Source organism: Gadus morhua, chromosome 10 (assembly GCF_902167405.1).
Source record: "Gadus morhua chromosome 10, gadMor3.0, whole genome shotgun sequence".
In the NCBI taxonomy this organism is placed as follows: domain Eukaryota; kingdom Metazoa; phylum Chordata; class Actinopteri; order Gadiformes; family Gadidae; genus Gadus; species Gadus morhua.
Window position 1 is genome coordinate 2,809,225 of NC_044057.1, and position 72,089 is coordinate 2,881,313.

At 43.4% G+C, this 72,089-nt stretch overlaps 1 long non-coding RNA gene across 1 annotated transcript; it reads left to right on the forward strand.

The window, feature by feature from the left end:
• Positions 1-2,889: 2,889 nt before the first annotated feature.
• Positions 2,890-59,736, forward strand: LOC115552655 (uncharacterized). Its single transcript, XR_003978353.1, has 3 exons — positions 2,890-3,177; positions 43,688-43,810; positions 59,170-59,736. It is a non-coding gene; the product is annotated as an uncharacterized LOC115552655 (long non-coding RNA).
• Positions 59,737-72,089: the final 12,353 nt, after the last annotated feature.

Consider the following 72,089-nt stretch of genomic DNA (forward strand, 5'->3'; position numbering starts at 1 on the left):
TAACCTACTACCTGTCTGCCTACCTTCCTACCTGATAATCTACTACCTGTCTGCCTACCTACCTACCTGTTAACCTACTACCTGTCTGCCTACCTACCTACCTGATAACCTACTACCTGTCTGCCTACCTACCTGGATACCCACTACCTGTCTGCCTACCTACCTACCTGATAACCTACTACCTGTCTGCCTACCTTCCTACCTGTTAACCTACTACCCGTCTGCCTACCTTCCTACCTGATAATCTACTACCTGTCTGCCTACCTACCTGATAATCTACTACCTGTCTACCTACCTACCTACCTGATAACCTACTACCTGTCTGCCTACCTACCTGGATACCCACTACCTGTCTGCCTACTTCCCCACCCACCTTTCATTGCTCAACTTGTTGTCAGTCTTGTCAAAGTGTGAGTCTCTTGTCCTGGACGCCTCCCCTCCGTCCTTGTTTGTATTATTAGTCATTTGTTTATTTTTTCTGGCTTTTACATTTGTGTTTACTGTTAATGCCCTTGCGTTTTCAGATTTGCTAGGTTTGGGTACTTAGTTGGAACTACCTGTGGTAGAATGCTCTTATGTATATTTTGTTGCTAATACGTGTCAACTTAAACGGCTCAACTGAGATTTCGGTGCTCCATCAATGGTTGGGGCTATCCCTGTGGTTTGCATTCGGTGATAACAAGGTTATAAGTATGTTTGATGCATTTAAAGAAAAATCCTCTTAACTCTAACTGACAACCAAATTGTAAAAATTGTATTTCATAATTTGTCGTCATTTTAGATAAGACATGTTTTAACTGGCATCTAAAATCAGGTGTCTTTGATGCTTTTATGTATTTAATCATGTATTTATAAAAAATGTCTCTTTCCTCATATCCGCATCACATGACAACTGTAAACCACAGCAAAAGAGCATGGGCCTACTCTACTTTAAATCCCTCAAGAAAGAAAATGAACAAACATATTTACCCAAACCAAATGATGCCATTTAAAACATTTATCCGTTGATGAATTATATATATCCAGGAGTATAAAAAGGGCTGTGAAATGCTCAAACAACTAGGCTAAAGCTCCTAGGAATGCATGCATGATCAAACTGCAAAAGAGTTGTTCCGAGGAGGTGAGCAGATATGAGCAAAGATAGAAAATAAATAAACCCCAAATTCTGGGAAGAACACAGCGCAGGGATAGACAGAACGGTTCGGAACGCAGCCACAGAGGAAAAGGGGCAACGGGCCATGTTTTCAGTTTTCCATTGACCCTGCATTCACACTGTAGGCTTGGAGAACTCGGTTCGACGGCCCTTGGCTCTCTGGAGGCTATTTTCCCCAGGACTAATGTTCACAGTGGTCTGTTCTCTGGGTACGGATTCTATATTCTATAAGGCTGTTTCTGTATGGCATCGTATTGGGGGTGCTTCTCCTGCAGTCATGTGGGCGCTGCTGGAACGTGGGCGGACGTCCATTCTGTAGTGTAGGTGCTCCAATATTGTATGTCGTAAACCTTACTTCTAATCCAGTTTGCATATAAGTGTCTCTTAAATAAATGAATGCAAATGTCCTTTGCATCATCTCTGCATGTTGTAGTCCCATTGGGGATGCAGGGTTTCCCCATCCCGCCGCCCACCCGATCTCCCTCTGAAGTGAGCAGGGATGGAGCTGCTCCATTAAACCTGCAACGGATTTGAAATGTCAGAATGTGTGCAGGTACATGAAGCACAGATCTCCATAGATGGACGGAACATAGGAGCTTTAGAAGGAGCTTCAGCGGAGGACGGTTGCCCCCGCAAAGTCCATTAATTCCTGATAACGGACACTTCGAAGGGCATTATCCCGCTTCTACCACGGTCACTTGCCGAAGAAAATAAATTCAGACCATTCATTTATATTTTCATGCGTTTTACAATCCAAATATCAAGTTTTTCAAAAGCCATAACTTTGTTTCCCTGGTAACGCCTGAGGGTTTGACTAATACCTGGAACAATCATTACCCTCCCGTACGGTTCTTATGCAACGGAAACGTTGTTCACTCCTCCAGTATATAGGACAGACCATTGCTACTACTTGGCAACGGGAGGTATTCTAGTTTGCTCAGCTATGATCCAGAGAGCTAAAGTTATCCAGTGTACATATTTATAATTCGAAATTCGTCCCAGCCTTTATACCAGAGATACTTTAGGGTCTATAACCGTGTTGTTTGATTACAGTTGAATTCACTTTTCACAATTAACCAGCTCTCGTTTTGAAGACCGAATCGCCGCGCCAGTCGTTCAATGGGAATCGCGACGGTCTATACTTTCAACATAAAGAGTACATATTTATTATTTGAAATTCGTCACAGCCTTTATACCACATATACTATAGGGTCTATATCATTTATCATCGTTTTCTGATTACAGTTTAATGCATTTTTCACAAATTACCAGCTCTTGTTTTGAATGCTGAACAGACAATTTGACTGGAACTACTTAGCAGGTGTCCGTATATCAGGGGTTGCACACCCTGCAGCCAATTAGAATCGAGTATTCCCCCGATATATATTGTAAACATAATATTTATTATATATTATTGGAAATTTAAACCATAATGATAATATGATATTGCTACAAAATTACCATTTTGTTAACATTAAATATGACCAATTTATTTTCTCAATAATAAAATACTGGGATTATAATATTGATCCTATAATGGTTAGACTACAAACTTTTGTCAATATAAAATTCTCATTATAAACATTATAATAAAGGTCTGAAGTCTGAGTCTCTGTCCTACTGTCACGATCCTACTGTTGGGTAATGTTAAGCTAGGGGGTAACTGGTTGTCGTGCTAACTGTGGGAGTGGCTCCCTTGATTGGCCTTGATTTTGGTCACCTGAGTGATCCAAGATGGCGGACAGAAGCAAGATGGTGTCTGGATAGACAGCATGGTGCCCAGACTTGGTTACACTCAGAAACCACAAGACTTTGTAAAACCTATTCGCCCTCATACAAGGACAGTACCAGGATTAGGGATTCCTACTGGGAACGCGACCACTCCTTTGTCGTGTATGTCTGTCAAGTGTTCGTCTATGTTAGATATATAAACAATGACCGAACGGGACAGGCTATCGTTTACCCCAACGCTTGGGCTATCCCTCAACAAGAGAGAGAAGGACCAGAGCTCGCCAGGAACCCAGGTGAGTCGCTGCACACGTAGCCGGAAGCTAGTTGCCTGCCAGCTGTTTTGTTACCACTTATGTGTCTCGAATCATGCTTAGACAAAGAGCCGTTTTGAATATACCAGTGGGGTCGTGACCTACCTCGACCAGTCCTACCAATACCAGTCCTACCCGGACCAGTCCTCCCAGTCCTTCCCATTGCCGTCCCCTTGTGAGCTGGGAATAGGTAGACAGAGTGGAAGGGCGAAGGGCTCATAGCAGCAGGTCCTGTGTGTGGAGGCGTGTGTCTGGGCTCTGTAGCGTGTTGTGTTGTGGAAGCACTGCAGGGGTGAGAAGGCTGAGTCTCCTCTGAGTCTGTGCTGGTGTTGCACGGGGCCGCCATGCCGCTGCTAATGGGCCCACTGACAAGACTCAGTGACCCACATTGGAGAGAGTAGGGCCGCGGCACTGTGGCCGAGTCTGCAGGGGCTGCTGAAAATCGCTCTGTTGTGTGCTGTCTCCCCTATGTGTGTGTGTTTGTGTGTGTGTGTGTGTGGGGGGGGGGGGGGGGGGTGGTGTCTGTGTGTGCGATGCGTGCAAAAAACGAATAGATAAATAAGATAACGAGGCAAAAGGGAGGAGTGATGTCGACTCCCTTCTCACGTGCAGCAGAAAAGCTTGTCTTAATAAGTCGTGTATTTCATGCCTTCCAATGGAAAGGAAATATTACAGCGAAAACCAACAAAAAACAACTAGTGTGTCATGAGGCTGTGAAAGCTAGCCTGGCTGTCTACTTAACAACTACTCTGACACCTCCTCCTGGCTGGGTCCTCAGCGGACATCGTACAATTGGACTAGTTCATTACCTGTGCTTTCATATCCATGCAAACCAAAATAAATAACATTTGCAACTAACTATGTTTTCTTTTAAAAGCTGGTTGGAAAACAAAGGATGATTAAATAGCTTATTGCAATTCCCTTGACGTACTTAATAGTGCCGTGAAATATTTAATTGTGAAATATGAAAGACTTGAAATCATGAAGACAGCAGAAATACAAACAAATAGAAAATAAATGTTTTGATATATTTTAGGGGGTGATCAAATTAGCTGTTTATATAGTTAACTGGTTATTCTGACATGTTAAACAATAAGAGATTACGTCAAACACAGAAACAGCACAAACACTAATAAAAACGTCGTTGGGAGGGACGAAGACGTTTGTCTGTGTTGATTAATATTGCATTCTTGCCTGTGTGTGAACGTGGGCGTGTGTGTGTGTGTGTGTGTGTGTGTGTGTGTGTGGTTTGTGGTTGCCCTTGGCTGCTATCCACGCGGGGGTACTAGTTGCGGTGGTAAAGGCAGACCGGGGTGATATTAGGTTCATGGCACACAACAGTTTCCATTTTTTTTTTTTACAAAACCACCAGCAGCACCCCGGGAGTCGCACTGTACAGAGGGCACGCCTCGCGCACGGCAGCGCAGCGCGTCCATTCCAGGAAATCCTAGCGCTGAGCTGAATAATTGATTATCCGAGTCTCCCCGCTGTCTCTGCGATCCGTTTCTTTATCAGCCTCTCTGTCTTGTCTGCCGTCTGCCTGTGTCCCGGCCAGGCCGTCGTCAGCCCGCCTCGGCCTCGCCCCTTCCCGTCGGCTGGTCCCTGGCTCAATATCGCTCAGCATATACTATTAACTCTCTCCAGCGACCGGGCCAGGCAGGAGAAAGTTTAGTGTTCAATTGAGTTACCGTGGGGGGTAGAATGGGATACAGTTCAGGGATACGCAGTGGCAGATACACACGCACGCACACACGCACAGCCACACACACAGGCACATCCACATTCCACTCAACAATGTGCGTTGCTGTTCAGTGTCTTTATTTACTCCATTAGGAATCCTAAACGCTTCAAACATTTTTGAGGCGGGAAATAAAGGCTGTTTTTTTAACTGAAGAACATATCAGGCACGGATCGGTTCAGAACTTGAGATATTTGATGTTTATGATCCCTCTGCACCTGGAACACACACATATGCTCACACTCGCACGCACACTCTTAAGCACACAAACACAAAGGCTCCCGACTGCATTGAGTAGCTTAAGTGTTTTAGATTTCATTGGGAGGATATGAGTGCATTAAACCACAGGATGTGTGGGGCACAGTGAACACACGTCTGCTGAGGAGAGACCAGGGCCATGACCTAATGCTACAGCACCATCAACCAGTCAACACTCACAGAAATAAGGCTGAAGACATTTCAAAAATAATTTAAACATTCCGGTGTTTCTTCTGTTTAAGTTTCCTTCTCATTACCCGCGGCAGGTAACTTCAGGAAAATAAACAGGAAATGACTAGATACTATGAAGCTCATTATTGTTGAAAGGTCAAACAAAATTGCTGTTCAGTCTTTTATTGGTTCCAAACAATCCCTCTACCCCTGTAATCACAATCTAAGTATCTGTTCGATTTTTCCACCCAGATACTGTTGTTCTCCTGCCCCTGAAGGGATACGTTCCCATTTGCAGAGAATGCATTTTTACCAGCAAGTCACGTTCCTGTGTGTAGATAGCAAAGCTACACGCTGTGGAGACAGATTCCTTGTCACATGCTGAATTACACTAATAGTACTTTGCGTTTGCTCCCAGACTGCGCTAGCGTCTTAATTGATGCCTCTTGTCAGGCACTCTGTAGCGGCGGTGGCACAATGCATAACAAACATGTACACAGTGATAGACGAGGGGGGGAAGGCACCCTAATGGGGAGAGATTATTGATGTGTCATTAATCCAATGTGTCATTATCTATTTTCCAAACGCCGATGCTTCCCCTCTCGTGACGTCTGACGACGGAACCTCTCACGTGCCAACTCCATTTCCACCGAAGGAGCGTATTATGCACGTCCCACCCTGCTGGTTGATGTGTTGGCCCGCTAACAAGATCCCACAATAGACTCCCCGGCTCAAGGCACACTCCATATGGCACCCGCCTGACCCAATACAGAATGTGAACACTGAGAATGTGATCCTAGGGTGCACTCACACTAGGCCATCTGGCCGTGGCCGTGTGGCCGTTTTCACACCTAACCGTGCTCAACTGGCCCCATTGTTCTCTGGCCTGCACTCACACTAGGCCATCTGGCCGTGGCCGTTGGCCGTCGCAACTGTGGCCTAGCCACGGTAGGCTCTTGTACATACGTCGTAATACGTCATCACCAAGCGTCCGCTGCATGGACCATAATAAAGTCTGCCGCCAGTCAGAGTTTTAACAATGGACAACAACACAGAACACAGTTCGCACTTTGCTGAGTCTGTTGCTTATTTGGATATATGTTTACCGTTTAATGGGTAAGAAGGCTCGTCGCCGTTATTATGTCCGTGGTCGTCGCATTGACTATACGTCATCCAGCTCAGGTTGCGTAGCCGTGCGTGTGCGTGTGTCGGCTCATTAGCATCTGTACCGTAGCGGCCCGTGCCGTAGCAGCACACGTCTCCCAAGTGGCCAAATTGGCACGGCCTGGCCAGACTGGCCACACTCACACTGGCAGATTTGAGCACGGTTAGGTTCTAAAATGGCCACGGCCAGATGGCCTAGTGTGAGTGCACCCCTACTGTCCTACTTGGGACCACTGAGGACCACGCTAGGTCGGTTCTCTGCTGTGTAGGAGTATTGTGTTCTTTTTAATGCTTTAAATGAACAATCTCATGCATTGGAATTCCAATCGAGCATCCAGGTTTCCAATGCAACCAAACTTGTACGGTGTAGTGTGATACATTACATTGTTAGTGTAATGCAATATCATATTTTATAGTATTGTAATAGCTATTTATGCTTTTAGTGTTGCCAAATTACTGGACCTTAGGATAACAGATTGTCTAATCAGACACACCCAGCAGTGTTAAATAAAGTTAGTTTAGCCAGACAAAATGTGTTTGAGTACATTTACTTGCTTTTCCATTTAAATTTGTTTGTATTCTAGGAAAGCTCTGCCGGATTTACCAATCCATCTGGAAAAGAATGCCACAGTGATTGCCTCTTTATTTGTACTTTTATTCATTACACTTTTGGCTGACAATTATTGTTCCAATTAGTCTCAGGCCTTGGGACACCTTTGCAATAAGTAAAGAGATTGCATAACTATATCTGTTACGATACAAAGCAATGCCCTGTTTTCTTTGTAGACGTAAAACGCCACTTTGTGGGGATGTAATAACAGTTAAGAAAGGAAGGTGAAGTAATTTGGACAAACGGGGTTGAGTCAACACAAACTCAAACTCAAAGATCTCTTAAGCGCACCTCTTTCTTTATTCGATAGCTGAAAAACAGATTAGAAGTCTGACAACGGCAAGTAAAAACCCAAAGCAATAAACAGTATATCTCTTGAAAACGTCTCGGGGGTAAAAAAGAAAAGTAAAGCGAAGAGCTGGACTCGCTCACTTCTCTCCTCACTCCCATGTCTAATAAATTAAGAAATAAGCAGGGTTAGACAAGTCAGATCATCCACTGCATTAGATTAGATTATTTTATTTTGCCTCCGACGCCGTGTTATTGCTTTGGGATCCCAGGAGAAGCGCTCTCTAGCCCGCGTGTTGAAGCTAGGTAGGTGGATCCAGCCGGTGAAATTGGGTATGGCCTGCGAGGACGCAGCCAGGGGAGCGAAGGGTAGCGAGCCGGGGGAGGCTAGAGCAGAGACAAGTTGTTGGAAGATGCAAGGGGGCTCGGAGAAGTTCAGACTTAATAAGAGCTCCTCTGTCTCTTTCGCTCTTCCTCTTTCTTCTTCTCTCTGGGCTGTGGGACTGGGAGGTCAGCAGCAGGGGACGGAGAGGGAGGCATGAGGAATGGATTGAAGAGAGCCCAGATGAGAGTCCATTGAATAGTTGTTTACGATGCTCTTCGTGGGCCTCTTTCATCTAGCCGGTGCATCATGGATATGCAGTATCGCCATGCTCAACAATAATAACGCGGCATGAATTAAGGTTTAATGATGGTAAAAAGAAAATTGCCATTGAGAGAAGAAATGTCAAGTATGGGAAGAGGGGGGGAAAAGAAAGACCTGAAAGACGGGGGACAGAGAGGAATAGCAGCACTGCGTTTTTAATATGGAAAGGGAAATGTGGCAGCAGGAGCCGGGCCAGGGTTCTCTAGAGCAGCCATGAACACTGTGGATTTGATAAAACGGCGGAATATGAATTCCAGTCGATCATAATATAATATGCCGGGGGGAATCTATTATGGCGGCAGTATATTAGTCTCCTAGCAGCCTAGTTCCTTGAGGTGCGGCGCTCGCGGCTGCTCGGTGCCTGTGAAGGGCTCCCCGGTCCCCGTTGAGGGTGAAGGGCCGATAAGGGAGACGGTGGCCAGCGTTAAACGCATCAGGATTGATTGTGTGAAGGATACCTCCTGTCATGCCCCTAAGAGTCCTCACTCGTACGGTAAGCAGGATCAATATCATCCGACGACGACGACATCTGGAAGAAAACAAGCACCTTTCTGCTAGAGGTTGGGCGGACGTCGTGTGACGGCGACTTTGGCGTAGAAAGAAAGCATTCTCAACTTATCTTAACAGAAATCAGTCATTTCAGATTTATTTAGTTATAAGGGGTTATCAAGGTGTGCATTAAAGCATCAGAAAATACAGTGCCATGCAATCTCAGGTCAATCAAGTGGATTTATTTCCTTCTACTGTTTCAAGCTGAATCGTGGCTAGGTAGCCACCTGGTGACCAATCAGAGTACACTCGCGTGGCGACAGCAGTCGCCTCGTATTACGGAGACACGGCGGCAGAAGGATGTTGCAGTGTTGCAGAACTTGAAGTGGATATAGACCACACCCCTAAAACTCATGTGTCTTTCAATATACTTCTCCACATTTTTCCTAACAAACTATACTGATACGTTTGTAGTCGATACAATACAGATATTTATCTCTTATTTTATGTTTTTTAATACCCGATCAGCAGTGTGTTAATTTATTGTTAATTTTGGCCTTCTCTTAATATTATGACAGCTGTGCCGAGTTGAGATGGTTAAGATTGGGAAGTTCTAGCGCATCTTTTCGGTAAATTAATGCCAACAGTCAACTAAAGAATAAATGCAAACGTAGCCCTGAGGTAGAAAGTATTCATTTATTTCATCAAATTAATTTGACAATACCATTACTGTTTCAGTTCCATTAGGATGGTACTACTTAATTGTTTGAGTATAAGTGGTTTTAGAGTTTCGCTGGTTACAGCTAATGGTGCTGTAGATATTGAATTGAGTTTGTCATTTGTTTCGTTTTGTATTTTGAAGGATACTATATTATTTGTTATTAGAGTTGGTAATGTACTTTCCCCCCGTGGACGTAGTTCTGCGAACAAACAGACTGAGGTGGTTCAGCCACGTTGAGTGCGGCACTGGCTGGTTCGCGCATCTAAGAAAAATGGAGGTGCCCTCTGAGAAGAGATCAGGAAGACTGAATGAGACGTGGGAGGAGGTAGTGCAGCAGGTCCCAGCGAGGCTTGGCATGGATTCCACAGACACCCAGAGCTGCTCCGTGTGGAGAGGGTGTTTAAGACGATGACAAGTCATACAGGCCCCACACTCAGGAGAGGAATGATTCAGGCTTGGATGAAATAAACTAATAAACTATAAACTATTATGATGAAAGTATATTTCGCACTGATCCCAGTCCCCATCATTACTCTACATTGTTTTCAGTCAAGTCAAATTAATTTGTAGTAATTATGACACGTTATGGCTTTTAAATTAACAGGCAATATGCTAAAGTAGGGCATATTGTGCTGCATTGTCCATTATTGCAGTTTGCAAAAGATTGATTATCGTGAACATATCATTTGTTTATATAACGGCAGAAAGAAAGTAAAGCCTGTAGTCTGGGGAAATGAATGCAACCCTTGCGTCCACGAAAAGCAAGAACAATCTGTGTGTTCAAGGAATGGCCCTCTTTCTCCCTCCAAATGGATTAAGGAAAAGGCATTACTGGCTCGCCTATGTGTGGGGGGCACAGAGACACATAAACACACACACTTATTTAAACACCCACACACCCACACATGCACACACACAAAGAGAAACAGAGGAGAATAAAATGATTTGAAATAGAATTATTTCTGGTCCAGTGCACTAAGTAAAAATCAATTCCCCATTATAGAAATAGGATACAGAGAGGAATTAAAACTTAATGAGGTTTTCCGACTTGAGTCCACCCACTGTTAACCCTCCACTTGGCAGATGCCAGACATGTCTGTCAGCCCGCTGCGGCTCGCGTTGGATTGTTTAGAGATGCAAATGTAAAAAAAAAAACACACACCCTTGTTTGTTGCATGCCATGTGTAACGTAAGAGCATTAAGTGTGCATCTTTGCATGTCAACATAATGACAATAACCATTATCTCGTCTGTCTTCTCTTCAGCCGCAGGTATAAGAGATAATCTGGCATAACCCCAGCACATACACGCACGTACACGCACACACCGGCACCCGCGCACACACCCGCCGCACACGCACATACATGCACACAACCACAACCACACGCACTCACTCATACTCATCCTCACCCATCCTTCATCCAAACATGCATTTTTACTTGAAGACGCAGACAGACAACCCCAGATACATGATATGTACATACCACACACACGCCCACACACACACTCCCCCCCCCCCCCCACACACACACACACACACACGGCCATATGCACACATTTGTATGCATACGATTTTACACACACATTCAGCCGTTCCCTCGCTCGGCGTCTCCTTTTGGGTCGGCTGTATTGATCTGCAGTTGATCCGCGTTGACAGAAGACAAAGTGTTTCATCTGACAGCCAATTAGATTGGGCTGCACTGTCTACCCAGTCCTCCTTGCAGTGCTCCCTCCCAGCCAGAGGAAGCTGGGTAAACACTGGGCTAGCCATGCTAACGCTGGGCTTAATATGGACGTTTCGTTTTGGGGGAGGAGAGCGCACAGGGTTTAGCCTCCATGATAACCCTTTGCCCGCTTGACTGTATCGATTTGGAGCTTGGCTTCCATTCATCTATATCCAGCCATCGAGCCATCTATGCTTCTCACTTTTGCAAGCGTCGGTCAGGAGAGAGAGAGAGAGAGAGAGGGAGAGAGAGAGAATTTGCATAAGAGCTATGCTACAGGATCCTGTCACCAGCAGTTGGCCAATCAGTCTAACTGCCCCGCGCTGAGGCGTCGTCACGACGACACCGCGGGACAGAACCTGCTGACGGTGCAGCATGGCTGCATCCCCTCAAACACCGGGCAAACCCAGGTCCGGCCATGAGCTTTAGCTTCAGAGCGACTGTCATGATCTGCGCACCCGTCTCATCTTCTTGACGCTCTACTACGAGGGCTCCTGTACGAGACTAATGAAACACCTCTGCATCCTTTCGCGACACAATTAAAAACAGGAAGTGATGGCTCCATGATCGGAACCCGGTCAAACCGCCGCAAACCGAGCGGTGCAAATCGGAGTCACCTTTTTTTTCGCCGTCTCTCTCCCTGCTGTCAGCCTACCTCAGACGTACACGCACTCCCATTTCTATCTGTTGGCAGAGAATGGGACTTTAAGAGCCTCCAGTGACGTAGTGCGGCTGACGGAGCAAGAGATCCCTTGTCAGTATGTCAGGCCTGCTGAAGCGAGGTGTTTCATTAATCTTTAAGATGTTACTCTGTCTCGATATTCCCTTCCCCAACGTTATTCCTACGTAGATCCGGTTTGAGCTAGTCAAACATTCAGGCAGAGAGGCCAAATAAAGCAGGGGAAGATACTGACTGTCTCTGTAGCAGTGATTCATCAAGTTCTCTGCGGTTTGAGCCACAGAGAAACGGACAGACGTGATTATTCTAAAATATGAAATGAAATACGAGCACTCGCCGCAGACGAAAACAAACCTGATGGAAAACGACAGACACCAAACGATCCGGTTGCAAGTTTATCACACGACGTTGAAACAATATTGGTCTGGCTGTCTTGATTTTGAAAAAGAACCCTTGCCCTTTAATGTCTATTTAATGAGCGAGATTGTGAACAAGTGCTGTACAAGCACTGTGAAAATTAGCCCTCCAGAGGGGGCAATTTCTATCCTTATCTTAATGGAATAGTTGATTATCTCCCGTTATGACACCATCACTTGTGCTTATCTTAATCCATCTATGCCCCATGGACAAGCCTCTATGTTCTCAGTTTGCTGTTAACAATCGACCCTAGACAACACCAGGAAAATAGTGAATGACTAGTTCCGCGTCCGACCCTTCAAAAGAGTCCGAAAACCTCATTTAACTTTTCTCATCAATCATTTAACTCAACTTTTGTCGCCTTTTTATTTTTATAATTTTTAATACGTTTGATAAGAGTTTTGTATTCAAAGCCTTCCTCAGGTCACTGACTCTGAAGAGCCTTTCACTGACCCCCCCCCCCCACCCCCCTGTGGCCCCTGAAGCACATTTCTGGGGGGTCTCTATCAAATATTTAATTGTATTGAAACGGTTTTGTCATTTAAATGCAATTTGCTTGGGTTGCAAGGATATGTGTTAAAATATATATCCAGAATAAATACATTTTAATACAATTTACAATTATAATTCAAAAGGGAACTTAGATGATTAAAGTTGTTAAAGGATTTTGATCAAGGATTTTTTAATCTCAAATGTTTATGTTAAGCCAGAATGGTTTTGGTTGGAGATTGGGAGAAGAGCGATTGTTAGCCATCGAGCGATTTGGAGAACGCTCCCACCTCTTCCTACTGCTGCTTACTGCATTCTTCACCTGTGTGAAGTGATGGGAGGAGAATGCCACTGAACCCCTTCCAGCCTGCTTTACAGGAATCTTTTATTACTTGAGAGGCTTTTTTTATGGAGTGAAAACACATGCAGAAAAAATTGACTTTAAATTTAGTGCAATCGATCTAGGACTACTGGGAACAACGTCGCCATAAACAAATTATAGTCGCATCGCGAAGAGTTATGAATCCTATGAATCCTTCTGTGTTTTTTTTATATCCAAGGCCCTCAAAGGTTGGAGTACAGTTAAATCCTGCCGAGCCGGATAGATAATCTATCCTTAATTATGGTGAAATTGAATATGTTTTGGAAGCCATAACACACTGGGCCGTTGGCCTTTTTAAGACGTCATTAATGAAGGGAGACAGGAAGCCAAAAGAGGGGCTGTTCTTTGCCCCAGAAATAGGTTGACAGTATCTCAAACATGGTTAGACTTGAGTGCAATCCTCCCCCAGCATTGAAGATCGTTTTCAACCAGAATAGGTTTTGTGCCCTCTAGGCCACATAATCAAATTTACCGAAGACAGAACATTCCTTTGCACGACTGTGATTTAGAACACAGAATGGGCGCTCACCTCAATAAGAGAGAGAAAGTGTAGGTGTGCGGGCACTTTGGCTGCCAATGTGTCATCCCTATAAGCAAACCATTATCTAATCATAGAAGATGGGAGACAATGGATTTCCTTCCTCCACCCAGATTCAAATTACAGCTTTGAGTCGAGGTTGGTTGTTACTTGGTTTCCACCTCTTGCTTTAGAGCTGATGGAGCTCATCCTGCCATAATCACTATGCAGACAGTTGGGGAATAGAGTTCAATTTGGTGGTAAAACCGAGTTTAGGGTCTGTTATTGTTATTCAGGATCCAGAACTGAGGAGGCAGAAGGAAGCCGAAATGCAAAACAGGAAGATGGGGGAAGGATAATGACACAACACAAACCATTCCTCAACTCAAGGCATCTTGTTTTTGTGTGTCTGTTATTGACAGGTGTTTTCTGTGTGTGTGTGTGTGTGTGTGTGTGTGTGTGTGTGTGTGTGTGTTTTATATGGGGGTGATAGATTTGTTATATATATGCATTTTAAACCCATCAGTTTAATTGTCCAGTATCTGAATGTATCTGTTGTAGTAAATAAAGGTAGAAGTAAATTTGTATGCATTGCATGTGTGGGTGTATATTTGAGAGATTTTGTATGATCAGTGTGTGGAGGTCTGTTTGTGTTTACGCACACGCACACACACACACACAGAGAGAGAGAGAGAGTTTGCTTTCCTGTTCTTCATCCTTTTCCATAACCTCAAATCATTTTTGGGGCACTACAAAAGCTAAAAACAAATTATACATTGGTGGCATAATGAAGACTTTGTTATTTCTATCCTCAAGAGCTTGCATATTAAAGGGAAGTTCCACCGGTACAGCCACGGTTTTATTAACCCATTATTGTCCCAAGCTGTTGGAAATGTGAAATGCAAGTGATGCTATAGCGTGTAAATGTGCACTTACGAAAAGCATGAAATAATTTTTGATGAACATCAAAGTGAGGCTTTATTTTTCTTATCTGTTGCCTTCAGGCCTCATAATTATACATTCATGCTTTCCTGAACCAAGCAGCAGAGTTGGGCAATTCAATTTTCTCCCAGATTGCAAGCGAGCGAGCAATACAAACTCCCGTTGAGGTGGAATAATTCTTGATTTTCGAAAAGCCCCGAATATATATCCATAGTGTGTGCAAGCGTTGACTTCTTCTATGCAGTTGTGGAGCATTATTGTTCCCTGATGTTAGGGATTGACCCCTTATTCATCTCTCGCCCACAATATTGTCACATCCTAAACTAAAAAATAAACTGTTCATAAATAATCAAGTTCTTCTCATAAAATATATAGATAAATAAGTATCCATAGAGAAATACATACATAAATAATAACATTCATATACTTGTGTGTAGAATACACACAGGCAGCACACCAGCTTATTATGTAAGTCTGCAGTTTCCATAACCCTGCATTCATGACTTTCTTTCAACACCATGGATATTTGATATCATTATGGATAAACAGCAACCGAAAATACGTTGGTGGAAAAGTTAAATTTCATCCAAAACAACGATAGAGGGACGTTTAAAGTGTATTTTTTCATGCACTATGTGGTGGTACTTTATGTGGTTGATGTCAACGTGGATACTACTCATTCACCCATTCCGGCACTGGAGATGTTTTAGTGGTCTTTTTCAATGTTTCTAAGAAACGATTACAGGTGCACTTTGTATGATAAAGGTGAGCCCTAGGACAGGCCTTGTGAACATTTAGGGATCCCCTCAGTACTGGGCATTTTATTTTAGCTTTTCCACGGATCACAGGTCAATAAAATATATGCTCTGTAATGTATCTATAATATTAGCAGGAATTGAGATGAAGAATACATTATAAACCTTAGAAATGTGTAAACAAGCAACCTTTGATGAAATCACACACTTTCAAACTTGAATCAAACATGAAAATCAAAACACCTAATTACTGAAAGCCATGAATTATGGTCGATTATGGCTTCTCAGTCCGTTGTAGACATTATGCAGATGTCCGGCCTTGAAGTCTCAAACTTTATATTTTTTCATCATTGTGTGTAAAAAAAACTGCATGTAGGTTATCTTTGGCATGAATGTTGAATCCCAGTGAACACATGTGCCCTCTTTTACAGAAATTATCTTATTGTGTTGAATTTAACTGAAACACATCAGATAAGCAACAATTAAATATCGGCCTTTCCAACATGTCAGGTTGTGTAGTTTATGGTTGCACTTCCTGTACCATTGGTACAATTTGATTGGTTCCGATTTGCTCGAAGACTGTTTGTCCTGATGTCACAGGAAGCAAGCATATCAATGTGGGTTTCCATGCGTTTAAATTGAGTTATTGGGCAATTTGTGGTAAAAAACTGAGGATTATTTTGTGTAAATTGAATTAACAGCCGCACTTTATCCTTAACAAAGTACAATGGTACGTTATTATGAACAATCAACATAGAAACTCACACACACTAGCTTTTTGGAAGACAGGACTCATTTCATGTAATGGCCAGAGAGTCATGTAACAATGTAGCAATGCGTCAAATACAACATGAAGTCGTCCTCTAAAAGATGAGGTGATATGCCAGCTATACTTTGCACTAATTATAACAACTGTATCCTCTAAATGTCACTTCTGCTCTCACAGCTTACTGCTATGTTGTAATGGTTGCATTAGTGTGCAAGGATTATCGTGGTTTCTTCACAAGCAGGCGGTGAACTAAACACAAGTCTGGGGAAGCTGAAGGAAGAGTTCATCTTAATAACCACATGAATCACCAATAAAGACCTCATTGCACAAACAATGCATGGGAAACTAAACAAAAATAAAGACTGAAGGCTGATTGCAGATATGAGAGGCATTGCAGGTGGACACGGTTTTATTTGTCCCACGTGACGGCGTGGGAAAACCATAAGAGCTACACAAAGGAAAGGGTAGAGACGCTAGGGGACATGGTAGAGAGACGCTAGGGGACATGGTAGAGAGACGCTAGGGGACATGGTAGAGAGACGCTAGGGGACATGGTAGAGAGACGCTAGGGGACATGGTAGAGAGACGCTAGGGGACATGGCAGAGACGCTAGGGGACATGGTAGAGACATTGAAGACCTGTGTGAGTGAACCCTGTTGTAGGGCTTTGGTGCTGGGCCATTTACGGTGCGCAACATTCCTCCTCATTCCTCATTATACACAAAAAAAAAGCAAGCAAACCTATGAAAAATAATAATATATCGGCTGTGTCTTGCTGAGAGAGGGGGAGAGAATGATACTCGGGGCGTATTTTCCGGCTAAAGACTGAGCATATATATGCCTTAAGGCATTTAACATAGCAAATGAATCAACAACAAAACCGCTTACTGTCTCTAAATCCTGCCATTGAAGATCTATTGCCAATGAACCAGGCTTGTCCAGGCTCACAGCTCTCCTTCTCCCTCTCCCCGACCATCCCGGTCTACCTGTTTCACACCTGAACCCTGCCTCATGTTGTTGTGCTTCAGACGGATCCTCCCAGTGTCTCTAGTACATGTATTCGGAGCTCAGATGTTAACTTCCAAACAACACAGAGAGAAACGTTTTGTGGAAGCGGCCATGTTTCCCACAGATTAATCATGGGTTAATTATTGTGGAACGTGTTATAATAGTAGTGGTTTGAGACAGCAGGGCAGGACCCGTGCCAGGGTCCACATGAAAGGCTGGGCTATGATCCCTACAGGCCAGGCCTGCTGATGAAGCCCTGTGGGTACGCCCGCTTTGCACTCTGCAGTTCCTCCAAGTTGCATCATCTAATTAACAGCGGGCCCATTAAAGCCCCTCCCTGGACTTTCCCCTCATGCATCAATCTTGTTGGAAAAATATAACTCCAAAATAGGCTTTGGGTAGATCGATGAGACCAACTAATCAATCCCAATACAGGCCTGGGAGATACCCAGCATGGTGTTTGTGTGTGTGTGTGTGTGTGTGTGTGTGTGTGTGTGTGTGTGTGTGTGTGTGTGTGTGTGTGTGTGTGTGTGTGTGTGTGTGTGTGTGTACGTATGCACATACGCATACACGTGCACGTGCACATTCGGGAAATACAGAAACATTGGCTACAGAGCAGCATTGGATAGAAGCTAACACTTGTTCATGTGTTGCATCACAGAGCGGTCTTTAGCAGCTGGAACTGGCCTCAAGACTGGACCAGTTCCTCATGGCCCCATCAAATGAAAGAATGGATGATTGAACGAATGAACGAAGGAAGGATTGAATGAGCACTGGAATGCTTCTTGGAAAGCCTTCATCATCAGTTAAGGTCAAATCCTTAATGGAAAACTGTGCACAAATTGATCCACTGCATTTCAGGATTCACTTTGGTTAAGTGGGAACTGCTGAAACCAAATATACAGCCTTCAACTGCGGACAATACTCTTCTGCAAAGAGCTCTGACATTCTCCCAAACGGCCCTATTACTCCTTTGGCTTTTTAAAGAACAATAGGTGAACAATTATAAATGATGAATGGATGTGTCTGTGTGTGTGTGATGGCACCTGTGACAAAAGTGTTTCTTGGAGAACGTCTAAGCACATTGCTTTACTGCATTCATTTCATGTTTTTTCCGTCTTTTCTGAAGTGTTTTTTCTTACCTATTTGATAGCATATGGATAAGGGACGACATAAATGGATCCTTGGCCTGCGATGCCCTTTAAGACCGACTGTAATCGTTATGAAGCGCTATACAAATAAACCAGATTTGACTCGTAGAAAAAAGTTTAACTGAATTGTGAGGATTGTTTTGTGTTTTTCTGTGTCTTCGAAATGGCAACATCTAAAGCTAGCAGCGGATTTGTTGGTGTGAAATATGGCAGCATTTTAAGGAATGCATTGGAAAGCAGAAGACGAGCTTGAGGAAATGAGTGGAGCTAAGCCCAGTCCAATTCATTCGTATATTGCTTCATCGCGGTAGCCCTGCAATAAAATGGTGTGCAATGCAGGCTACCTGTTTGGTGCCTAGTCATCTGGGCCCCACAGCGCTGACCACGACTAATCAGCTGGACAACGGTTGGAAGATGGGCCGTTAGAAGAGCAATTTGAAGAAGTTAATAAACAACACATACGACAAACTATTTACCGTGGAATATCTTGATTGTGGACGAAAAATACCTCTAAAAGTAGAAGGAATACCAGATTTAGAAATTCTAAATCAATGTAAATGAAGGTTTGGGCGATTGGTATCCAGCCAACTGAACCCGGATCCAGAAGACGGCCAACACTAAGATTTTCTGGGGAGAGACACATAGTGCAGGGGCTTAAAACCAGGAAGTGGGAGGGTCCGGAAGTCAGGAAGTGGGAGGGGCCAACTCATTCATGAGTTCAGGATGGACGTTTCAAAAGACGATTTTGAGGGATATATTCCTGCAGTGGCCGATCCAATACACGTGTTCGATTTTAAACCTTTTTCTAAAGACTTGCTCTCGGGGCAGGACATTTGTCGCCCATTCCCGTTGTCGCCCAAGTTTTGTCGCGCTACAAATCAGTTGAACACTGATTGGCTGTTAAGTTACACATGTCACTCAGGCCCCTTTTACACGAGGACGCTTGCGGCTAAAAACGACAAAATATTTTATCGGAAGTGCCTTTCGTTTAGACGGTGACGGCGTTTTTGGGGCATGAAAACGCATCTGAATCTGAAACCACCCTTCAGAGTGGAAAAGTTGAATACGCTCCGCCGTAGTGTTTCCGTCTACACTGCCAAAACGCAAAACACTGCTCAGATCTGCTCACGTCGCGTACGCGTTTACGTCACATACATGTGCCAGTACAAGGAAATAAACAAACATGTCAGATTATTTCCATGCGTTGGACCTTCAAGCTGCTCTGGCAGCTCTAACAAGCGTACAGGAGTATTTCCACGAAATGTACAGGATATGTACAGATAGTATTACTGAACAGAGAAGGATCTTTTGGTTTTTGCGGCACGGATAAGAGAAGAAGGAAGATTCTACGCGCTCGGTGTTGTGTGATAGTGTATCACAGCACCACCTAGCCGCCTGGCATGCATACCCAATTGAATTCCATACACTTTTGCGTCACGTATGCACGCAGATTTCCTCCCGAAAATGCTTGTCTAAACGCGGAATGAAAGGTGAAGACGCGACGCCACTTTTGCGTCTTCCGTCATCGTGTAAACGTAGCCTCAGTGGCCACGCTGTTGAACACTGATTGGCTGTCATCATACGAATGTAGCGGAAAAGTTTAAATATTTCAACTCAAGCGAAGTGGTTGCACTACTAATCCTCGTGAACGAGCTCGCCTGTGCAGGGCGAAAGTGTTGCGCGACAAGTTTTTCTGTAGAGAGTAATTTGCCCGATACGTGTCTCTACGTTCACTTTGTATGGGATCGTGTCGCCCCTTCACGCTTGGTGTGCGTTCACACCAAACGCGACATTTGCCGCCCATTCGCGTTGTCGCCGAAGTTTTGTCGCGCAACAAATCAGAATCTGTCGCTGTGCACGTTTTGTCGAATTTGTCGCGCCACAACAAGATAACCACCATTGCATATCTTTACCTTTTGTGGAAGAGGGAGAGACGTCGGTGGACCCGACGCAGTCTATTCATAATATTGTAATAACCACTTTCTGACTCCCCTTTTCCGGGACCTCCACTGGCTCCCTGTAGTAGCTCGCATCTAATTTAAAACGATGGTACTGGCATGTAAGGCAGTCGATGGAACTGCCCCTGCCTACCTCCAAGCATTGGTAAAGCCACACACCTCAGCTCGATCCCTCCGCTCAACTACCTCAGCTGGACGTCTGGTACCGCCATCGCTAAGAGCTAGCAAAGGTCGATCAGCAAAGTCCCAACTTTTCTCGGTTTTGGGACCTCAGTGGTGGAACGAGCTCCCTGCCGTTCTCAGGACCGCAGAGCCGCTCACTATCTTCCGAAAAAGGCTCAAGACTCACCTGTTCAGAGTCCACCTCGACTCTGCATAGCCACCCTCCCCCCTTCTGGCCACCATTGTACATTGTATTGTGTTGTATTGTATTATAGTACTTAACTGTGTAGCAGCATTGTATTGTGTTGCATTGCATTATATTACTTAACTGTGTAGCAACTGCAGTAGCTGCTATCATTGCTGCAACACAGGGAATTGGTTAGCCTAGCGATAGTTGTACTTGCACTTGGTTCTATAAACATCCTTACTGTACCGACAGCGATATATTGTTGCACTTCTTCTGACAAATGTACTTATTGTAAGTCACTTTGGATAAAAGCGTCTGCTAAATGCCCTAAATGTAAATGTAAGCCCAATCCCTACACGAGCTCCCCGCGCTACGGCCATCCAGAGGCGCACAGAGCTTTTGGCCGTGATATTTTATATACAATTATTTTATATTATATACTATTATATATAGAGCTCCGGGAGTTGCTAACGGCAACAATCACTTTCTCCTCCATGCTGCAGTTCACCCCGGACTGCACTGCACTGAGTTTGACGGTTGAACGCTGATTGGCTGTTACGTGACACACAGTTAGGCTGACCGTAACGCGTTTGTTGAGGTTGTGCCTGTCAGGTTGTTTCCGGTCGTTACATTTTGTGTAACAGTCCTCTGTATATAACTGCCCCCCAGCAACATGATTGGTCAAAATAAATGGAAATTCCCCATTGGCCCAGATTGAGCTTGACTGACGAGTTTAAATCTGAAGTCTCATGAGACCAGAGTTCACCACTTCTGCCCGATAAAACATGGATTCGACTTTACAAACGAGAACGCCATCTCCATTTACATTTGATATATTAGTCTGTTTCAGAACGTTAAACAAAAATTCTTCAACCTGACTGGAGGATTGACATCGTTTCTGTTTCATGTTAATAGTAATATGCATTATAAATATATGAAATAATATTATTTCCATGACATAGTTCAATGGTTTCTCAGTGAAATTATTCGTTATTCTTTCTTCATTATTCCTCTCTTGGTATTCTTGTTCTGTCAGCTGAGTGATTTAAACAGTTTCAATGAAATATGAGGTTTGAAATGGATGTTTTGGTAGTAGGAGGGACGAGAGCTAAAACTCAGAACCCCCTCCCAGTCTGATTGAAGGCAGGTCTACAAAATAGCTACCAGAAAAAGATAAAAGTAAAAGCGCAATCACAAAATGTATACCCACTGTACTGTGCTGTTAGTTTAAATTGTTATCACTCGCATAAATCAGATTACAAAGAAATGACGTAACGTTTATTGTGCTTTACTTCTTTGAAACTAGCGAATGTGAAGTGTGTTTGTCCGTGGGGGGTTTACAGGCAATATTCGTAAAGCCAAATATAACAACCTGTTGACAATTTTTATCTGCTTACCACTGCTTTGTTTCCAATTATCCAAACCAATGGCTGCATTCGGAGCAGTTCAGCACTCCGTCAACGTGCGGAGTGCTCCGTCTGGCCTCGTTCACACTACCTCCGTCCGTTGACGGATCTCCTTGACCTTGCATGGGGCGCTCGCGAAATGCATTGTGGGTTCGTCATTCCTCCCGGCTCGGTGGCCTGTGTCAAAAGTTGAGAAATTTCAACTTTTCCGACAACGGATCCGTCGGCCAATCAGATTGTGTTTTGCAAATATACGCGAATACACTGTCCAATGAAATCGCCTGTCTAATGCAACCCGGAAAAAAACACATGGATACGTCAAAAAGCCCCCATCCGTCGATGGACGCATGTAGTGTGAATGCGGCGTCACCGAGAGCTCCGTCACTGAGTGTTACGTCAAGGAACACTTCCGAACCATGTTCTCCAGGTTGACCTGTTTGACCAGAACAGAGAATATCACAGACGGAGTCAGACGCAGAGCCAAACACCCCCCCCCCCTCCTCCCCGCTGGCCTCTCTCTTATCTTATCAGAGCCTAGAATCCGTCTTTTGTTAATATTTGCAATATTTGGTCTCATGTTTGGTCTCCCTAACCTGTGGCGGTGTACCGTGGCCCACATCCTGTTCTCCCGCCTCATGCCTCTGGATGGTGCTAACTAGCTCATCCACACGGCTGAATACTGGGGAACGAAGCATACATGTTCTGATCCTGAAAACATCTACCTCGGAGAGTTTCCTAAAATTGTGGCGTTGCGGTATGAAGGGTTTATCCGCATGAGTGCGTCTTGGAACAGCCCCCCCTTTGCTGATCACCTGCTTCGTAATCAGATCTAAACGGTCAGCACACACACACACTCACACACACTCGTCTGTGTGTGAGTGTGCGCACATGTGCCAGAGCTCTCAGGCTCAAACAGTGACAAAGACAATATCATAAATTGGAGTATGCATATGCTACGCGTGATGTACTGCTGTGGCTCTCAGCACACCTACCGTCTCCTCACCCATCCACACACTCTGGCTCCTATTTATAGTCATTTGTCATATTCATACACCCACAAGTATGTTGATTTAGGAGGCAACTCATCACCGTGATCTTGTATTTCGAATCACCACCTCGGGTGAAACACTTATTGCCGTCGTACTGATTGGTTTAGGAAAAAATTGCTTGATGATGTCACCAGCCAACTACGTCAAGTGGCATCACCTGGTGGGTGTGTGTGTGTGTGTGTGTGTGTGTGTGTGTGTGTGTGTGTGTGTGTGTGTGTGTGTGTGTGTGTGTGTGTGTGTGTGTGTGTGTGTGTGTGTGTGTGTGTGTGTGTGTGTGTGTGTGTGTGTGTGTGTGTGTGTGTGTGTGGTTTCATTTTAGTGTTTGGTTACTGTTTAATTACCTCTCACTTTTCAGAATGCTAGACATCTGTTGTAAATATGTCAGAGTTTATCAGACAACTGCCCACGTAGCCAATAGGGTGGCATGCTACCTCAGGTAGTGTGGGAGGCAATCTTGTGAGGAAATAAAAAAAAAGGCAGCTGATTGTAATAAATCATTGGGATTGGAACTGTCCTTGCAATATTAAAAGATAAATATAAACTGAAATCTGCTTTGCATGTTTCCAATTGAGGCCGTGTTTGCGTGTGTGTGTGTGCTGGGGTCCACGGTGTCACTTTTAAGCAGATGCACGCGTTGTTTTTTCTACACAAAATGACATTTACATATGAAATGTATGAGGGGACATTTTGTATGCTGGCATATTGATCTATTGAAGCCTTTATTGAGTTTGAAGGGAGTTTTGGAGGCACCCAACAGAAGAGAATTGGCCGTTGAAAAAAGATCAGAGCAAATGTGACATTTAAGGGGCGGAGAGAGGTGGGAATAGAGGTGGAGAGGGAGAAAAAGAGTACAATTTAAACATGCGCACCCCTTCCTGGGATCGATCATTCTTGTCTGTTGTTCCCCCTCCCCGTACCATTATTTATTCAACATGACAACAAAGTCATAACACTGACATATTGACTTTCAGCCAGACAGTTGGGGAGAACTTGGATTTGGGAGAAACCAAACACATTAACACAAAACACTTAATTGAATCTGCTCAAATCTAATTAAGCTGGGTATGCTTGGCAGCGGGGAGAGAAGTCAATATTTACTCGCCGGCTTGGCAAGATATCTTCATTTGGTGCCCACCCACCCCCTGCCCCTGTTACCCTGATGGAGTAATTGGAAAAGGTGAAAGATCTTCCGTCAATAGGAGAGCCGCATGGCCTCCTTTACACTGCAGCGCTGAGAGCCCTGGAAGACGGCACAACCCCGACTCCACCTCCGTTCTCCTTCTTGCGTTGTTTTGTTTTATCCTTGGCTTTTTGTTGCCTCCAGCACTTCCCACCTACGTTCCAAGTAAGGAACCTCTGCTTTCCTACTCTCATCAGTCTAATGAGAGAAGAGCGAGGGAACAGAAGGAGATCTAGAGACTGAGGAAGGGGGATTGACGGAAAGGTGAGCACAGATCAAGGCGAACAGAGACGATGTCTGCCGCTCTGTAATTAACGGAGGGCTATTGCCAGTGCCCGCCTCGGATGACTCCTACACACCTGGTATTGAAGAGTGGCTTCTCTTCTTCCAGGGGTTAGTCAGAGATTAGGTCGGCCCACATCAAATTATAGTTATGTATGAGTGAAGCACTAGAGACCTGAGGCGCTGTTTATTTTAATGGATGGATACGATGGATGTGGGAAGATCTTTGTCAATGGGGTGCAGGACTGGCATGATTGTGCACTCAAAAGGAAATCGATGGCACTGTGTTTGGCGAGACAATGGGTTAACCCCAACGTAGCCTCTTGGGAAAAGAGAAAAAGTAAAACAACCAGACCAGGCTTTTTCACGCAAAGAGTGTTTTGGCAATTTTTTGCTAAGGGTATTTCCTTCACCTATAACGGCTCCTGTGACAACTGAGTGGTGTTAATGAGCCACAGACCGCTTTTGGCTGCATTGGGTTCTGCAATTCTCCCTCTCCTCTTTGGATGCGTAACAGTCACACAAGCCCCAATGGACCCCAGAACGATAAGGCTTTTATGATGCATGCTTCCAGATCAACTAAGATACATCCAGATGGCAGAACAATGCCAAAACATAGAACACAATTCAAATATGATCCGTTAGATAAGAAGATTCAGACATATATAATCATATTTTGGTTAGTGTTTGTTGCTGTGTTTATTTGGTCAACCTCCGGCCTCCTCTATCTCCAGCCATCACTTACATTTTATATTTACATTTAGTTATCTGGCAGATGTTTTTATCCACCTTGGCTGACAAATGATGGTGAGAATACAATCAAAGTAAAAGTTGCATTTGAAGTAAAGAAAAATAAGATTAAGAATTAAAAAACATGTCAGAGTAGCTGGAGCAATCAGAATGGCCAGTGGAAGGTTTGTGTGCAGATTAGTCAAATAGATGCAGAGACAGTATGGGTCAGCAAAGGGTGTTCTATCTGTTTCTGAAGAAAGGGTTGGGTTGGTGGGGAGTTGAAATTATACACATGAGAAGAGTCTAGACTGCCAATCAATTAGTAATGCTGTGTTCTTTGAGAAGCAAAGTTTGCTACAAATCCAAGATCACTACTAGGTGGAACCGCAGGAATAGGGGAATATATTATTTAGGCATGCATAAATAATAATCAAAAACTGAACTACACTAATTAATATTCCATAGATAATGTGACTTTAGAAAGTACCATTATCAGACAAAGAAAAATAGGACAGAAAATCGTCCTCTCTTTTTTGTCCGTCCCTCTCTTTTCCTTCCTTCTTGCTTTCCCTCCATCTCCAGGGAGAGCTCATAAAGACTGTGGTGTTCAGCAGAAGTCTCTCCTTTGTTGGAGCCACTCTATCGCTCCCCCAGGCCATCGACTTTGCCTTTTGCTTTTTTCTTAATGCTGGAGAACAAAGACCCAATGCCTATTTTTTAAGTGTCTGTCACTGAATGCGTTTTTAAATTGCTTCAGTGCGTGGGCATCTGTTCTGATTCTGTGAGTTTGGAGGATGGGAGTGCTTGTGTTATGCCGTGCCTCTCTATATGTGCTGCTGGCGTGGGTGCAGGTAAGTAGGAAGTAAGTATGTTGTTTGGAGAACATGAGCAGTATTTGCCAAAAGCTCGGGTACGCGAAGCAACGATAGCTTGTGTAATTCATGTCCCCACAGCTTTTATTAGCAAATGGCTAAACTGTATACTTTTCACACAATGGCGTTGGTGTTTTTTTTGTGTTGATTGAAAAACACTTTAATAGCCGTCGAACTTGAAGAGGCTTTGGTGACCAACTCTATTTATTAAGTATTTTCCCGGTTAATATATGATCAATTATCATATATAATTGGGTAATTGTCACTGGCAAATGAGTTAGTAATAAACAGAATATTTACAGCTGAAATACTACGAAAAACCTTCACCAATACCTATAAACTAAACTAAATGTAGTGTAGTTGTGACCACTTTAGGTCGCTAATAACTCAGATATAGTAGCTTACCTCCTAGGACAGTAGGCAACCAGTTATGAGAACACATTGCCAGTCAAGCTAAAATTGTAGGTATCCGAGTTGCAAGTTACATGAACTTTAGGTTTAATGAAGTACTATAGAGAATTGAAGATGGTACTTTCCTAATGACTTTTCCTCAAAGAGATTTTGTTTATGGCTCCAAGCCATTATAAAGGGTTCATTTCATTAACCTAAATTAGAATATTCTACATTCCATGCAATTAAAATGAACTTGTATCTCACTTATTTATTTAAATGGCATGCATGTTTACATTATTTTCTGTACGTTTTAAACTATGTGGCTTTATTAAAACATATTTTCAACCTCACTTTGCATTACAAGGGTATGGTAAGGGTTTCGGCAGATAGCCAAAGCTGTGGTATTGGTATCAGTTATGAAAGTGGTATCGGGACAGCCCTAGCTCTAAGCTCTTTAAATCATATCTACATACTGTTCTGTAAGAGCACACATATTCCCTGGTCTATTCCCTAGTCACAATTATACCCAAGGTATGTATAAAAATATAAAAATGCCAGCATATCAAAGAAAGGATATATTTATTTCACCTTAATGATATTCAGCTGCTCTGAAAATAACAATGTTGCATTATTCTGTCCACTTTCAATTATTAACTGATATTAGGCAAGGTGAAAATGAACGAGCACCACAAAATAGATGTGCAGTAGACCCTGTCCCCACAGTCTTCCAGAAGTCATTCATCCCAATTCGGAGCCCCTTCATCAAGAGTCACTCCTACAACATGTTCGTGTCCCGTCTTCCTTCAAAGTGTCTGTCAGTAATATCGCTCTTCGGAGGCTCTTGCTGGACCCCATAGTTCAAGGAAACACCTCCAATGGCTGCTGGACTCCTTTATTTTATTAAGATATGAGTTTTTTCTCTCATAGCTTTTCACTCACGTTCAATATGTGGGAAATGGGCTTGCTACTGCCAGTGCCACTGACCACAATGTCCTGCTGGAAAGCATCACTGGTCTCTCACAACACTCATGGGAGCTGACCTCAGACCTGCCAATCTGGAAGAACAGCTGAGAATGTTCTCACTGTAAGATTGTGCTGTATGCCCATCCAACGTTCATCTTCAGTTTACACCATGAAGATGTAGGTCAGTTCATTTCTTTATGCTGATGACACTGATGACATTACCTTATCATATCATTTGTTTGCATTACGGGTTAATGTCTGGTTAAGAAAGTGCAGTCTTAGTCATGTTTGGTTCAACCATGTCATTAATTCCACTTATTACCAGCAACATAGGGACGGGTGGGCTTAGGCTAGTACTCTGCCACCCAGTGGTTGCAGGTGCCAGTCGTCATCAAAGCAGCGTGTTCAGAGTCCTGCCGTTTAGCCTCTCTCCTTCATGTAATTGAGTATCGCTGCATGGATGCTTGACAAATAGTTTTATAGCTGTTTATAAATACAGTCTAACCTTTCCTACACCACTTTATTTCTACAATTTTCTGTTGTTTCTCCTTCAGCGTCTCATTCATGCTTGTCTACATGCATCATGCATGTTTGCAAATTAGTTAGTAGCCCTGTCTATTTATGCAGTATCGCTGTTACTGCACTCTCATTTTCCGAGTTAATTCATGTAGTATTAGCAAAACCAAACCACAGCAGGCTCACAAAGATTACGGTTTGGCATTTATACTGTGAAGACGAAGATAATAATGTCTGCGGCAGCTTTAGAAGAACAACCGGTCCTTTTCATGATACAAACCCTGTGGCTGATTTGGAAGCAAGATCCGGCCAATCTCCGTTATCAACTGTTCCAAACATGGATGCATTCAGGGAGGAAAATGTGTTTTAAAGCACAACAGTTTCAGTGCAGAGACTTTCTTTGCTCCAGGGGCTTTTTTTTATGATACGTCCAGTGGTAGGGCAGAACTAACTATGGCAAGTACAATTATGTTTGTACAAGACAATTTTTTTTTTCTTTTAGCCTTCCATCACAGCTCTTTAACAGCTCTGGTTCCGGAAGTCAACCGCCCATTCATTTTCACCATCCACTTTTCGTAAAGAGTTTTAAGCCTTGAACCAAGCCAATCTTTCGTCGTGGTAGTCGTGAGCAGAAAACGTTTGATTCTGGGCAAAAAAATAATTGGAAAATGGAAGAAAGTCAAAGGTACAAGGCTGTGTTTCTGTGTACATTATTTTTGTGAACAAGTGAGGAACTCCTCCTCAGATGAACCATTGCGGACCTTTTCGCAATGGTTCCAACCCAATAGTTTAGTGTGTTTCTTACATCTTATAACCTTTATTATGATTATAAAATTCATATGGTTACTATAAGGTGTGTGTGTGTGTGTGTGTGTGTGTGTGTGTCATATAGTGTATGGCGTCATCGACATGGCACATCCCTTCGAATTTATTCAATACATGAGAATTCAGTCTCGTATTTAATTTGCGTTCATTCAACATCATATATTCCTTTGATTTGATATGACCATAATCACAAAAAAGCACTGCTAGTGCCATATCATACATTTGTACTTTTATTTTTATCATATATTCTACATCCAAATATTTTTCCACACGTACGGCTCATTTCCTCTCCAGCTCTAACCACAACTCTAACTTTCCATTAATATAAATCATGGTTGCTGTGGTAAGCGATTGTGTTCAGTAGCAGCAGCAGCAGCCTGTCTTCCTATTAGACATTCTCTGATAGCAGTCATTCACTTTCGTGGGTGCAGTAAACGTTTGCTGGTAACGGCGTGCTCCACCAATCAAAGACGTTGTGTCACACTTCAGGACTTATAGGTGGTCTAGTGGTTTCAATGACATCGCGAATAAAACGTGTTTTTCAAAAAACATTTGGCTTTTGGCTTCTACAGGATCAAATGCCATTGATTCACAATATAACGGCGAGTGGTACGTATCATTTGGATGGTTACGACAAAAAAGCATTTAATCAAATCTCTATGATGAAAATTGATGGGATTTTTACTTCCGTAAACACACTGCTCTATATCCCTTACAACCAAGCATGGAGCCATGAGACGGCATGATGCTATCCCTTAGAACCAAGGCCTAAAAAAAATTTTTGTTTGGTTCCGGTTTCCGACCGACCCTGTCAATTTATGTGCGACCCAAATTATTTTATGAGTTTTATAAAAAAAATAAAAAAAAAATGTATTTTATGATATGTTTATTATATTATATTTATGTATTTTCGTTTTGGTACAGCACCTATATAATTACGTTTTGGTACAGCACCTCTTCATTCTGTACAAGGATGAGCGAATTTTCTCGTTTTTAAATGAAAACAACCTACCTATCATTTGCTGCCGCTGGAAAAAATAAAATAAAAAAATAAAATAAATTCCCGACCTACCCATGACCTCAACTGACAACCAACAGGAACCAAACTTTTTTTTTTTTTAGGCCCAAGCATGGAGCCTTGAGACTGCATGATGGTATCCCTTAGAACCAAGGAACCATCAGACTGCATTACGTTATCCCTTGGAACCATGTGACTGCATGATGTTATCCACTTACTCAACAGGTTGAGAATACGAATACGAAATCACTTACCAAATTTGGCCCAGCTTCTATCGTCCTCATGTAAGACTCTCGCACCAGATGAACCAGCTCTGTAATGTCCGGATCCTCTCAGCCTGGATGTTGTATTAAAATTACGATATTATTCAACATGTATCGAGCGTTTTGATCGGTTTTGGGTACATTTTGTCATCTTGCAACACAATATGAAGACAATATTCGTTAATATAAACAAGGCTGTTAGAATGTCATGAAGATCCCAAATACCTCTGTGCGTGTGCGTGCGTGTTCCCGTGTAGGTGAGTGCGGCCTGCACTCGAACACACCTATTACTGGACAGCGAGAGTTTAGTGCAGCATCAGTGTCAAGCAATCATCTCCTGTGTATCCGCGCTGGGACTGCCATCAGGTTGAGATCCCCCTCTCTGACAACATGTGTCCTGCGTTCCATTGTGTCTTCTAATGACGGAACATGCAGCAGGCGCCTTTACGCACACGCACACACACACACACAGAACCCCTGCTGCTGTCACTCGTCTGGCTGCCAAAAAAACCTTTCTTCTAGCTTCTGAAAACTTGTTGTCCATGATGAAATTTGTTGAAATATTCCAATTTCAACAGTGCATTCACTCATGTCTTGTGATTCCCCATACTGCAGAATGTATTCACCATCTCCTGTGAGAAAGAATGAGTTAGAAATCAAAGCAATGTATCCGTTGCAGCAGATATCCGTGTTTGATGTGCCTTCTACGCCAAATGCTAGAATAGGGAACAAATGGCAAATAACATTTCCTTACCAGAGAAGTATGTTAAGAGTGCTAGTATATTTCTTTATTTTGTATCATAAATATGGACTCGGCTGATGTCTTCTTCTCCTTTGGGTCAAAATCGTTTACATTAGAAAACCAAATATCGATAATGCAACACTGCAGCTACTGGGCAGCTTCGTGGAGCCAGGCTGTCACGGAGTAAAGGGTTTCATCAGTATGACCAAAAGGAGAGGTGGTAAATACAGAGGGCACCCAGGGAATCGTGTAGCATCAGCGCAAAGGGGAGACGGGGGAAAAGAGGTGATAGGTAAACAAAGGCGGACCTCGCTCTGCGTGTGTCCTGATCTCCGAGCTGAAAGCTTGAAATGCAAACAGGCTGGCATCAAAACGAGGTGTGTGTATGGAGGGGTGGGGGTTGCGAACGCCAAACATCATTGATGTTTTTACTAATGCACTACCTCTCTGACCTTTTTGATTCCCATGTTTTGTTGGCTAACAATTGTCTAGATTTCAATCAGGTTGCATATTTATTTTTTTTCATTCATCTTCTGAAATGTGTTTGAAATAAATGTCTCTTCATTACTTTGATGTGCTCCCTGAGCAGTGTTGTCTATTGTTGAGGATATTGTTCCCTTATCTGCAGCTGTATGAGCACCATTCATCCGTCCCACCTTGATGGGTAAAAATTGTTTTTACCGACGTTTACACAAGGACACGCATGCATCAATTAAGCCACACATGCAGAAAAGCACACATGTGAACCTGAAAACACACACACACACACACACACACACACACACACACACACACACACAGATTGAACTAAAGCTAGGGTAGGACATTTGGAGAAACCAGCCAAAGAAAGCTAGGTTTCGAAAGTATCCAACTGTTGGCCTCCTGCAGCAGAATATACAGGCCTTGAGGTAAGCTATGTGTAACAAACAAAGTATCGTAGACATAACTGTGTTCCCAAAGTTCTATTGCAGATGAGACCACAATAGATACATACCTTCATGCACACAAATGTTATCCCTTGACCAACAAACAGGCCCAACCGGGCTGGGTTGGGTCAGTGTGTGTTCAATTTAATATATTTAACTCACTGCACAAACACATGCACCAACCTCTGAAATTTGACCGGCAAACCCACAATCTTGATCATCAACTTGGACCAAGATTGTGGTCCAAGTTTCATAGTCACACAGAAAAGTCGCTCAAACATCACACAGGAAGATGTGTTTTCCGCTTTCAACCGACTGCAACCTGTTTTCTGTGTGCAATCACACAGATGTGACAAGTGTGGTGTTAAGTATTGCTGTAATTTTTCAACTTTAATGAAAAATATTCCATAGTTTCTAAGGTAAATTAAATAAACCCTTTATAAATAGGTGCAGTTATGAACAATAACTATGTAAGAAAAACAAATTTATCATGTTCATTTCTCGATAGTACATAATTAAACTTTGGCTGTTACCAACATAAACCTTTGATAGCTACAACTGTAACTTGAATTGATGGGTAATAGAAGAGGTGTTTCTAAGAATTGGTTGCCTACTTTCCTAGGAAGTACATAATTATATCAAAGTTATTACTATCCTAAAACAGTTACAACTACACGGTATTTAGTTGAGTTGATTGGTAATAGTGGAGTTTTTTCTTAATACTTCAGCTGAAGTTCCTCTGTATTTACCTTATTAGCAGTGATAATTACCCAAAAATATATTATGATTTACCATATATTTACCGGGTAAATACCTAGTAATTAGGGACTGTAAAAGGAAGGGTTACCCAAAATAATCGCTCAAACATCACACAGGAAGATGTGTTTTCGGCTCTCAAACGACTGCAACCCGTTTTCTGTGTGGTGTCGTGTAAATTGCTACCAACACCAGAGGAGTGCCTGCTTCCGTTTCCTTGGCATTTGTTACCCAAATGTGTCTGTTCAACCCAAAACCATCACCTACACCCACCCGGTGCAGAGTGATAAACGAGATCGTGTCTCGAAATCGCTGAGCGATAAAATATTCTGACGGGGGCTGGTGATAGTGAAATGTAGATAAGCAAGTGTGTGTGTGTGAGGCTGTGTGGTTTAGTGGGGAAGATTCATAGAAGACAAGCATAACAAAATATAAAAGTGGATCATGTACTGTTTGATCCAATCCCTAGCAAGTGAAAAATAAATGACATGATGGGCGTGGAATGGTATACATTGTCCCTCCATGCATAGATCACACTACAGGGAGTATCCTTCCAAAAAAGACTCTACTATGACTGTCAGGAAGTTATAAACATTGGGACATCATGATACCATACACAAGTCTATCTACTGGTAGCTGGCCCACATTTAACTGGAGCAACAGCACAGTGAACAGCCTGACAAAGCATCCGCCACATCTTAGATTCAGTCTAATTCAAATGAGGACCTTATCACCAACTCTACTCTCTCTTTATCTTTCCCTTCAATTCAAATCACTTTTGCAGCGTATTTTTTTCTAACAAACCAAAGCTTTGCCAAAGCTTTCCGTCTAATTTTGAAAGTTAATGGGTTTAAGATTGCTGTTTTAGATTGCATTTAGAAAAAAAGATTTTTTGACAAATTTTGCACATTTGGTTGACAGAGCTCTATTGTGCAGCATTGGTGATTGAATGTTGTTGTTGTTTTTGTTGTTGTTTTTTTTGGGGGGGGGGGGGGGGAAGGGTGTACAGGCAAAGAGGCTAGCTGGATTCAAGCTATTCCTTTACTACTAACATGACATTCATGTTTGAGCTATATACTATAAGTACCTAACTAATCATTTGATCAGGTCATTGGATGTAATAAGGATGACATAAGCTATACTGCCTCTTGTCGATCGGTAGTGTACGCTACAGCATATGGTGTAATTAGAGGTAGTTTTAAACAGAAATTAGTTGTTAGTTATTTATCATAGTTATCAATAGAGTTGTGCAATTACTTAATTTATCCGTGGGGTTGACTGACCGATTATAGCTCCGCCTTCGGGATCCAGAGAGCGGTAATGTATGGGTAATGTGTCATCTGCATACGTTTGACTTGCAGTCGAATCCATCTCCAATGTTAACAATACATTGTTACCCTGAGTATTTGATCCTACCCATGGTGATTTACAATGGGTACTGATCCAGCATTAAGGGAAGCTGAGGACTCTGCCGCCCACTGACGCTCCCAGGTAGAGGCGATGAGAGGGCCATGTGGAAGCTTGTTGGCGGTCACCCGCCCCTTGAGTTTGAGACACAGATGCACTCTGCCGGCAACTCTACCACAGCTCTGGAGAAGAGGCGTGGGCTGAAGTGGCCGACACAAAAGGTGGCAGGTGTCAGGGTCTATCTCTGGCTGTTACTGGTACATGTAAACACAGGTGGACATCCAGGTTTTGTCCATAGAGTGATATACATGTCGAGTGTGTTTTTGTGCGAGAGAGTTTATGTGTGTGTGTGTGTGTGTGAGCACACAACATTTGCACAGGGGATATGAGGGTCATGCAGAAAAGGTTGACATATACAGTATATCCCATATGAACTCGTACATGCAGGCTGCAGACATCTGACCCAGACATCTGTGCAGTTTGGCTTCACGCGTTTCCTCAGAAAGAGCAGAGCCTAGTCATTTGATTGATCTCAGAGTTGACTACAGACGGCCCTCATTAACTAAGCCACTTATCGAGCTCCTTGGTTAACACGAGAGCCTTTGTGGCCCCTACTTAGCAGCAGCCCCGGAGTGCCCGGCAACACCCCAGGGTGAACCCGGGGACCGCATTGTATCCCTCCCCCCACTCCCCCACTCCCCCCCCCCCCCCCCCCCCCCCCCCCCCCCCCCCTCTTTTCATCACGCTGCCTCCCACCTCAGGAGCGCGTGGTTGTGAATCAATGTGTCGATATGCAAGCTGGCACTTGAATGGGTCTATCACTCCCGACGCCCAAGCTTTTATCCATTAGCTCTTTATCCTTTATGCTGGCCACTTGAGATGCAGAGTAAAGCCTGCCGCAAAGGTGCACCTTAAATGTCAGCTTCCACACAGTGTGTCGGTGAGTCAGCGTGGGCTGGGAGCATTCAGAGCTGAAGTCCACATGTGACTGTTTGTAAGATTTACTCACGCACATTCAACTGTTGAAATGTTGACCCTTATAAAAGTGAACACACTGAGGCAGTATCAACCAGAGGTAAACCGGCTTTATAGCTTCTATAGCCTATGCTATTGAACACATTAACGTATCTTAGATATGATCTTGACTTCTCCCCTTGGTTGCATTGACAGCGTTGCAGGAGTATGCATGTGCATTAGATTTTTTTCCCTATGAATATTGATATTTGTCTTGCTATTGGTTTGACAGGGTAAGAAAGACGAAAGGATAAGCGAGGTGTAAAGGCACAATGGTCTGTCGACGCGGTCTCAGTGCCGAGTGTCTATGCTTTAGTCGAGATCCAGGTTCCACTCTGAGGGTCTTTGTCATGTGGTAGAAAGGTCAGGAACGTCTTCTTCCTATTGACTCCACTTGGCACTCTAGAGAGATGGGCCTGGCTGTACACTTGCACAGACGAATGCTCCGATGCAGGGCACACAGACAAGGTGAAGATACTAGTGGATAACGGGGGCACATGCCGGGATGGGGGGGGACTAAAGCGATTCTTGTTAGAATCGCAGTTCTTTGTTTCCTCAATAATTCATTATGATGACAAAAATAATCATCCATTAAATTTTCATCTACTCTGTTCTGTCAGCCACATTAATTTAAAACAATGGTGGACGTGTAGAAGCCGAAGCCCAATGATAAACTGAATGTTGCACACAAACACACAATGAGAAGAAAATTGCATCTACAAAATGTTTTGTAGAATTGCGAAACATACCATATTAGTACACAACATTGTGTGTAATATCAAATTGTGAGGTCTCTGCCGATTCCCCTCCCCATACTGTCGATATTTCCTATTTATTATCCTTTTTTATTCGAGAAAAAAAACTCTCGTGGGACTTCCTTGCAAGCTGACTAGCTGATGACAGAGTTACGGATTACCGAGCTGCACTTCACAAAATAAACGTGTAAACTAAGTCTTAAAACATTAATCATAATCGATTCATACGATTTAAAGCATTTATATCGATTATTGGTGAAGCCAAAGCGATTCATTCTATTTATTTATTTTAGCAGATCGATTTAGTTGAATCGGTAGGACTGTAACGATGCATCGCATGAATCGTTACACCCCTAATATTTTCAGTGTAATACAGGTCAAATCAAAAGTGTCTTTGTGTGTCTTTGCAACTTTTAGAAACACGTTGGACATTTGGATAGGATTTGATTTTCTTTATATTGGGCGTTTGTTCTGCAGCCTTCACACGGTTGCCACGGTAGCCTACGTATTTTGCATGATTTTCTCCTCTAGGTTGAATTGACAGCGATGCAGGGGCATGTATTAGATCACTTCCTATGAATATTGTTATTTGTCTTGCTATTGGTGTAACAGGATAAGAGAGTAAAGGGTATGCGAAGTGGAAAGGCACAAAGATCCAGGCAATTAATGTCAACATATGTTGTCTCTGAATTACTAATATAATTTTTCATGCAAAGAATGCTATAATTTAGCGGGCAAAGTTTGTTAGTTAGGTTTTGTGTGAGAGTTTTGTGAACAACAACTCTTCGCTGCTTAAAATGTATGATGTACGTCAACACTCGCACACGGATCCCCCTCGTAACATGGCTGTGTCTAAAGACAGAACAGCCACCATCTTCTTGGAATGGTGACATTCAGATACAAAACACGCAGGCATCTTGATCTGATAATTGCCATCGATGGCTCCATAGATCGTGGCAGAAGAAGCAGCATCAGCACTGTGAGTTGAGAAGTTGAGGTAAAGTGTTATTAGGTGACATCACATAGGCGACATGTAGTCTTTCTTGTTAACGTCTTTTCCACAGCCATTAGCCGAAGAATCATACAATAAACTGTCAAACTCTTGAAATATTATTAGTTAGACCCACGCAAAACATGTGTAATCCAAGGCAATTAATGACGGGGACGAGAAAATAATAAATTACTTTGCGTTGAAATTGGAAAAACAATGTTCCTAGCATAGATGTCAGATGGGGGTCTAGCAGAGGGGGGGTGACTTACGAGCTCTATGCAGGTCTGTTTTTTTCAAGACTTAGTTGTAAGCAAGTGTGGCATATGCACGATGCGGGCTGGATCCACGTAAGGTTTTCTATACTTTAATTTAAGTAAATGTATTCATCCAAAGGTCCACACCAACAAATACTTTGTCTCTATACTATTCGGATGCCTTTAGTAAGTCACTGTTACAATAGCTGAGCAATTTCCTTTGAACCTTTTACATATTCTCTCTTGTGTTCTGTGTTGCTCCCCTGTAGATTAACCGCCCTTATCCCTCAAACCTCACCTTAACCTCAAAATATGGAAACGTTTAAATTAAAATATTTGCTTTACGATCAATGCCGGCTGTACCAGCTCCCAACTAATGCAGCCACTCTAGCAACCCTAAGGGCATTTCTTTGGCCACATGCTTCGCCATTCATTCATTTGTTATATGTTTTAATTAAAACATGGTCCTACAAAGCTGTCATTTATGACCTTTTCAGCCTCCTTCCACCTCAGCCACCCCATTATGTTCAGTGGAATTATTCCTGCATTAGCAATACCCAGAGCCCATCCAACTTAATTACTGTCTCTTTTTTCATTACTCCGTTCAGCTTTCCACAGGTATCTTCCCCAAAATGTAATTGAATATGTCCAATCAAGGTTTCTCTCATTTGTTCCAGTGATCTCCAGAGATATGATCCACATATGGATTTTGGAAATAAGTACACTTCATGTTTTGAGTTTAGTACGTGTAGCCATTTTTCGAGAGCATGTGGAGCATTGGGAATGCCGTTCGATTCTATCAAGTTGATAACATTCAAAAATGATTTTCTGAAATTTAGCTGAAATAGAGAAGCGATTACTACCTGGTGTACATTTGCACATATCGATTTAAATATTGTGGGGATCTGGATGGTGTCTTCCACACCATGAGAGTAGGCCCGGTCCAGATCGCTTGTCCGTCAGTCTTCTGCACCCAGACTCGGCACTGCAAGGGAAACTCCCACCAATTGAATCTTTCAAAAGCTAAGCATACCTCATTGGACAGTAATGATATACCAGCATGGCCGCTGTGCCGCCCTTCCAGTATCCTAAGTGTACTTTGCACACTTGCGGTTGTGTGGACAGGTTTGCGGTGTATGCTATTTTGACTGTTGTTTGTGCCTGCTGATGCAAAAGTGTATTTAGAATGGTCTTTGTTTGCACACATGATGTAGAATCAGCAATAAATATACTGATGGTGGGACGGCTGTTGATGTAGCATGATCCAGACGTGACTATTATCAAATCGTTCATGTCGGACAGAACCTCTAAGACAGTGGATCCCAATGACCTCAGGTGGACCACTAAAAGGTCTGAAATGACCTCTAAGACAGTGGTCCCAAAAACCTCAGGTGGATCACTAAAGGGTCTGAAAGGTTCTCTAAGACAGTGGTCAGGGGCCACAATGGAAATAAGCTTTTGGGTTTTATTGTGTCATCCCTGACTATTTATGTATTTTAATGTATGACACCGAGCACTGTTCATATTTTATATCAAAATGTTCAAATAAAATCGATCAATCAATCAATCAGTCCCTAAACGGTCTGACACGTCCTTTAGGACAGTGGATCCCCAGGACATCAGGTGTACCTCTAAAGGGCTCAGGTCTTACAAGTCCTTAAAGACGGTGCTGTCTCCTAAAGGACGCTACCTATGCTCCCAGTGTGTTCATTTAGCAAAGACAAATTAATATCAGTAGACTGCACAAAGCGACGCTTATTTGAAATAATAACCAGCCAGATTATTTTATTGACTGAACAATATTTATAAAGTATCTCCTTTCTCATAATCACATGTAGGACGTGAAGTACCGCAGGAGTGCAGGTTGAAAACGCTGCTCAATGGGAAGAGAACAAAGAGAATGGTAGGGCTTGGAGAAAAGAGGGGGGCTGATTATAGTAGGGTTAATTTGGCTGTCTACAAGCAGTAAAACAGTCTGCTAGCAGCGGCTGACTGACTAACAGTGGCTGACTGACTGCTAGCATTGTCAACTAGCCGTGTCATTCTCTCAGACTCTCAGATCATTAATGCACTTCTACGTCACATTCTTTGTTACTGTGTTTAGGGATATTTCTCATATTGACCTTAATAAACTTCATGATTGCCAATACTTATTTATATTCTTTGTTATTTGGCTAAACTTGTATCAGCATTCACTTCACTAATCACTCCTTTTTGCACAGGATATTAACAAGTTTAACTTACATCCTCATATATATATATGTGTGTGTGCACACGCACACGCGCGCACAGTATATCCATATAGACATATTGGAATTCAAAGATCTGGAACCTATATACCACGTACTGTTTATTAACTGACATTATTTGGTACTAACTTGCAATGTTGAAAAGGTTTTGCATGGATAATGTTTTAACTCACATCAGGGAGGGCAAAGCACAAAAAATTCCTTATATCATGGCTCTCCTCTGGTGACCTAAACACATGAGGTCAAGGCATTAGAAAATGATCGGCTTGATAGACGTGTACCACTCCCTCATGGCAACCTTTCCTGTTTACCTGAAGATAATTGCCTGAAAGAAACGTAGTAAAGCCTTTGTTTTTCGAGTTGCTTTAAAGTGATTGTGAAATATGACTTGATAAGTATTTGTTTACTTAGAAGTCCACTGTTGAAATAAGTGTCAATCAATCATCTCCAGCCAACCTCGGGATGTTTTATGTTTTGTGAACTGAACATAACATTTAATATGAATTTTATATTACAACTTGAATTGCTTCAACTTCCATTTACCTGTGAAACCTATTCTTAAGGACACGTCTTTCTTATTTCAGGATGTGACAGGTGTAATTATGCGCAGAAACAATCCAAATATCATGCCACTGAGCCATATTACCCTAAAAAAAGTTGAGAAGATGGACTGCAATATTTGAAAATCTACAATTCACATTTAATTTCTTATTTTGAACTCCTTCGTGGGCTCCTCAAATCCTTCTTTGAGGCCACCCTATTTCACCAAATTAAATTCATGATTTGTGATAGTCAGGGAGATATATGGTAGGTATATGAAATGTGATGGAGGGGGAGGAATGTAAATGAGTATGAACACAAAGCCATACTCTGGACGGACTGCATGGACAATTTTAGGGACTTGGACTGAAAATAACTGCTGGCCTTCCCTCTGTCTCGTGTGCTACTTATGTGGCTGTGCATTCTTATATTACCCCCACGCAGAGTTAGCGTATAGCAATTGAGTGCAAGTGAGTATCCTCTGAATGTGGGGGCTGTCATAAGCATTCATCACGGCTAAATTTGGTTATAAATTGAGGATAAATGGAAGATTGTCCAACCCCTGTGTTGTGTTTTGGTAGCCTCTGTGAGCAAATCACAAAGCACGTCACTGTCCTCCTGGGGTTAGCAAAGTGGCAGGAAGTTTGTGCAATAGGTATGGGAATCCTGTCATATTTCAAACCTGAAAAATAAAGTTTCAAAGGCCTGTGAGTCTGTTTGAAAACTGAACACCTTGTAAACATTTTTTAATCTGACACTGTCTCCCAGTTTATTACTTTGTTTCCCGTTCGTGGCAAGTTCTTAAAGTCAATTTTCTAGGACAGAATAGTGCAGAATTTCGAAAAAGCGAAAAGCTCAAGTGTTTTCATTTATCGATAGCACTCGTGTAGCGCACTTTTTATGCCGCTAGTTATTTTTTACGCTAGGTCAACACACAGCGGGAGGTCGTTATCCCAGGTGAAAAAATATTAAGTGTATTATGAAGACACTATTATCATACCTCGTCATATTTCAAGTATTTCTTTCTTAAAGTAAATGCCTTTAATGCAACAATTTACTATAAATACATATTAAATAAATTTTTATTAACATAATATTTTGTACTTTAAAAGTACAAAATATCGTCAGAAATTGTATTTGAATTGAATTTGAATTATGACAAGGGCATGATATAAGTGTGTTCAAAATAGACTTCTATAATACTATCAATTGAACTGTAATGCTTTTTTTAAGTATATTTCAGACACACTGGTGATATAATGCAATTGTACTTCAAGTGTGTTTTGATTGCTAGAAATCATACATTTCACTGGTGTACTTCAGTACACTTGGAGGTTGTCAAAAGTTGTGCCATTTTAGCATACTATTTACACTTGGTACTTAATGTATACCTTAGTGCATTTTGGTATACTTGAATGCCACAAAATTAGTACAAAATACTGTTTCATACTAAAAGTGTACTTGGTACATTCCATTCAAAAGTGTAGTTGAAGTATAATTTCTTTTCACCTGGGATAACGTATTCTCCCGCTGTGTGTTGACCTATGAAGGAGCGTGAGGGCAGGACATCACAGGAAGTCACGTCTGCCTACATCCTTCTATGGCCAGTAAGCTTGTGTCCTTAACTACTCATTGTACATTACATTTCACCTTTTGGCCATGCCAGCAGATTTAATACCGCACAACCATTGTGTTTAGTTGCCATCGCTGGGAGGTGTACATTCATAGTTTTATTCCAGCAATATGTTAACACAGGTGCACATTTTAGCACCACTTTTACAGTTTCTCATTTCCTCCTTTACCTGAGTTAGTCTTACCATTCAACTACCCGGTGCCCAGGGGGCTGGCAGCTCGTGGCAGGATCAGGTTGTTTGTGTTGTTTCTCAGTGTCTCTGTGTTTAATAGTTATGGCTGCAGGAGGTCTCTTGCCTTGCAGAGAACAGAGACACCTTGAGCGAGACTGAACCCTAAACTCATTCAATTTGAGGTGTTAACTTATCTCATACACACACACACAGGCACACACACACACACACACACACACACACACAGACACACAGACACACACACATAACCATGCACAATCGGCCCCACACAAACACACACATACATGAAAGCATTCACGAATTCACACACACAAACACATACTCTCAGAAACCCACACACAAGCATTCACACATGCACACAAACATGCCTTCATGACTGCATACACCTACAGACAAACAAGCACGCACACATACACACAGTCATGCACACCCTTACAGACACACACACATACTGCATATTAATGGATAGCTCCATACCAGTTGAGAGTGGGTAAATTGGCCAATGGGTCTTATCTACATTCCACGCATCAATAATTACACATTACCTTGGGCACTCTTGCTTCACCCTTTTTGCATGCAGACTTTAAAGTAGTGTGTGTGTGTGTGTGTGTGTGTGTGTGTGTGTGTGTGTGTGTGTGTGTGTGTGTGTGTGTGTGTGTGTGTGTGTGTGTGTGTGTGTGTGTGTGTGTGTGTGTGTGTGTGTGTGTGTTAATAGCATAATAATTACTGACTGCTCTCCCTAGTCTCACTTTGCCCATTTTTTCGGTGCCTTTCCTCATCAAGCCCGCTGTTCCTAAGGTTATCACTTGCAAACACATCCGCTCATTCCCGGCGTGTGCGATTGATTACCTAAGTATCAGTGGGATATCGGCCCTAGAATAGAAAGTGTCTCTAACCCCCCTCCCTGTTCCTCTCTTCCCACTGTGTTGGGTGCTGAAGGCCGTCGAGGTGAGCCTCTTCTCCATTGGGAGAGACACTGGTGCGATCGTGCATCACTGCCCTAATGGTGATGAATGCCCCGCCATTAGCATGGTCCACACGTAGCCACCCTACCCCCAGCCTACCACCACCACCTCCTTCACAAGTGTCCCTGCCTCCAGATCGCTGCTGATTTACTTATTCACCCCGCTCCTATGCAGTCGTCCTCCTTGTCTCCTTTGCTTATGTGTCTTATCTTAAGCAATCGCTGATGGTCATCGTGATGTTGTTTGTGTTTTCGGTCTGTCTTTCTGTGTTTGAGGCAAGCGGGAGCTTTCGACAGTCTGCTGAGGGGCTGATGCGAACGATACCGGCATGTGGTTCCTCTGATGGCCCCTAGGTGGCTCATGGTGGCGGCAAAGCCATGCGCTGCCATGCTAGTTTTTACAAAGAGTCGGGTTCATTGACTTAAAAATAGAAAGGATTACGAGATGGCTTAAGTTGCAAAAATAATTGAGGTGCTTTTATTTCCAAAAAAGCGTGACAAGATACAAAATCTGGACGTCCAAAAGAAAGTAAAAAAAATATCAAAAGGATAATTCAAAAAGTTTCTCAGTGATCAATGCCCTACAGTCACACACACTGACTGCCTTCAAGACTGACTGCCCCCCCCCCCCCCCCCGTAAACGGTGGTTGGCGGGCTTGTAAAGGCCTAGCCCCTCCCCTTAGCCAAACCCTTAACCAGTTATTCAATTAACACATGTTTAACCCAAATTACACTTTGGATAACCTTCCTTCAATACACAACATAATTACTCTCACAGCATCTACCAAGTCCAACATATATATCCTACATAAACGCATAAACTTACACACACGCTCATATACATACATATGTCCCCCATGAGCTAATTTCAGATGGTATCTCCCACCATCAGCACCTGCTGTGACCTCTATTTAAAGCAGCCTTAACAAGCACTCTGGTTGCAACCTGGCATGAGTGAAGAAGGTCCATGATAAGTATCAAAGTAATGAACCAAACTCAAATTAACAGTTCCATTTGTGTGTTTACTTGTTGCTATTTACCTGCACGGGGTAAGGTTATGAGCTTAAAGGGAAGTTGTATTGTAGTATGGCACGCACCACAATAACAGAAGGGAAGGATAAGTAAATTAATGGATATATTGTCTTCGCCAGTAACTAGTGGCATGGCCTTCATGTCATGTCACACAAGTCAATGAGAAGGAAGGTGTTGTCCTTCACTTTAGGAAGAGCCTCTGTGTTCTCTTAGGATCTTCACATCAGGTTCATATTAAGTGTGGTCCTAGAAGAAAATTCTATTTCATAACCAAGTTAATGAGGATAATTTATTTTTATTTTTATTGGTTATAGACTGGTGCTCCTGTTCAAGTCCTGCCTCCTATGCAGCAAACCGAATGCAGATGATCCATAGAAGGTGGAGCAACACCCTAAAGCCCTCCATCATTTCTGCTGTCTACTGGTCCACTATTGGAGGTATGGGAACTTTTTTCACGATTTTTAATTGTTACCTATATCAGAGAAAATCTCTAAAGTTTTCAGAGAACCGGTCCTTAATGTGAAGTGTACTTCAACCTTGAGTTAATGTTAAATCAGCATTGAGCCTCCAAGTAAGTAAAGAGTCGACCGTACATCAAATCCTCCTGCTCCCACCCCATGCAGTGCTCCCAGGCATGGACCATCCTCACACCCTTAAAACCTGACTAACCCCCACCCAACAATCCCGACACCTAGCCAAACCTGGAGAAATAATTTCCCGAATGAAAAAAGAGTGACACTACAGGTAGCCACCATCCTTTGTTTTGGTATGACTTCATTATCCCCTCCGGTGAAACGACAATAGCAATAGCAGTATAAGAAAAATTGCAGCGGTAGTTTTTGCCCTAAAGAGGGAAGTGCTCTATTTCAATGATGTTTATTTTTTAATTTAACAAATGTAATAACTAATGAGACTTTTATTGCAAATTGCTGGTTTCTAAGACAACCGTGCCTTTTCTCATTTGCCTCAAGATTCCCAAGCATTTATTCTGACATTTAAATCTTCATCTTGGGAAGCATTATTTTCTCTTGTGATGTCTCCATATTTGTTTGGTTTGCCGTTAAAGCCATGGTCCAAAATATATTTGTAATGAGCATGCTGCTGTGATATTCTGACAAATGCGACAATAGTGGGGAAAGGGGTCTTTGGGGCACCGGCCACACGGCTATTCACACAACAATTAGAACAATCAAACGTTCAATCACCCGGAGTATTCTTTGAAAAATGAAAAATGCACTTTTTAATTATTAAATCACTAAAACTCAGCCAAAATTGTTAGATTCCTCCAGTGCAGTGGGGGAAATGTGCCTACAAAGCCACAATATCTGAGTTGTGTATCATGCATTTTTTTTGTATCCCCTTGTGAAGCCTAAATGTCTTTCAATCAAGACAAAATGCCTTCATTATCTATCTTTTATAGCTCTAGAAAATGAAGGAAGCTACTTTTATGGTGATGATGATAACTATGATGATGAAGGTGAAAAGAAACAGGAGGAGGAATAATTTGGATAGAGAGGTGAATAAAACGCAGAGCTGGATAGAAAGTACTTTAAAATGAGAGAGGGAAGGGAGGGAGCTTGATGGATGATTGGTCGCCATGATAGATTGTTGGGGAAACGTGAAGAGGATGCGTAGAGGGAAGAGAACAGTCGACCGAACAGCGTGTTAGTGCGCCAGCGTTTATCATCGTACCACCTCAATATCGGCTCTCTCAGCGCTGTCTCTGTCTCTGTCTCTGTCTCTGTCTCTGTCTCTGTCTCTGTGTCTGTGTCTGTGTCTCTGTCTCTCTCCTATATGTCGTAACTCGATCCCTAGTTAAAGTCTCGCTGTGCAGTTGACGGTTCTAGGATCAGATGATAAATGTCCTTCCACTTCTGAGCCAAATCAGCAAACTCATTTGTTGTAGCTATATAAAAGCATGGTGCTAGCCTGGTGCTAGCCTGGTGCGAGCCTGGTGCGAGCCTGGTGCGAGCCTGGTGCGAGCCTGGTGCGAGCCTGGTGCGAGCCTGGTGCGAGCCTGGTGCTAGCACGTTTCTAATTGCGCTTACTTGAAAACACTGAACATGAATTTCACTTTCAACCCTCTGAAAACAGAATTGTTAATTTCTCTATCGCTCCATCTCTTCCCGTCATTCCCCTTTCTTCCTCTGCCGTTCCGTCTCACTGTGTCTCGACGCCTTCGGTCTCATCTCTGGTCCCCGGTGTTGAGTCTCGGGCCCCGGGGCCGACGTGCTCTTCTGGCTCAGCAGCCAGTGGATCTCCTCAGGTGCATGTTAATTACAGACACATCGGGGTCCCGGGGCCCCCCGCAGAGAGGGAGAGGGAGGGAGGGAGAGAGGGAGGGAGGGAGGGAGGGAGAATCCCATTACAGGCCAGATAAGGCAGCCCTCTAAGGCTTTTGCTGTTAGAGGATTGCCAACATCGCTCACTCAGACGCAGGGGTCGCCACGGTGTTTTGATGGCACCATGGTAACAGTGGATCCCGTCTCGAGGTACCCTCTAAGCAGCCCGCCTACTATAATATCCATAACACTATACCCAAAATATAATCTGCCCCGATCCCCAGTGTTTGTCTCTCTAGCCTGCTCCTTTATGAACTTGTCGCTATTGATCGTAAGTGGCATTGGATAGAAGCATCTCCTAAATGACTTATGAATAGTAATGAAAGCTCAATATAAATCAGTAGTATACCGTATTTTGGCCACATAAATACATTATTGTGTTGCAGTACAAGTTGTGTCATTAGTTATAATTTGGAACAATGCCACTGTGACTTTTAGCCCAGAGAAAGGACTTCGAAAGCAGCCCTTCTGTAATGATACGTAGTATTCAGGTACCTGCGGGCAGGGCCAGGTAAGATAAGACATGGTAATAACTGTCTTGCCTCCCTCTGCCCATAAAGCGCCACAGATAACCAGACATTACAGCAGGAACAGTATATGCTGGAATGCTGCTCATTTCACAGACATCATGTGGTTATAGAATTTTTTTCTTCCCCACTTCCTTCACACAAAGTAGCGCCACATCCACAACCTCATCTCGGTTGGTGTTACTGAAGTGTAAAATAGGTTTTTTACGAAAATAAAAAGAAATGTAATAAACAAGAGCGAGGGTTCCAATTCCCCGGAGCCCCAGCACCCCAAGCACTCCAAGAGGTATTTTTAGCCAGATGTGTGTGCATGTGTCGGGCTATTATTAATTCCTGTAATTTTCACATTTTCTGATGACTAGCACGTCTTCCCACTCTGTGATGTGCTGTTCCGACTTTTCACTGTCAAACAAAGCGTTACCTTGTTAATATGACTACATGAGCCTCGTTGGTTGGAAGGTTTCAAAGGTACGAGGAATAAAGATGCAGGTGGGAGAGCACAATAACTTTCATCCTCACATTTTCAACGTCACTTTGCATGTTAAATGTGAATCTAAATCTGTTGCATATCCAAGCTGTCAAACTACTGTTTTTATCGACAGCTAGTGACTGACAACATCGACTGACTTTCATGTGATTCGGCTCTTTGGCTCTAGCCATTTCTCTAAACTGAAAAAATTGAATATCTCTCACAGATTGACAGACGGCAACCAAATTCATCGGATGGTTTTCGTGTTATTCTTGGGATCTTCAGAACCATCTTGAAGACAGTACATTTTAACGTACGCAACTTAAGAAGAGCATAGAACGAAGGAGGGGATTACTTTATGATTCGGTGAATCTCGACGAGGCCTTCTGTGCCCAGTTTGTAATCTTGGTTTTTATTTTTTATTCCATGGTGTCCAGTTAACTCCAGAGAGGGAGAGAGAAATATGTGTGGACGTGTTTGAAAACGCTCTGATCAGCACAGGAACTGTTCTGCAACGTCCAGGGTCACGGGGAACGCTGACACATCAGTGCGGTCCTTGAGACATGAGATGTGTGCGCGTGTGTGTCGAATAAGGTGTGTGTGTGTGTGTGTGTGTGTGTGTGTGTGTGTGTGTGTGTGTGTGTGTGTGTGTGTGTGTGTGTGTGTGTGTGTGTGTGTGTGTGTGTGTGTGTGTGTGTGTGTGTGTGTGTGTGTGTGTGTGTTGCTTTTTTGTGATCATACCTCATTCCTTTAGAATTCCGTTGTGTGTAAATATACATGATTACCTAAATGTATATGCTGTGCACCTATATGTTTGTGTGATGTACGTGCATGCAAGGGTGTTTCTTTTTACTGAACTCACGGAGGATCGGGACAAATTGCCTTGAAATCTCCACAGACATTATTGACGTAGAACATAAAGCACACTTTTCATCCACCGCAATATTTCTCTATTGATTTGTCAACCTTTCTTTCTTCTAGAACTGACTGAATCATTAAACAATTTTCTTTTCAGATAATCGTGTCATGAATGCATTCCCCATATATGTTTTCATTTTTGATTAAATCGGGTGTGCATCATTTTTATACCACATGCTGTTCTTTAATAGCATAATACATTGTAAAATATTCATACATATATATAGAGATATCAAATATGTTTTTTAATCTTTTGCAAATTAGTTATTCCCAATCTAATAACGAGCTCCTCTTCCATCTTATCCCTCTACTTATCCTCTCAGATTCTCTCCTCCCCTCTTCCATCCTCTCCGATCTTCTCCTCCCCGCTGTTACGTCCTCCTCTCCTCTCCTCTCCTCCCCTTTCCTCGACTCTGTTACATCCTCCTCCCTTCTCCTCTCATCTCATCCTCTCCTCTCCGTTCCTCTCCTCTCACCTCCTCCCCTCTCTTCCCCTCTCCTCTCCTCGACTCTGTTAGGTCCTCCTCTCCTCTCCTCGACTCTGTTAGGTCCTCCTCTCCTCTCCTCTCCTCTCCTCCCCTCCCCTCTACTCGACTCCGTTAGGTCCTCCTCTTCTCTCCTCCCCTCTCCTCCACTCTGTTAGGTCCTCCTCTCCTCTACTCGACTCTGTTAGGTCCTCCTCTCCTCTCCTCTCCTCCCCTCTCCTCCACTCTGTTAGGTCCTCCTCTCCTCTACTCGACTCTGTTAGGTCCTCCTCTCCTCTCCTCTACTCTGTTAGGTCCTCCTCTACTCTCCTGTTAATGGAAATGAACTGCATTTGTAAAGCGCTTTTATCCAAAGCGCTTTACAATATTGCCTGACATTCACCCATTCACGCACACATTCACACACCGACGGCGGAGTCAACCATGCAAGGCGACAGCCAGCTCGTCAAGAGCAGTTAGGGTTAGGTGCCTTGCTCAGGGGCACCTCGACCCTCAGATGGGGGGACGACTCTACCTCCTGAGCTACTGGCGCCCTCTGAACCCCTCTCCTCTCGTCTCCTACCCTCTGTTACGTCCTACTCTCCTCTCCTCTCTTCCTCCACCCTCTTCTCCCCTCTGTTACGTCCTACTCTCCTCTCCTCTCATCCTCTACCCTCTCCTTTCCTCCCCTCTGTGGTGTCCTACTCTCCTTTCCTGTTCTGTTCCCCTCTCCTCACCTCTTCGCTCACCTCATTTTCTCCCCTCTTTTTTCCGTGTGCTATCTTCTTCTCTGGTTCCTGGCCCTGCCAGCCGGAGCAACAGTATGAAGATAAATAGAAAGATATACCGACTGATTCAAAATTGCCACACTTCACTAATCATACGAACAGAGACCTCAATGATTTCATCATCCATGGTCTGCGGCTGAAGCGGCCATAGAAGCTATGAGAGGACCGGCAAGGGACAGAGTGCTGGTGGAAAGGTAGCTCAAGGGAACACTGAGGAGAAAATCTTGTCTTCAAGATGTGGATTTACAGGTTTGTCAACCTGCTAGGTCGATAATCCTCCTTTTCCCTGTAGCCCCTGTCCATCTCTCTGTTCCTCTCTGCCTCTCCTCCTTTTTCTCTTCCCTGTAGCCTCTCTCCATCTTTCCTTTGCTCCTCTTTACCTCTCCTTCAATAATATCTCTCAGGCCTTTGACAAGACAAGTCTCTCCCTCTCTTTCTCTCTCATTCTAAAGTTGGGTTCTTCAAGCCTTTTTAATAGACCGCAGTTCTACTTCATCATATTTTCGGTGAGGCAAACTGGATACTTAGAACCAGCGCAGGAACTGGTTTAAGTCAACACAATGAATGTCACTACTAATAATGCCTCGGCTTCATAGTTGCCATGGCGACAAAACCCTTTTTTTTTTTTTCTGACACACCTATTGATTTGTTCAAATTACAAAGAAGTTCTAGATGCTAGGTCTTAATTCATTCGTAATTGACTGGCCGAAGGAGAAGTGAATTACTACTGTGTGTGTGTGTGTGTGTGTGTGTGTGTGTGTGTGTGTAAAAAGACAAGGAAACTGAGGCTATGAATAACCAGAGAGAGAACCAGAGAGACTTTTTATTCACCTTTTCTACCTTCATGTCTGGGTAAGCAATCTGGCCGCGCTGCCCTCCCCATCCATCATGGTTATGGCCAGTGAGGAGAATGTCCCACTCAGGGCTGCTCTGTGCTCTGTGTGCGCCCGCATAAATGTGGATGGGAGTCTGCTGTGTGTGTGTGTGTGTGTGTGTGTGTGCGTGCGTGTGCGCGTTCATACATGTGAGCAAGATTTATGCATGGACTTTTGACATCGCACAAACACATTTGTAGGTGTGCGTGTGTGGTATCTCTCTCGCTCTGTCTTTCTCTCTCTCTCTCCCTCTCTTTCTCTCCCTCTCCCTCTCTTTCTCTCTCTCCCTCTCTCTCTCTCCCTCTCTTTCTCTGGAGAACTGGTGAGGAGGTTGTGGATGTCTTGTGCTTACAGGTACAAATAGCTTGTGGGAGCTAAGACGGATGCACTGGAGCCTGCCAAAGCTACCCTCCCCAACACATGTGTATGTACAGACACACACACAGTGTGCGCCGAGACGCATGTTTTTAATATGACTAAAACATAAAAAAAAATGTGTTCTATATAAGTGGATGACTAATTATTTTGACATTGTACATGGTGTTAACAGGTATGTTAAATACCTAAACTGATAAATTATTAACATCTTGCACCTGAAAAACATTAAGTAATTACATTCTAAAAGTCCTTTTTTTCATCCCACTTCAAACATTGATCACATTATCATCATACTTACTTATTTTTTTGAGTTAACCAAGCTGCAATATCTCAAATTAAAACATTTGGTAAAGTTTTCAGTCCGTGAAGATCATCATTAATGATCCAAACTGTATCTCTAACTACGCGTCAAATGGCATGAACTCTGTTCATGACTTGTTGCTATCATGCTGATGACTACAAAAAAGTATTGCCGATGGCTATTTTTACAACCAAGTATAAATTGTTTTGAACGCAATTGTGGAATTTAGAAAGGAGTGCCTTTTTAAAAGATTGGCAGGGGTTGTTAACTCTGAGGTTAATCAAAAGGCCCCATGCAAACATGGCCAACTCTACCTGGCTCTTTGTGTTCTGTGTGCCTGGCAAACAGTCTGCTCTTTAATAGACAGCGCCACCCACTCTGGATCAGCACTCAGTGCTCGTCCTTGAACAGGCTGTTGACTGAGCCAATATGTTTTATTTGCTGCTATTCTGCGTATGACAATATTTAATCCTGCCCAGCAGCTCGTGTTCTGTTTCGGAATACTTTCCCATGATCGGTATGTAAACACTCTGATGACCTGGTCCGTGTCTCTGTTAGTGTCTATCTTGGATGCCATGTATACTGTACCGGCTGGCAGCGTTCAGGGCTCTGTTAGTTTAGTAAGTGTATGTGTGGTCCCCTTAGAAGTGTCTGCCTTCCTTCAGCCTCTTGTGGCAGTACAGCTGCCTGCGTGTATTGTTCAAGACCACACACAGGCCTCTGCTTCTTTTGTTTAACATTCAACACTGCGACGGTATTTCTGCTACACGCTACATTAGTCCGGCTACTTCTAACTCCTCAGGCCTGGACCAAACCAAGGCCATGCCCACTCTTCTGTTTTGGCCTTTTGAGGACATGCAGCACACTCTTCGAAGTTGTTCTTTCCTTATGGATGCATCGTAGGATCGTATTCAAGTCTGAGCATTCCCCTCTCTTTATCAAATCAGCCAGCCAATATAAGCTCATGCTTTCTAGAGATCTAGGGATGTTGAAAACTGAATGCCCTAAATGTAAACACAAAAACTCACTAATAGCTCAATCTTGTTGTAAAGATTTTGCATCTATGTCCAGCAATGTTACATGAATTTTTAAGCGTCGCGCTCCATGGCCGAGCGATCTGGCCTGAGCAGAGATATCACATAAAGCGGATGGCTCTGTTGACCTCCGTGTGGTATTCATGCCACAAAGGACATTGCTGTAAGTCGTTGTCAGGTGGTCAAGCTCAGTACTGACTGATATGTCTTCACCTACTGCTCACTCCAGGCCTGCGTCATGACACGCTTATAAGGAGGGACTACATTTACTGTCCTTCTAAAGCCTGAGCATCTACCGCAAACTTGACTTGGTGCTCGACGTACATTAAGGGTGGATTTGGATGTACAGAGATCAAGATGGAGAGCAGGGGGGGTCACAAGATGCTGTGTGGCAGCACGAAGCGCACAGGCAGGCAGAGACATACATTTTACCGCAGAATTTATCCAGAAAAATATAGAAACAATCAACGAGCGGTAAAAGACACACCAGTGACGCCACAGATATAGTTTCCAAAGACGCACGAGTATGGACTGTGATAAGCACACACACGCGCATCGTGATGCACAGGCAGAGGCCCCAGCAGTCCCACTGCATTAGTGGAACGGCCCGTTGTTTGAAATACATTAAATATTGAATGGAAAGTTTGTGTAAGTATTTACATTTCTTGGCTGGTGCCTCCCGGGCCAAACAGGAGCTGCACCATGTTCAGTTTACCGGGATCCTTCTGGACACACACGCACACGCACACGCCCATGGCTCTGTGAACAAGTGGGCCACTATCTCTCTGGATGGTCTGGGGCCTCAGGTGTCGCCCCCCCCCCCCCCCCCGTCCCCGTCCCCCAAAAAAAGCAAAGCAAAAAAAAGTGGCAAAGGTCGAGAGTCTCTAGAGGCAAATAAGGTAGGAGAGTCATCTTCTGTGTTTAAGTGTGTCTCACTGTGTGTGTCTCACTGTGTGTCAGATTGTGTGTCTGTGTGTGTGTGTCTGAGTATGTGTGTGTGTGTGTGTGTGTGTGTGTGACGTGTGTGCGCATGGGGTGCAGCAGTGTCCTCCAAAGGGGGGGCGGTGCTATGGCCTGGTGTCTGCAGACACGAGAGATAAAGCGCTTTAAGTGCGACTTCATAAATAAAGAGGGGAATAGGATTCAAAAGCTCGCTACGGAGACGTGGAAACGTGGAGACGTGACCGAGCAGAGCGCAGAGGAGGCAAACAAGGAGGGATGTGAGGTGTTCAGTATGGAGATATGGAGGGAGGGTGCAGAGAGAGAATATGCACAGTAAGAACAGAGAGCATGACGGAGGACGGGAAGTGACAGAACAGCCCTAGATGACGGAGATGGAAGAGTAGGAGGCAGGCTGGACCAGTCACGAGAGGGAGAGAGAGGATAAGAGGTAGAGAGGGGGAGGAAGAGAGTGACAGAGGGAGGGAGAGAGAGAGAGAGAGGGAGAGAGTGACAGAGGGAGGGAGAGGGAGAGAGAGGGAGGGAGAGAGAGAGGTGGAGAGGGAGAGAGTGGGAGAGACGGTGCCAAAGAATATAAGAATACAAGACGAGAACAAGCACAAAAGTTACAAAAGTGACACATGACTTCTGACAATGGCTGCGTTCCCCCACGCACCCCTATCCCCCGCCACACACATCCACATCTTTTGGCCGAGATCCAAGACAAAATAGCAGAGTGACGAGAAGAGTGAAGCGACAAAACAAACAAGCTGCAAAACAGGTTTATAACTTTTTTTTTTTCCTCCACATTCTTCCAAAATGTGTCACGCGTGACAACAGATCTGTGTGTGTATTTGTGTGGGTGTGTGAGTGTGTTTTATTACATGCATACAGTCTGACGCCTCCCTCCAATGAGTGGCATTGCATCCCTCTCGGAGCCATAAAGATATGTTATACAAACGAGTCAAAGGAGGAGGATGGCAGCAGTCCTCCCCAGTTATTGATCCATTTGGCCTTTCCGTGGGGCTGGATTCAGCCTAGTGCGCTCCACTGAAAGGCGGTCAACTCCCTCAACCTCATGTTTCAAAAGGGAGACGTGCTCATGGGCCGGGCGCCACCAAATCAATGCTGTGTTCTCACCTCTTCCTTCCCTTTTCCCTGTCTCTCCTCCGACCCACTTGTCCTCACATGAGCGGCGTGTGTGTGCTCTGGGTTAATCATGGAAAGTAGCACAAGCTCCTTGTTGACTTACTTTTCTATTTTACACCTTGGGTGTGTTTGTGTTGGCTACGTGAAAGCGATTTTGCACTAAAGAACAAAAATGTTTTGGTCAACAGCTTGGAAAGGTAAACGGACATTCACTGAAGATGGCAGGAGGAGGAGGGTTAGGGTTAGCCAACCCTTTTAGTTCCCTGGTTCCTGTGATGTTTAAGTACAAGTTTCCCTTGCTGTTGCCAAGCAACTCTTCCCAGAAGTCACTTTCGCATTCCCGTGCAATTGGCCTGAAAAAGGACGACTCCAAATTCATTTCGTATTTGAGTGATATTACGATGTCAGTGTCAACAACTTTCTCTTCCCCCTCGCTTGTCTGTCAAGGAATTACTATTTATGTATTTTTTTGATCCTGCTCGCCTTGTGTAGGCTGTTGATGCAGAGGCGTTCAGAACCGCACCGTAGCTCGGTAATTAAAGAAAGTTCTGCCAACTTGGCTGTGGAGGGATGTTGAAAGTTTTGGAAAAATGATGGTTGGGGTTGATTTGTATGTAATGGAGGGTGTGTGTGTGTGTGTGTGTGTGGGGGGGAGATAGTTTCAGGTTGCACCTTCGATTTTTAGGAATGTGTCCAATGTACTGTCATGTGACATTTATGTACATTCGGCATGTGTGTTTTGCGTGTGTTTTCGCTTGCACATCCCACGGAAATGTGTGTGTGTGTGACTAAGTGTCTATGTGTGTGTGTGTTTGTGTAAATTCCCTGTGGAACACAAGCCAATCTGGGCCCGAGGCCTTGGGCTATTGATCGCTCTCTGAAAGCCCATCACTCACTCCCTTTACAGCAACAACCAAAAAAACACCTCTCCTCCAAACCAACACGCAAACCCACCCACCTCCAAACCCAACAAACCAACAAACCCAAAGACACACACACACACAACTACAGACGCACGCACGCACGCACGCACGCACGCACAGTGCCCAATAACACATCCCCACACACCACTACCATACCCACACCATCACCACTACCATACCCACACACACACACACCGTCACCACACCCACACACACCATCACTACACCCAGGAACGGATTATGAGTCAGTGGGCCCCCGGGCCCAGACAACGAGAGAAGCCCACCACCCACACATTGTATCTTGCATTTAGTTAAACGTTAGTACGGTTCCTGTTCACACTGTCTGTCCACAGTCTAACTAGCGCCCTCTATTGACACATCCAGCTTCATCATAGTAATATACATTTATACCAATAATAATAATAATAATAATATGAAGAGAATAACCCTCCACTCCACCTCTGCTGGAGTACTCACCTTCTCCAAACCACGCCTTAGTACCATGGGTGATCGAGCCCTTAGCTGCTCGGCCCCCAGACTATGGACCTCCCTCCCGCCACTCATAAGTCAGATTCCATCACAACATCCAAGCCTACCTGTTCAAACTGGCATACCCACTGTGACTGGTCACCGTGCACTGCAGTGACCAGGGATCGATGTTTGGTGTTAATAATGTTTGACGCTGTTATTTTATGCCTTGTGGTCGTTACTCTATTCTTTTTACGCTATGTAAGTTGAACATGGGTGACTTGAACGGCGACAAAAATAAAATGTATTATTATTATAACATAAGTGTTATTTGGCTGAATAACAACACATAGTGGTCTACATCTCGCCTGTATGATGATACTATGGACAGCAGACTGATGAAGCCGATTGAGGGGGGCGGGACATTTAATACCCCATGTTGTTTGATTGACGACATAACCTGTTGTTCCCGTATTAATAGAGGCCCGTATTAATACATACGACATATCAATCCTCATGCTTTTTGATTGAGAGGCCCCTTTGAGATACCAAGAAGAACTAACATAACTATTTGACATATCCTACCCAATGCTGACTGATTTAGTGGCCCTTTTCCGATATTAGGGATGAATAACACACATAACCTGTGGTTCAGGGGCCCTTTCAGGGGCCCCTTTGGGTTGAATCACACAACCCGTGGCGATTGAGGGGCCCTATTGAGACATATTACATAATATAGCCAATGTTACATGGCTTCTGGGCCCCATTAAGATATAGGTATAATTTTGTAGAGACAATATTGAAATGGTAGCGCTCGGGCTTCAGGGCCCCCTTGGCCATCGGGCCCCTGGGCCTGGACCCGGTAAGCCCATGCAGTAATCTATCCTTGACCACACTCACACACACATCATCAAAACACCCAGGTGCTACGAAGGCAGGAGGAGTCGATATCACCTGGGGGAGAAGTGACAAGGAGAGCATCTATGTAGTTTATCAATGAAAGGTACAGTCCGCAATGTAGAATTGGACATCATCTGGAATGGTGCCCTTGTTATACTATTATCCGCCATCTGACTACACAAAGAGATTCACTTAGCTACAACAGGGTCCAAGGGACATTGATAAAGATACAACAAATACAAAATTTGGACCTCATCAACATTACAGAACTTGAGCCACTGGTTCATTTGTCTTAACACTGTAAGGATGCCTTTACTGCTGGTGCAGACCATGGGATATTGTGCAAACGCTGGAATATTGTCTATTATTTATATTCTGTCTAAATGCAGCTTATTGGACTGCCATGGGGGGTAATGAACAATGTAAGCCCCCTGTAACAGAGCTTATTATATTTAATAAACATATTCCCACAAAACGCTGATGTGCAGTGTAGTGAAGTAATGATGAAACCTAAATGTTATGATCAACTATGAATATCATTTGTTTTTGACTAAAGGAGGAGGGCTGGGTTAATAGGAGGAGAGATGATGAGAGCAGGAGAGGAGAAGAGAGGAGATGATAGGAGAAGAGATGATGAGAGCAGGAGAGGATAGGAGAAGAGAGGAGATGATAGAAGTGGGGACGAGAGCAATGGGAAAGAAAGGGAAGAGAGAAATGAGAGAGGGGAGCGGAGAGGAGGAAGGAGAAGAGAAGAGAGGGGAGAGGAAAGGATGAGACAGGGGAGAGGAAAGGAGAAGACGGGGGAGAAAGGAGAGAGGAACGGTGAAGAGTGGAGGAGATGAAAGGAGAAGAGAGGGGAAAGAAGAGGATATGAGAAGCGAAGGGAAGAGGAGAGAGGAAAGGAGAAGAGAGGGGGAGGAAATGAGTAGAGAGGGGAGAGGAAATGAGTAGAGAGGGGAGAGGAAAGAAGAAGAAAGGAGAGGATATGAGAAGGGAAGGGGAGAGGAAAGGAGGAGAGAGGAAAGGAGAAGAGAGGGGAGAGGAAATCAGAAGAGTATAGAGGGGAAAGGAAAGGAGAATAGAGAGGAGAGGATAGGAAAATAGAGGATAATAGAATAAAGGAGAAGAGAGAAGGAGAAGAGAGGAGAGGCAAAGTGCAGATAGGAGCGGGGAGAACGGAGAGAACAAGGAAGGAGACAGCCTTTGACTTCAAATTAAAGTTTGGGTCCGGTGGTTGGTCTTCCTTCCGTAATGGGAAATGCTGATTGCCTCGTGGCCTTGTAAGACGGGCCCAAAAGAAAATAGATGGGCGCCTGTGAATACCAACACACACCCCAGCCCTGACGCTCATCTGCAGGGCTGCAGGTGGAAGCACGAAGGGAAGAAGACGTGGAAAAATGTAATGTAGGGCTTGGCAATACATCACGTTTATATTGATAACGTAAAAAGAATGACCTAAAACATCTATATCATAAAAGCTGCATTTAATCACAGAAGCTGCAATGGAGGCACTTTTTGAAATATATATTTTGTAATACACACAATGAATGAATAGGATGAAATGCTGACTGAGGGCAGAGTTTGTTGATACCGTTGCACACCAGCCAGAACATAAGATTAAAGAAAGAAAGCTACGCCGTAAAAATGTAATTGGAAAGTAAAGGAGGTTTAGCAAGTACATGCTCCTTTTAATGTCCAATGAGAGCTACATTTAGCATTAGCATAATGACAAAAACAAGCTATAACGAAAGTAGACTAAGCTTACACATCCCCAGTAACATTGATATCCCAATGCAGGTCCATCTAGAGCATACCAATTTGCAAGTGCAATCATTTTCAGTTTTTTCCCACAGCCTTTGAATGAAAAGAGCGGGATCAAAGTGAGCTGACAGAGAAGCCTCATAAAAAATGTAGAAACACTCATACATCAATAGTAGTTTCTCTATCTCCTCCCTTTCACTTTCCCTCATCCCTCACCCCTGTCAATCTTCACTTTTCGTAGGGCTTTACCCCTGAAGCCCTGAATTGTCCTCTGCTGTTTTGTTGTAGATGTTGTATTGCGCAGTAGCAAACAAAGTGGGGACCCCTCTCGGGTTCAGCCATTCAAAGCTTTGCGCAGACAAGACGCACCTTAACAACACTTTGATAACATCACCACAGCTGTCAGCGCTGAGTGCTGGCTTCACAGGAGCATCTGTTGCCGCTGCATCCAAACAACTTCTGGCCGGGCTGGTCTCGAAAACCTGCTAGCATACCACTCCATGGGTGTGAAGAATGAAGAGAGATTTTATAATAATATAATTATTCGATTATTATTCCCAGGGCACTTGGACACAAGTACAGCAAACGGCTCACAAGTTGAAATAGGATGCTTCCTGAGCATTCGGCAGAGATTTTTCAGCAGATACAGGCAGGCCTTCAACTGGGCCCTCTCGCCCCAAGTGCTACTTAAATCCCGGGTAATTAACAGGTGCAAAACCGTGTAGTAACAGGGCTGCCAGTGGTGACAGCGGAGTCTTTTTCCATTATCGACCTCTCCAAGCAGTCCACCATCCCCCAGTTCACCCGCACCACCTCCAACATCTTTCATCTGATATGAGAAGCAATTTAGCTAGCGACCGACATGATAAGGCTGGACCCAACCCGCAGAAAAGAAAATGAAAAAACATTTATGAATGGACCAAGTGACACTTTGGCTTGGCTTGCCCCAAGCTTGAATGGAGAGTTAATTTTAGGAAGTGCAGCTTAATTATGAAAGCAAACCTTTACCGATGGCCTCCCGCAATTATTTTTAGGAATTAATTTGCCACATATAGAGATGATCAAATGTAAACAGCACTTTGGAGTTCTTAAGATTACTTATTTTTTTATTCAAATCAAGGCCTGAAAGGGCAGGCAGGCTTAATGTTCACTCTAGAAACACAGACGTTTTCTGCTAACAAAGATACTGATACCACAAACATGTCTACGTGGAAGGACAAAGCAGAAGTGATGTTTAGTCTATTCTCACCGGGCATGACTTAATGAACAACACCGGGAGCATTTCTTTATTTACTTTGTTTCAAATCAATACATTCTGGTGACCCCCTTCCTGATCACCTGTAGCATTTGATTAGTAAATACATTTCTGATTCCATGTGATAAACTACATCTGATCCTTTCCCCGATCTCGGCTGCTTTAATTATTACACAGATACCGGCTTGGCTTTGCACTGTAAATCAAGGGGTCGTGAAGGAAAGGCACACCGTTGCACTTCATCACGCATTCACCCCGGACCAAACCCTAAACCTGCTCCTCTCGGCATTGTGTCTGTTCCACAGTGTGAAAAAAAGATACACGAGGAAATGGAAGTATGAAGAAGAACCAAAGTTCCTTGTGAAGACCAGGTGCAGAGACGGGAGAGAGGAAAGAAGGCCTTTGAAAGCCGCTCCATTGTGTCCTCGTGAACTCGGGAAGCATCTCTACAGCGAGGTGAGCAGGAACGCGTTGTGGATCTCTTCCTTATGGACTACATTGATCAAGGGACGGGTTCAATCTTCGAGTGCATTACCATACGTTTCCTGTGACCACTTGCAGGCAGATTTGTCATCCCCCTTCTCAACTTGTAAATTGCTTTGGACGTTGTTGTATTGCTATCATGGGATTGGTAGTAAAAAAGAGGAATAAGCTTGGCCATCTTCCAGTTTGGAGCGGCCCATGCAGGTCCAGACAGGTGGCTGTGGTTTACTTGAGCTGTTATAGATTTGTACTTTATTTAATAAATAATGATAGCCAGCCAATTCAATACACACACATGCCTATAGCACTGATTGAGTTGTACAGAGTGGAGTGGTTCATTTTCCTGACGACGTAGGTGTGAGAGAGAGAGAGGGAGAGAGGGAGAGAGATTATCGCAACTTGTGATAAAATATTTGTTGAATATTAAGTTATTACTGAAAAAAACATTAATTAAAAGGACAAAAACACTGACAAATTGTCCTATGAATAGTTGATTCTTGATTCTTTCCGCGCTGGCCATTGACTTGGATGCAACAGCCTGTGTCATAATGATCTGCCTCGTCGTCTGACGTCCTGCCTGCAGTTCTGTAGTTATGTTTCACGGTGGCAAAATGCTTATCAATGGAAGATTTATGCTTATGTTCCACCACAATGTCGCATGCAGTGCAAAATAATTCCCCCCCGCTTCCATGTAGAATACCAGGAAACTGCTGTGAAAAGTCTGATAGTGTGAAACGTTGGACGCGCACATGCTGAATGAATGCTTGAATCGCTTGAACGTAATAAACACGGAAGTAAGGCGGAAGGTAGTTTGTCGATGTCAGTTCAAGACGACGCCCCTGATTGGTCAAACATATAACATTTTGGTTCACCTATTAAAGAAGCATGCATAATAATTTTCTCCTTGCGTTATGAACCAAGCATAATAATTTTCTACTTGTAAGCCATTTTTACACATGTCCTCCGCATTTTTTCCGCATTTGTATATCAGGAGATTCGCCCCCGAAGGTGATTCACACTTGATGGTGATTCATGTTTTATATGCAGACATCGATGTCGTTTAGACATCAGAAGAATCAACGGGGGGTTGAGGGGGTTGGGCTTGCAAGGGGGGCATATGACGTAGGGTCTAAGTTTGTAAGAGGCGGGATAATTGTGGCCGCTGTCATTGTAGTTGTTTTGGTTTGACCACTGACAAAATGGAGGCGGAACGGGAAGAACTCACCGCGATCATCTTATATGTTGCTAAAATGATGCATCATATATTCCGTATATTCCATCATACAAAATCCGAAGCATCGATCGCTGAGTGTGTGTGTGTGTGTGTGTGTGTGTGTGTGTGTGTGTTGTGTGCTGTGTGCTGTGTGCTGTGTGTGTGGGAGCTTTGGGCTGCTTGGCACATGCACACTTCAAGAAGTGTGCCGGAGTAACTTGTCCGACAGGCCTGCTATTATATAGTAGTAAGATTAATGTATCGTGAAAGTCAATGGATTTTTTGAAAATATTAGCAAGGCGATCATTTCATGTCTGGTTTAGCTAACTGCTTATCTGCGTTCACTCTGATACATGTCGGCGAGCCAACATGTAGAGGGAATGAGCAGCGATATGAGCATCGATAGCTGCTTAAAGAAGGAGGGACTGTTTACATATATGCTAAACTATTGTCTTTTTTCCATCCTGTGTGTTTGCGTGTGTGTGCGTGTGTGCTTGCCGTTATTTGCATGTTGAGTGCAAATAAAAAATTTACAGAATTTCGATTTTATAAGATGTGTGTTTATTAGTGCTGTCAATCGATTAAAATATTTAATCGCATTAATGTCATAGTTAACTCACGATTAATCGTGAGTAATAGTGATTAATCACTTTTTTTTTTCTATGATAAATATCCCTTGATTTATTTGTGCCATTAATTTTTGCTCTTATCAACATGGAGAAGTGCATCGGCTTGCCTTGTGCAAATGTTTTTTTATTGATAACAACATTGGCATATACTGATCAAAACAGGACGATACAAAAAAAAATTACAAAGTGCAAAGGTAAACTAGGACTCAGCCTATAGTGCAATTAAACGATGAACATACGAACATACTGCCTTGAACATAGCAGTCAGGCTACTGCTTCTTTGTTAGGTAAACTAGGACTCAGCTTATAGTGCAATCAAACGATGAACATACAAACATACTGCCTTGAACATAGCAGTCAGGCTACTGCTTCTTTGTTTTGAGCCAAAGAAAAAAATGAAATAAATAAATGCGTTAATCGCTCGATAAAAAAATTAACGCCGTTAAATTGGTTTGCGTTAACGCCGTTAATAACGCGTTTAACTGATAGCACTAATATATATTTACCTATAGGCTATATTTAGATCTAAATTGCTGCCCATCCAAGGCTAGACTTAGGTTAATGGTGATTAGCTAATAGCTGCTCTTTCTTAGAGGCATCACAGAGCCTGAACTTGGTTTCAAACTCCAGTTAAACTTTGGCCCCAACCAGAGATGGGTTCGGCAGGAAGTTGGAAGGTTTTGTTAAATTGATGCTCAAAGAATTGCTCAGTTTGTGTTGTTTAATTTAGGTTCTTATTTCCACACTTAGTCACACACACACACACACACACACACACACGCACACGCAGCGTTAAGTCTCAATCTGTAAATGAAGGCCACTAGTGAACTCTGTGCTCTGATTCTTCAGAGTGCAGTGAGCTCTAATTAAAATATGGGATACCTCAACAAATGAGCCCATCAGGGAGCCAAGGTCCATTGGCATGCTGCTCGGGTCGCTCCTAAGATGTCTGTGTGCTGCATGTTAATCACATGTCTGTTTGGCTCTGAGAAACCCTCCTTCTTTGGTTCAACCTGCTCCAGGGAGCTGGTTGGAGCGGGCCCTGCCTGACAACGTACCAACGCTGTGGTCTGAGAGTTCGTGACTGCGCTTCGAACTTTGTGGTGCTGGAGTCTGGCTTGGCCAAGGCGTTTAGCTTACATGTGGACATAATGACGGATTTCATTTTTTTATGTGCATTCTACAAAGCATCAGGGCACGAGACCAAAAACCCAACAAACGCAGAACCTTGCAAGAACTTAACACACTCTCAAAGCTAATATTGGGCAAGCTACTTGGACAGTGCAGTGAGCTCAGCTACGTTTGGATGGTGAGTTGCTGTACATTGAATGAACCTTCACTACACGAAAGCTACCACCCAGAGAAATGGAGCAAGCTAAGCAACAAGGCAAAGCTATTTTTCTTCTTTGACATTGAAGCAACTTTATTCGAAGTCAATGGTATCTCGGTGATCAATTAAACTGGACATGACAAGTTCAGTTCAATTGTTTATTAAACAATAGGCTTTCTGCTTTCTGCTCGCACTGCACCGAAAACCAATTTGGTAACAAAAACAAACCCCCCAAAACTGTTGCTCGCAATAAATAATAAAAAGAGTTTGTCCATTTATAGTTGTGTGTGTGTTTGTCGTCAATTGGGATCAATTCCTCTCCCTTCCCCCTCAGCCATGCTTCCTTATACCAAAAACTAACTTGCGTGTCTGGGTCAAGTCGCAGGATTTGTTTTTGATGTCACCGTCATACAGTGCTTTGTTTGCCACACATACTGGTCCCTGTATTGGACCAGTATGTTGCTGGGATGCTGCGTTGGGGAGGTGCATGTCCCTGCGTGCTGTTGTATTGCTGGGGTCTGCCTTGATATCATGAGGGCAGACGGCAGTCTGTGATCGGTCCATATGGCTGTATGAACCAATCAAGGACCCCCCAATGAACTGATCGAAGACTGCTGAATGAACCCATCACAGGGTTCATTCAGCAGGTTTGACTGATCCTGAGCCATATGAACTGACCTCAGACCGCCGTATGAACCCACCACAGACCGCCATATGAACCCACCACATACTGCCATATGAACCAAACTCAGATCCCTCAATGAACTGATCAAAGGCTGCTGAATGAACCCATCACAGACCGCCCTATGAACCCATCACAGACCACCATATGAACCATAAACGACCGCATTAATTGTTTGTGCCAGTTCGTGCGGTTTACACCGGCTGACTTTAAACTAGGTTTGACTGATCCTGAGCGGTTTTACTTCAGACCCCGGCAAACAGATATGTGGCAGAAAAGCTCTGCAGCGTTTGAGCTACAAACATGTAGCTTGTTGATGCTATCCTGAAAAGCAGCTGGATTCAGAATACTAAACGTCTGCGAAGCACTTGGTGAATGTTTCCCTACCCCCCAAAAAATAAATGGAATTGCATAAGTGGATTATAAACGTGATGGTCGCTGAAGGAGGTGGGAGCTGCATGTAGGCTATCGTCCAGCCAAGTGTCATGCTAAGGGAGCCCCGCGGACATCTTGTAATGGGGGCTAAAGAAAGACTTTAGCACAATCAATATTGAGCCTGTGAGAGCGATATTACCCGCTTAGTCTCTATCCAGGCTTAGCCCCCTTGGCCCCTGTCTCTAGCCATGGTGGACGTGAGAAGCCCACCTATGTAGCTGTCCAGTGGTCCACAATATATATCCGTCACGCACGCGCGCGTTGGAATGGTAATTCCAATGTCAAGCCATTACGAGGGGTCTGCTGGTTTATTTACCAGTGCGTGGATTCCAACCCAGTGTCTCTTTATGTGCTCATCTTCACCAAACTCTTTTTAAGTTCAACAAATTCTGTATTTTTCAAATTTTTTCCTTGCTACACTTAAACATGGAGCAATTCCCCGACTCAATCATATTTTTTCAATTGTTACCTTGCATCCTTCCGATGGTTTCCAACAATGTTCAAACCCAGAGGTATCCAGAGTTTTAACGTGTAAGTCTCCGTTAGAATTGGTCGATGGCATCATATCCCCTCACTTCTGGGGAAACAGAAAACAGTGGATGTTGATATGATACTTGACTAGTGCCTCATTCTATCCACACGCTGAATCTGCCCACACATTGGTTTCACTTGGGGGTAAGGCGGTCATTTTTATGTTCTTATCCATCTGAGGGAACGACGCCAACTGTAATCGATTGTGATCCCATGCATTGACCTTTTTTTCTTTCTTTTTTTTGAAGGGTCAAATCATATTTCATTGCAAAGCTGCGCGCAACACATTGAGAACGGATCGCAGGTGACTAGCCGTTCCTCCCGCTCACTGAATCAAACACCTTCATGTGACTAGCCTCTCCTCTTGCTCTCTGAATGAAATTGTCTACGGGAGGAAGGATTGGCTTGGCTCTCCAACACAGAGCGAGTACTAACCTCAACGAGTACTCCTTTGACTTGTTTTGTGTGAAAAGGCTCCACGATAGATTTCAGTTATACGCACATAATGAAAGGCACCTGTATTCTGTACATTCTATAGGTGTACTTTGTACCCAACGAGCTCTACTCACCACGCTGTTTCACCTGCCTCATAAACACGCTAATTTTGTATCGCTTTGGGACGTTCTGCTTGGGTTGTCAATCAATGGTAAGTTAGCAAGTAAACGCGATGAAATTAAGGAACATAAAAGTGACTAACTGTAATGTCAATACAAATTTAATCCATCGACTCGTCCATGAACAGGATTTTTGCGTGATTGAATTTCACTGGCAATGGTAGAGAAGACAAAAGTTACCATGTCGTTGCATAAACAAGAAGTTTATTTTTATCGACTGATTGTCTCCTTGCAACATCCATGCCAGTACCTCAGTGCTGCTTTTATTCTGTAGCCTGTGGCTATTCTTACCTCAGAGCCAGACTTTCCTTATTACTGCTGTGTCTACTTGCCTGGCTTTATCTTTGTGTGTGTGTGTGTGTGTGTGTGTGTGTGTGTGTGTGTGAGTGAGACCCTTGGTCAAGTCAGGTCACTGGTGAGGTCAAGTCAAGTCCTTGGTAAAGACAAGGTTAGTCTTTTTATTTTGGAACCAGAACCATCAGAACCAGCGATCTGATCTGCACCTTTTCTAACGAAACCCGATCAGAAATAGATAAGGTAAATTCCAAGGGAGGGATATCCATTTGCGATACATGTTTCAGATATCGTGCTGTCAAATCCTTGGGAAAAAACACCAACTTTATACACAAAGTTTTCGTTTGGATTCTTCTCGGCATGTTCTGAGTATTTCCGCTCAAGTGACGGTTCCCTGACGTGCATTGCTCACAGGAAGTAAAATAACCAACATTGCATTTTAGTAGACCGGATACATGTCCAAACTCATGACCTTATATCAGCCTACTTCCTGTTCTGTTGGCACACACAGCGAGTGTCATTTGTTACAGATGCCATAGCCAGCCAAAATTAAATTTTATTTGTACAGCCCTTAATCACCATTAGGCCTAAAACATTTTTTTGTTTGGTTCCGGTTTCCGACCGACCCTGTCAATTTATGTGCGACCCAAATTAATTTATGAGCTTTAAAAAAAAACAAAAAAAAAAAACGGCACCTCTTCATTCTGTATAAGGATGAGCGGATTTTCTCGCTTTTAAATGAAAACAACCTACCTATCATTCGCTGCCACTGGAAAAAATAAAATGAAAAAATAAAATAAATTCCCTACCTACCCATGACCTCAACTGACAACCAACAGGAACCAAACTTTTTTTTTCAGGCCAAATATTTAGACTGGCCCTGATTGGCTGTCCCTACCTCTGTATCCCGTTTCCTTTTTATTTTTTAATTCTAACCATTGAGCCTTATTCCTGATTAGTTCTTGGAATCCATCCTTCATGTCAATCACGCGCCTCACCACAGGTATGTGAATGAAATCCAATGGCGGAGAAATGTAGGCAGGAAGAAGGGGAGCAGAAAGGGAGTTTTTAGTGTTTATTTTCAAAATCAGGCTTTTATGCAATCTACTTACCTACAGCAGGCTAGACCTTTGTTTCAGCTCTCATGTTACTGTGTATGTTTGCCCATTCGGCACGGATGATTAGCGCATCTAATCGTCCTCGGAAAGTCGGATCCCTCTTCTATGGTCCATCTAAAGGTTTATTCCTTGATTACGAGGGGTGTATTCGTGTTAGGGGTGAATAAATGGGTTTACATTATGTTCCATTGAGACCGTAGGTCAGAGATTCTTGCTTCAGAGTCACCTGTGTGTGTGGGAGTGTGTGCTTGCGTGAGTGTGTGCGTGTGTGTGTGCGTGTGTGTGTGTGTGTGTGTGTGTGTGTGTGTGTGTGTGTGTGTGTGTGTGTGTGTGTGTGTGTGTGTGTGTGTGTGTGTGTGTGTGTGTGTGTGTGTGTGTGTGTGTGTGTGTGTGTGTGAAATAGGCGTGTCAATGTACTCACAGCATCAGACATAAAAACATAAGAAGAAAATGTTTGAACATGAATCAAAAAGATAAGGCTCAGTTTGTTGATAAACCTTGATGTTCGCCATAACAAGTGCCAAGGGTACCCTGACTTTGCTCAGGAAAAAAAAACATGCTTACTGATGTCACTTCCTCACACTGACTAGTGATGGGTCGTTTGCGACCGAATGAGTTTGAATGAAAGAATCTTTAACAAGAACGAACAGACCTGATTCTTATCTCTCGTTCGTCTCGTTTGTTCTCACTCGACTCCTCCCAGACCCACTAGTCGCTGGCTCGCTGTTCGTTCACTGACTGCGAGTGGTGAAGAGGCTTTGTGAGCGAGCGTACGATAATACGGTTAAATATCAGTGAAATGGTAAATGCATGCTGTCTTTGTATTTTCTGCGTCATGCCAGATTACTCAATTATTTGAATGTCTCGTCAATCGGTCTCGTTCTTTCACGAAAAAAAAAAAAATCAAATATGCCCAGAATAAACACAACTGTACATAATTTACTTTTAAACTCCATCATTGCTAAATCAAGTCTATTATCTTGCTGTTATGTTAAACGTCCATAATCAACTACACCCCCGCCCCCATTGCGCTGCGTTTGGTTAAAGTTGTAATGTTGTGTTGATTGGTGACCGACTTCCACGATCGTTTGAGAATGAGAACGAGGGAGGAGATGAGTCTGACTTGCTCAGCTGAGAACCGTGCATTCCATGGTTCGCTTCACCGCTACCAGAAACGCGACTGAACGAACAAACAAACGGTTCTGAACGATTCTAATTGGCGAACTGACCGACGCGAAACGAATCAAGGAAAATAATCATGAAATCCAGCACTAACACTGACGGTCTCATGACAATAAGGTGGATAATAAGTGTGTGCCTGCACTTGATTGTCAATATTCTGGTGCGTAGAGAGGCACAAAATGTGCATTTAAAATCATTCGCAGCCATCTTAACGTCAGAACCCCCGCCATCCCTCACACCCCCCCCGACCCTCACTGAGCGATAGCCAGTGTTTTTTCCCGCCATGAATGTAAATGATATGTGACAGAGTTAGGCTAAAGGCCATTTCTAATTGACGAGATTGCCATTATGCAATGAGGAAAGTTCTGTAATTGGGTTAAGTTCTACTCGCCGGCTCTCTCTGCCCTCCTCTACGCCATGCCATGCTTTCTAATTGAGCAGGCATCTGAGTGCTTGAGAACGGAGCAAGAAAAGACGAATATATAAAAAATGAGTGTGGCTCTGCAAGCACCATTAGGCCATATTAAGAAGGCTTAGGCCTGCGTCGGAGGATTGCCACTGAGGGGGCGATCAGCGTCCAATCGGGGATACTCTATTCCCAAAACTTCTATTTCAGTTTTTTGGTTTGCCAAAATGGATTAGGGAAATGAAACTGGTTTGCACCTACTACGCCTCCTTCCTTTTGTCCGTCTTCATCTCTCTTTTTCTCTCACTCACTCACTCAATGCCTTACCCACTCACTCACTCACTCACTCACTCACTCACTCACTCACTCACTCACTCACTCATTCCCCTCCCCTGTCTTCCACACAATCCTGATCTCGTTTCACTGAAATCAGCCAAGTGATTGGTCCAATTTCCAGACGTTGCCTAGATATATATGGATGTGATTATGGTCGGAGATACAAGTTAAGATCCTGGATAATTCACTCTGTCCTATAGTCCTATAGTAAGGCTAAGAGGAACACCAACAACATATCACGGATGGATTTATGTAAACAGTATACAGTGTATATGTGTGTGTGTGTGTGTGTGTGTGTGTGTGTGTGTGTGTGTGTGTGTGTGTGTGTGTGTGTGTGTGTATATCTCTGTCTGTAGGGCTGGACGATAAAAGCGATAATTAAGACACAGCTTCCATGGAAGATGAGTGAGAGAAAAATAATTGTCTCTGAACGGCATAACCAAAGCGCTACGTAGCAAATATTGCAGCTATAGTTCTGCTATAAGCTATAAGTTCAATTGGAAGCAAAACAAGGCATCTTGAAAACTAGACTTTATAACAGCGTTGTGCACTGTAGTTGGACTCTAGGCTGAGCCTGTAAGGCAGGGCTATTCAACGTCCTTATCAAGTGGGCCGAAAAGGAAAACCACTGTGGGTTCATGGGCCACACAGAGTAAAACTACGTGAATGAATAGCTACAAATAAATCATACTTAAAGTAGTGTTAACTTAATACATATAGTACTACTACATGGAATAAACTTGTCAGACGCATTCCTTCCTCCTTCACTTTTAATCGTATCATTATAAAAGATTTTGTTCTCACATATTTTGGACACGTATTTAGAATTAAACAATGTTTGAATCATCACAAAACAGAACTACTGTACATATGAGACATTTTGAGCCAGTGAGTCAGTGAGAAAAATTGCACTGCCTTGTTTGCCTCATCCTGAGACACTCATGCAGCTTCTCATAGGTCATGGAGCAACGTGCCGTTGTTCTGATGGCATTCATATGAGGAAAGCTAGACTCAAACGTATCGGTTGAGCCAAACATTGTCAGAATAACAGATGCCAGTTCCTGATTGTGGGGTACTGATACTGGCTAGTATCACCGGCTACACACAGAAACCTGATTTGCATTCAACTATGTTTCTCCTTTATTTTATTTATTTCTTGCGTGGAACCTCTTGCGGGCCAGAAAAAAATTAAGAGGGGCCGCATTTGGCCCACGGGCCGCTAGTTGAATAGGCCTGCTGTAAGGCAAGACTTAAAACTTTTTACGCTCCCCTTTGAAACTGGTCATGAATGTTGTCGTTTTGGCTACATGTGTTTGTCCCAATGATGCAGTGATCCACCTGTTTGGGGAGCAGCCGGTCCTTAAAACATCAAGCATCTTTCTAATCATATTTTTAATTTGGTTAGGATTTGAGCATATTGATAAATGCTTGACCTGTGTGGGTCTCCCCATAATAAACAAAGAACATTGTCCCCTCCCATGTTGGTGTCAATATAAGAAATTAGAAAAACGCCTTTTTCTGTGTATTTTGAACAGATAAAGAAATGAGTCTGCGTTTTGCAACATTAAGATAAATATATATAAATAAATCTAAAAATAAATAGATCTCTCTCTTGCGATAGAGAGAGAAATGGAGATAAATATATCTATATATTAGATACATCTTTCTTTAATAAACTATCTCTCTCCATCTATATATTTTTTTAGGTATATATGGAGACATATATCTCTATCTATACAGGTAGTTCATTCTTAGAGTGTTTTATGTGTTGGTCTCCAGTCTATTCTCTTGAGACCCCTGTCGCCCACTCCCTCTCTCTTACTCGCCGTGTGTCTCTTCTCCTCCATCTTTCCAGAGGGGGAAGCTGTTGTGGCAGCGAGGAGAGGAAGGACAACACGTGTTGCTTGGTGAATTATTCACAGTCATGCAGGAGCTGAGGTATTGAGGTTTCTGTGGTGCCAGCCGGGGCACCGGGCATAGTGTCTGCCCCCCCCCAGAGGATCTGCTGCAACAGAACCGGGACCCTCCTAGTGTCCAATCCTCAGGGCCCATAGCCCTCACACACAACACACAAACCACAAATGAACCTCAGACGGGACAGCCTTGCAAACACAAATGCTTGCATGGTTAAAGCTTTTCTTTGGGCTTTAAGGAAGCATGCACTCCAACTCGCGTATGAATTCTGCGACACTAGCATTCGACCTGAAGCTAGCTCCTTAGCTAGCTCTTAGCTTAGCCCTTCCCCGATAGCTGGGGATCCCGTTCCTCTGTGACTGTCTGTGTCTGTCAAACCCTGGGCCCTCTCGTCTTGCCACCAGGCACATTACACCTCCTGTTTGCGCATTGCAAAGTGAGGTATCCATACTTGTTCGATTTCATCAGCTTCTAAAGCTGAAGCCAACAATAATATTCCCTCCTCCCACACACAAATGCAATGGAGATATAGCCTCCGAAGGACCTTTTGGTAGAAATGTTCAATCCATCCTGCAGGATTAGGATGCAGTAGCAAGATGTCACTGGAGGGAAACATGTTTTGTGATTCTGCTCTAGTTAGCTAGTGGCAATGCTGTATTTTTATGTCTGCATTATTGGATTGTGGGTGCAAAAGCACATCATACATATTTGTGAATCAATCTAAGATTAGTTTGGAAAAGTATACCATTTAATGCCAAACATGGATTTAATCAACTCCCTATTTTATTGTATTTATGATTTAAAGGTTTTGTCAGACGTGACAGAATAGTTTTTATCTAACCAGAGTCTCACCCAATCAGAAACCGGTCAATCTACAACAACTGCCTCCACCGGCAAATGGCCGGTGGAGGCAGGAGGAATGAGGTGAGGACAGTGAAGACAGGAAGGGAGATAGGATGAGAAGTTGGTCCACCTCTGAAGACCGGGCTGCATGATTACCTTCTTATACTCTGGCTCATACCACACTAACTACACACAAGTTTCTATGATTGTGTGAACTTCTTGATTAGCATTATCGTGAAAGTCTTTGTGGATATTATATTTGTTCTCTTAATAGTCGTAATATGAATATATAAATCCTTTTTGAAAAATTGCCTGCTTCTCCAGGTCCATTGACCGAGAATATTTTAAATACTAGACAATGGCAATAGATTAGTCTCAACCAGTTGATGAGACCTCAGGAGCTATTAGAATGTAATAGGGAATGTCATTGTCCTGATGATTTGGAAAGTAGGGTCATGGATTATGTGTTTTGATTAAAGAGACCCAAGAGAAATATCCAAATGTACATACTTTTAGAAAATAGTGAATTGGGATATAAAAAGTATTGTCTGTTCAGTGATACACCAATTCATGTTGAGGAGGAGGCATGTTGGGTTCATTAATGCCATAAACCTTCCTCCTTATCTGTTGTTCAGACTGAATTTGATGACTAAATCTGCCATCATATCCCCCCCCCCCCCCCATAGCTCCCTCTCTGTCTGAGTTGATATAGGGAGGAAGAGCGAGCGAGAATGCGTACGTTTTCACCCGTTGCTATAGGCAGTTTCTCCTATGACATTACAAACGAGCTCCCACACTTGGGCCAAAAGCTTCCTTTTAATCTTTTGCCCAAAGAAGGATGACAACATTTATAGGAAGACAGAGTTGGACGGAGCAAGAAAAAAAACGACGTCTCTTATTGAAGCTACTGAATTCCAGCCAGCCCTGGGGCCAACCCACACACACACACAGCAGAGGAGAGACTGAAGGAGAGATTTGTCTCTCTGCGGAGTCAAGCCCTATAGCTCCAGGAGATGAACAGTGTCCCTCCGCCCGCCCACACTGCACCCTCCTCTCCCCTACCGCTCTCTGCCGCCGTCAATTTTTCTCCCTCGTTTTCTTTATTTGTCTTCCAGGCTGGGACTGTTTCACTTTCCTGTTGGCTCCTTTATAAAACATGAAAGATGCTTTTTCTTTAGCCCTCGCCGATAAAAATGTGAGATAGCTTTTGGAGGG